A 71,893-nucleotide genomic window follows, 5' to 3' on the forward strand; every position below is an offset into this window, starting at 1 on the left:
TTTTCTTTAATAATTATATTACTATTTATATAGGAATTACAAATAATTTATCAATTGGATTATATTTTTTCCTTTTCTGTTTTTAAAAAATAGCTTAAACTTTATTAGAATAATTTAGCTTCAAAAGATTTAGTATTTTTTATTATAAAACTCATCCATAATTAATAAAATATAACAACTAATAAAATGAAGAAATGATCGATCAATTTTAAAGCTCTAATGTAAATATCGCACCCCCAAACTATAAATTCTAGATCCGCCACTGACGATGAACCATGCATGCATAAATCATAATAAAAGGACATTAATTGAAATCTGAGTAATGACTTTTTTCAGTTGAGATTGTCGCACAACATTTTTCCCAACACATGCAAGAAATCGTTTCAAATCATTACAAAATTTCCTCATCACAAAAAAAATAATACTTGTAATAGAAATAATAATACTACTACTACTACTACTACTAATAATAATAATAAAAATTATTATTATTATTGTTATTATTATTATTATTATTATTGAGACATAAAGGTACTGCACCATGATTTTCTATGCCTCGTGTTCCAGCTACAGTTTCAAAAGTCCATAAGTGTGCTGAAACTATTGGCTGAAAATTAGTTTTAATTGAAAGTAATGATAATTTGGTAGAAGAGGCAACGTTTAGTTAATTAGACAACTGTCCATGTGATATAAAGTTAACTAAATAGATGGCCCAATCACAAACTCCTTACATACTATAACCATATTTATATATAGTACGTAGAGCAAACAGTGTAGAAACTAATTAAATGCTCCCAATATTAAAATTAAAAGAGTTAGATTGATTTAGTATTAGTTTATATAGAATCATAGATGGCCTCTTTGTCATTCAGTTGTAGTAGTTTTTGCAAATCAAGAAATCCCTATTTCTCCTGCAGGCGCAAGGTACAACTTATTCCACAAGCCAGATTCCAGAATTTAGGAGATGAAGGTATCTTTCATGCTTTACAATGATGTACTTTGATCTACAACTTGACCTAATTTCTATTGTGGAACAATTTTTTGGTAGAAAATCTCAAACACGCAAATAATTAAGAGAGCTTTGTTTTATGATTATATATGAACCTACACATAAACAGGAAATTGGATGATTAATTTGGTTTTGTTTATAGTACCTAAAATAATCATGTATCCATATATAAAATGAATAATTATATGTCTAAATTGATGTTTATGACTCTCCTTTTCTCTCTAATATGTAAATTGCCAGGAAAGTCTCAAAACGCAGTGGATACAAACATGAGTGTTTTGATAAGGAGAATGGAAAATTTGAGGATGAAGGAAAGGCTCAACACATATCATTACAAGATGGAGAAAAATGGATGGAACTACACATCCAAATACGACGTCGTACACAAACACAAGATGCATAATTTTCTTGTCACCTCATTCCAACTTGCCCATATAGTTTGCACAACCATTGCCCTTGTTTTTCTCACTGGCTCTCTTTTGATATTCCTAGTTTCCTTCATCTTCTCCCAATCCATTAATTAAAATAATACAGGTATGTATGTGTTTTTGTTATAGACTCTTTCTCCTAATATGTTAGTCACTTGTAAGAGTTTCATGTTTAGTTTGTAACCATCGCACTAACGAGAACGTTTTCCTTTAAAGGTATCGATCGGTTGTTATTAAATCAGTGCAAGTTGCCGGACATCAGTAGAATTCTCGCCCAATATTTTGGGATGCACTCTCATATTTGGTCAGCTAACAACTTCTTAATCCCTCGAATATAACAAATCAAAACGCAAAAAAAAGAGACAATAATAGTCGACTTTAAAAAAATATTTGGGAGAGGAGAATGATGGGATAATATTTATATATATATGGACCGGTTCCAGTGAGATTTTTTTAAATGTGAAATATTAGAACTGAAAATGATATATATCAGTTCTAATATACATTAATATCAGTTAGAATCACAAAATATATCGGTTATCAATATTGAGTAAAAAACTGATATTCATGAATCATCAAACTAATATTGAATAAAAAACTGATATGTTTTGATGTCAACTGATACCAATATAGGGATGTAATCAATTGCTAACTAATTACCAATCCCAAATTGAGACCAATTTTCAACCATTAGATTAGAAGATCTTGTGGTTAATATAATGTCAAGTGTAATATATTTTAAATTTAAATAATTATTAATTAAATTAAAAGGGTATTAATGTGAAATCCTATATGTAGTAATTATAACTAACTACTTTCTCTTTCCTCAAAATCATCTCAAATCTTTAAATTTACGTAACTCTCTCAATTTAAATTATTTTTTCGCAAAAAATATATCAAATTAAAGATAATTTAATAAGGATTCCAACGAGATGTCAATTGCATATGTTCCGACGACGTTCGGATGATGAAATTTGATATTTTTTATTTTAGTTTTCGTAAATGTTGATACCCAGATTTTTATCAACAAATACATCAAAAAATATCAATAAAACCATGTAAAAATCTCAATAAATATGTGTTGATATTTTCTTGTACTAATGTTGATATTCTTATATCATATTGTTGATATTTGTAATACACAATGTTGATATAAAAAAACACCCACGAAAATTATCATATGATAACATAATGACGATATTACCCTTTTGTTGATATTTTGTCTACTATTTATTGAGATTTGTGAGCTTTAATCTCATCCACTCATTTTAAAATCCAAGGGTGGAGATTTAGTCTTGATTTTGGATTAGGGTGCTATAAGCATTAGAATAAAACCCTACCAATATATTTGCAAACTGATATAGTTTACTTTCTGACTTTATGGAAAATTTTGCCATAATTCATATATATATATATATATATATAGAGGTGTATTCATATGCTTTTCCTATTTTATATGTTTTTTCCTTTTTAATCTCAACCATTCATTCTTAACATCTAATGGCCGAAATTAAGGCCTGATTATACATTTTTTATTAATTAAAAATATGGAAAAGGGCTTTTAAGGGAATGACAACATTGGTGGTTATGGAAAGTCCATAATTTTCTCCTCACCAAATATTGCATCGGTTTTTTTTTTCTTCTCCCAGATTTTTTTTTTCTCTTTCATCGTTCTTTCTTCTCTTTCATCTTTCAACGTTAGTTCTTCGGTAAAAATCCGGTGGTAAAATCGTGCATTATAAATTAATTTTTTTACATTATTTGTTTAGTTATATGCATTTTAGTGTGCACAATGTATAACATTAATTTGTTCTATGGTTTTTTATATATTATTCCCTGTATATTGTACATTATTAGGCAATAATTTATAATTATTAAGTTATCTGAAGCAATTACCAGTTTTGTGAAGCAAACATTTTGTACCTACATATCCAAAACTTTCTAAAAACACCTAGTTCAGGAGTATCCAAAATATTTAGTACCAAGAAATCCAAAACATTCTAAGATATCCAAAGCATTCGAACCCACAAATTCAATGTCCATCGTGCATTCCCTGTATAGGTGGTCAACCTTTTTTCCCTCGTGCCTTCCTCTTTTCCCCATCTTCATTAGATGTACTAGCCTCTACTGTCTGTTGTTCCCTAAGTCTCTCCCTAAATTTGCGGGCAATTGTTAGAGGCAGAACATCATCCACAGCCTCATCTATAGCCAATCTTGGATGTTTGGTCGCTGCAAAAATGAATAAGTAAACAATTTACATTAATTCATAATAATAACTGACTAATATACATAGCGGACTTTATAATAATGTTAATGACCAGTACAATAATGCAGAAAATGCTCTACAAAATCTCAAAAATACGTTTACAACTTCTACAAACATTAAATTAGCTATGGAATACAGTTGTAATGCCAAAAAACATCAAAAGAATGCACCAAGACTATGAAATAATGCATGAAACTTTTTTCTAGAAGCAATAAAGAACAATAATGATGAAATCCAAACAAATAATTCAAATTATGTATTGAATAATGCTTAAAGATTTGCAACCAACATCAATAATGTTGGTATCCAACCGAATAATGCAGATAAATATCTAATTAATGCAGAAAAAAGGAAAACGGCTTATAGCAACATTCACTGAGAGATGGAATACAGTTCCAAAATGTTGTATAATGCAGAATTTACTGATAAAAAATGCACAATTCCATCCGAAATGCCCAGTAATACTGGATCCATAGCTCACTAATTGGTGAGATCAACAAAATAATGCACAACATGGTTTGAGTAATGTTAAAACAATGGATCCAAATTTATGAACGAATAAAACAGATATGCAATAGACTTGTAATGCACAAATAAAGGCTAACAATGTTCAAATACTGATAATTAATGCATCAAATGGTATAAAACAAACATCCTAGTCCTTAAACCTCACTACTCAGTAGTGGACATCTCCATCCACATGATCAATACTACTACACACATATATCAGTAATGGTGCAGACCAACATAATAATGCAGCCTTTGAAATGACTAATGTATCACAAATGTACACCAATTTAAGCAATAATATAACAGAGTTGCACTGGACATGTAACGCACAAATAAAGACTAACAATGTACAACTACTGCTCAATAATGCATCATACTGGTATTTAAGTAACCCACTAGTTTGTAAAACTCACAAGTTATCACTGGACACCTCCAAACACATGACCCCTTCTACTGAACGCATAAATCAATAATGTTCACTTCCAATCAAATTATGCATAAAAGTCACTGAATAATGTAACAGAACCGGTAATCACTGAGGCAAGCATAAGACAGAGAGACAATGGACTTGTAATGCATAAAATAAAGTCAAAAAATGTATAGAAAACGTTCAATAATGAACAAAAATAAGGACAACAAATAATCAATTTCATACACATGGCGCAACGGTCTCACCTTCGGACTGCGTCGGCTGGCTTTTGAAGGGACGGCCTCTCTTCGACATCGCAAATCTAACACACACAACGTCAATAGAAACCACACCAAATTAGTCTGCAGACCCAACAAAATTAACACCTTAGTTTCGGAGTCGTGGATTAAAAACAAGATCACCAATTTCATGTCGATTTCATCCCCAAAACTTACTGTCAGAACACATACCACTAACAAATCAACAATAAACTTCCAATTTTGCATAACCCAACATCTAATACTCACAATTTCACATTTTATCTAAGAAATCGCGCTAAAAATTGGAACTTTTTAAGCGTACCGTGGATGGAACACCGATATGAACAGTGGACCGAGGGCGCGCACGAACTGCAGCGGGATCTTCAACACTCGGAATCGTCGCCGGTCGAACCTTTTCACGGTGTCAATCGAAGTCGCGGAAGTCCTAGAGTTTTCAAAGGCGGCGGCTAGGGTTTGACGGATGTTGAAGAGGAGAGGAAGTTTTTTGATCGTGGTGTGATGGATGGAATGACAGAGGAGCGAGAAGGTGAAAGGTCTATCAAATTGCCGCTTAATTATCGGACCTTCCGTTTCCAGACAGTATATGTTTACTATTATACCCTGGTAATGCACGAAATTAGACCAATAATGCAGGACGGGATTAAATTTGATTTTTTAATCTAGATCCTCCACTACTTTCATCCAATGGATGATATTTAAAAGGAAATAGTATCTAAAGGGGTGAAAGTAGTTTAATACTCTCCTATATATATATATATATATAGAGTATATATATATATATTTTTATATAGGGAGGTAATCAAGTAGTTTAATACTCTCCTATATATATATATATATATATAGAGTATATATATATATATTTTTATATAGGGAGGTAATCAATTGCTAACTAATTATCAATCCCAAATTGAGACCAATTTTCAACCATTAGATTAGAAGATCTTGTGGTTAATATAATGCCAAGTGTAATATATTTTAAATTTAAATAATTATTAATTAAATTAAAAGGATATTAATGTCAAATCCTATATGTAGTAATTATAACTAACTACTTTCTCTCTCCTCAAAATCATCTCAAATCTTTAAATTTACGTAACTCTCTCAATTTAAATTATTTTTTCGTAAAAAATATATCAAATTAAAGATAATTTAATAAGGATTCCAACGAGATCTCAATTGCAAATGTTCCGACGACGTTCGGGTGATGAAATTTGATAAATTATATTTCAATTTTCGTACATGTTGATAAGCAGCTTTTATCAACAAATGCAACAAAAAATCTCAATATATTGTAGGCAAAATCTCAATATTATGCATGTCCAATCTCAATAAAAATGTGTTGATATTTTCTTATCCTTGTGTTGATATTCTAATATCATATTGTTGATATTTGTAATACACAATGTTGATATAAAAAAAACACTCACGAAAATTATCATATGATAACATAATGACGATATTACCCTTTTGTTGATATTTTGTCTACTATTTATTGAGATTTGTGAGCTTTAATCTCATCCACTCATTTTAAAATCCAAGGATGGGGATTTAGTCTTGATTTTGCATTAGGGTGCTATAAGCATTAGAATAGGACCCTATATATATATATATATATATATATAGGGATGTATTCAAATTCTTTTCATATCTTTTGTCCTTTTTCCTTCTTAATCCTAGCCCCACGATTTTGTCATCTGACGGTTAGATTAATGCCACGTGTCATTTAATAATGCACATTTTCATTCTAATAATGCACAGCGGTTAATAATGCAACATTATAAACTAATAATGCACATTTTCATTCTAATAATGCACAACGGTTAGTAATGCAACATTATAGACTAATAATGCATTGATCACAACCATCCAATTCAAGGATCCAAGGGCTGAGATTAAGAAGGAAATAGGACACTTAGGCTGCAAAGGAGCCTAACGCACCCCTATATATATATATATATTATATACTCCATTTTTCTGAAACAATATCACATGCGATGTCTCTAGAGTCTAGGGGCGACACATGTTAACCCCTACCATTTTTTTTGTGAGTTTTTGGATTTATAAATTTTGGAAACTAAGTTTAGCTCCTATTAAATTAATGAAACTGAAGATTAAATGTCGGAAATGTTGCAATATTGGCATCCACTGTTTTGAAAAGGAAGAAGATACACAGTAGAGCTTTATTTTTGCGTTTGCTCGGGTGTCTCTTATAATTGAAGGACCGCAAAGCTTTATTATTTGTTAATTTGAAAAAGATTTTAATTTATTTAGCATCAAAATTACACATTACTAGGAATATCACGAATATAGTGTGTGTGGTTAGTAAATTTTGAATATAAACTAAATTCACATGTAGATTTTCTTTGCACGAAGTGTTTCATGTAGTGTAACGTGAGTGGATACATCCAAATTACAAATTAGCACTGTACAACATTTTCTAACTATTATAAAGCCCTTTTAAGATTGTTTGATATATGTCATTTATATAAATGGAAGTTGAAACAAACCTAATAAAGTGCATCCGATATTGGAATTATTTCTAATACATGTACAGTTTATATATAATTATATTATCTCAAGGGATAGACTTTATCAATAATTATGATTAAAAAAAAACTTTAAAGCTAACAATGGCTAATATGGCAAGTTAGATATATTTTAAAGTAAACCAATTGTGGGATGACACTCTTCCTAGGTATTTACACTTGCCTCTCTTTTTATTAAGCACTTGGAAATCCATTGCTCTATTCATGCTTTTGTAGATTACATTGAAAGATTGAGTTAAAATAATACTCTCTCTATTCGGGGACGGAGCCTGAATTTTAACAGTGGGGTCTACACTACCATTAAAATTTATTGCATGTGATTAACAGTGGGGTATAATTAAAATTTTCATATACCATAAATAATTTATGAATACATTTATTTATATTTTAAATATATATATATATAGGATTTTGATCAAAACAAGTATGGCCTTAAATAAAGAAATACAGACCATTTCTTGTCCATAGGATTAGCCGATCTCATCTTAAGATTAGATTATCTAATGGCTGGATTAATTTGTCAGATATTATTAATTTAATCACTAATATTCATAAAAGGTTACTTTTGTCAATCCATGATGTCGTTGGTTATGAAAATTCCTATAATGTTGCATATTTGAAGCTGCTCGGGATGTGATAGTACAAGTGTAGTGTGTAGGTAGTGTTGCGATATTCAAATAAGGCAGGTTCCCCAGATCCAGCAAGTCCACTAGATCACTTGGTCTAGAAACTCGTAGGTTGTGCGGAATCCCGGTCGTCGGACACACAAGTACTTCCCCGCTTCAAAAACCCTCAACCACTTTACTAAACCTAGTATAGGGAAGTAGGGATCGATCCCACAGAGAAGGATGCGTAAGACTCGTAATCAAGGATTTGGGAGTATTTTTGGTGTTGGCTGCTGCCACGCATTTTCTTGGTTTGAGGAAAATTAAAATTAACTTGACTTGGGAATATTAGAAAGAAACTTAACCTAACAGCTAGACCTAGGAGATAATTCTACGGTGGGACCACATCTAAGAAAAAGCAGAGTACGACTGGAAAGTGGCAGAATAACTAACTCTCGTACTAACTGACAGTGACATCGTCTTCTACAACCAAATTCGCATAAAACTTCTTGAGAAAACACATAAGCAAATAAAAAACAGGGCTACTAACTTGAAATCAAATCTAAGCATAAATAACGAAGAACTTAACAGATCTGCATACCTAGACGAAGTGGAATAGAAAACAAAGGAAATTAAACAAGTCTATCAACTACTGCTTCTTTCACACGCCAAAACCAGCTTCAGACGCTAAATCCACTCCGGATCCAAGAGTCCGACACGGACTCCAAACAGAAGAAATTCTCCATCACGTCAGATTTACAAATTTAGGCTCCGAACACTCAATCAACCACAGATCTGTCACCAAATTCTACATCAAACACCTCAATAACGAAATAAGCAGAGATCGACATAGCAATTTAAGAATTACGCTAACAGCAGAGAAATCTAAGCAAGATAACTTGAAATAAAACAACTAAACTCCGATCCATGAGCGATAAGCAGTTAAACATTATCAACATCAAAGTCGACTCCCAAAAGTGAAGTTCGACGGTGGAAACTTGCAAAAAAAAACAGCTGAAATTAAAAACAATTGTATCTTCGCCCTCACTGGGACGGTGTTACCAAACTCGAGATCTTTAGAAAGTACCCCCCCTATCACGATTATCCCCAGAATTTTTCCCAAGTGTGTGTGTAAATGGATGAGCTAAGAAGAGTAAAAACTGTGTGTTCTGCGTTGCATGCTCTTCTCTATATATAGGCGTTTTAGGTGGGTCCAGCGAGGTATTGATAATGACTTTGTTGCCCTCAGCTGTAGACTCCTCTGTCACGCCACTTTTCTTTGTAAATTCTGCTCATTTTCACTCCTTTCTCTCGCTAGACCATCTCCTTCCTTACTTCCTTGATCTAGCGCTTTTCTTCACACACCTGGCTTAGGAAACGTGTTAGACCCAGCAAATTATAACATTTTTTGTGCATACCGATGCATGAAATTAGCCTTATCAAACTGCTCACACTTAAACCATACTTGTCCTCAAGTATAAAGACAAGAAAAGAAAAAAGATTAAGGCAAATTTCAAGCGAGGTTATCTCTGGACCGACTCCTAAACCTAGACACAAGAAAAACTAAGAAATATAAGAAAACCACACAAACACGCAAAACACATATATACATGAGCTAGTTTCAATTTTTAGGCATCTGTCCCCACAAGATTAAGGTCATTCCAATAGTTTGCACTCCTCCAAATAGGCCCTTTCCCTTCCTTTACCTAGCCAATCTGTCAGCTTGTCAAGATAGCTCTCTACTTACCCAATTGTTAGGTTCACTCGATCACTCATTCCTCACCAGGGATGTTAGGATCGATTCTCTCTTAAGTTACTGCTACACCACTGAAGCGTTGGGTTATGAGAGTTTTCTCCTTCCTGGGTCAGGCTATCATTATTCCTGTTTTAGACCATTCCCCCCTCTGGACTTCGTCCAGCTTATTCCTCCTTTTTTTTTTTTTTTTTTTTTATCTGGACTTTGTCCAGCTTGTTCCTCCATTTTTTCTCCTGGACTTCGTCCAGCTTATACCGCCTTACCCTGGACTTCGTCCAGCTTATGCCTTCATAACCCAATTCCCCCTTTTTTTCTTTCTCCTTCATAGCTCTTCTTCCCTAAGCATTCAGTGGTGGCCCTTAAACATTTGTTAGCTCAAAGTTATCTGAGGTTTATAACTCACTATATAGTAGGGCTTCACAACTAAGTAAGTAGAGGCATTCTCCGTCATTCTCGCTTCATTCAAATTAACTAGGCTCATTTAAGGAAAAAGCTTCTAAGTTGAAATGCCTCCTATCTTCAATTACTTTCACTAAGGGAATCATGTCGTATTAAATCCACTGGCTCATGTGACAATACTTAAAACTAACAGACTCTTAACATGTAATACGGGTAATGAATTGACTCCTCTCCCCCTCCCACTTCACTCAAGCTTGTCCCTAAGCCATCGTCGTGAAGGGGGGAACAGAGAGATCAATGCAAAACTAAAATCATAAAACTTCTCACACTTAGACCAAGCAATGGGCTAAGTGGGAGAAAGACACAGAACAACATAGAAAAACAAATAAAACAACAGAAAACACGAACTTCTCACACTTAGACCACGCAGTGGGCTAAGTGGGAGAAGATATAACAAGTGATAAACACATATATAACAGGTAGACAATAAAAAAAAGAAAAGAACGAAAAATAAAAGTTACTTGGTCAAGAGATGTTTGATCATTTCTGGGGCTGGCTCCCTCGGGAGCCAGACTGGGGTGGGACTCCGGGGCGGGTCACTTTCACCTTCTTCCTAGCTGGCTGCTCCAGCTCTTCTTCCTTCTGCTCTGGGATTTCCGGTACTGACTTTCTCACGATCAATTTTGATTTTGGTGGGGCTGGAACTTGCACGGGAATGGTCGCGGAGATCATCTGAAGCGACTGCTATGGTTGCTTGACGGAGGGACTGCTATGGGTGGGCTGCCTGACTTCACTGCTGGACCCAGGAGTTGTCCTCAACTGGGTCAAGGGGGGCGTCTGCTGCATCCACTTCAACATTTTCATTGAAAGCTCCACCGCTTCCGTCATCCTATCATTCTGTTTGGCACATTTCACTGCCAAATCAGCAATATTTCCCCTCAGGGTCTGCACTGCCTCCCGATTTCCCATCAATTCGTTCCTTATCCCACCGAGTTCTTTCATCATATCTTTCCGCATTATCTGCATCTCCTTTTTCATGTCCTGGACTTCCTTCCGCAGCTCCTCGATTTCTTCACTTGGCATGGCCTCTTCTGCTTCCTCCGGCTCCGCCTTCACCTTGTCTCCTAAAGAATAAAAGAGAGTTTTGGTGCCTTGAGTCTGCAGCAACCCCTTGTTGAAGAAATAATCAACACTGAACACCTCTGGGGGGTCGCACATGACTACAAGTGGAGCAGCCTTGGCAATTCTCATTTCTATATTCCTCTGGAGGTAAGCGCCGATGAGGTGGCAGGTGTACATATGACGTCCTGGGTTGCTTGTCATCTGGTGGCACGCCTGCGCCATCCAATATCCGAGGTGCACCTTAACACCCTCTGCCATGCACCAAGTGAAGTAGAGATCGGTAGTAGTGAGGGCTGAATTCGCACTGCCCATCAAATTGTAACTGATAAATGTTTGAGCAAAACGGAGGATCCGATCTTCGATGTGGGAAGCCTTGGAGTAGCTGGATTTAAACGCCCCTGATTTAGAGTGCGTGACCAGTTCCCATGCTGTCTGGACTTTGAACCCAGGTGTGTTCTTTGGCATCCCCACCATCCTGTCGTTCCAGGCCCCCTCTTCATCTTCTTCCTTAGTGAACAACCCCATCCGTAGGGACCACTCCCTAATGCTCAACTCGTGTTCCTGATTGAAGAGTCTGAATGTGATGGAATCCGCGTCCAGGTCTGAGGTATTCTTCAAACGAAAAGTGGAGAAAAACTCCCTTGCCAAATCCACTGGTACCCTCTCTTGGCTGTGCTGCAACAGCCACTCAAACCCTAATGCCTGAATATAGGCGCGGAATTCTTTGTCACATGCAATCATCTTGAGCTCCCTCTTGCTATACTGTTTTCCCGACTTGGCCATCTTTCCTGCGCTGCATCGTTCCTTGTACACCACGATTCTTTTCTGGTCGTCAAACTGTCTCATCTCCTCCAGCAAGCTCTTAGTCAGCCAAATCACGGGGCGTCCGGGAATTGGCTCTTCCTCAACCTCCTCAGAGTTATAGCTTGGCTCAGGGATGGGCTCCTCGTGCTCGTCGACAAGGGTTTCCTCGGTCTCAGGGGAAAGGGTCTCCTCGACCTCCTGGACGGAGGGAGCTTTCCTTGACCGGGTGGATGCAGTCGCCGGCGCTTTTCCTTTTCTTGCTTTCTCCTTGGCCAAGCGCGCCTCTGTCTCTGTCACTTCAGGCATGAAGTCATCAACTTCGTCAAGGAGGCTTCTCCTGGTGCGCCTCCTTTCGGCCCTTTCATCAATCTTGGGCTCACTTGTTTCCTGGTCATCAACCAGGTCCACGATCAATTTTAGCCCTTCCTCGGGCTCCGGTTCCGCCGTCGAATGTAGATCTGACTCCGCCAACAGCTTTTCTGGGGTTTCTCCCTCTTCAACCATCATCGGGGTTGCCCCCTCGATATAGATGGGGTTCTCCCCCCTGACATCTCCTGGAGTAGGGGTTTCCCCCTCAGTAGTTGTTTCAAACATAGGGGTTTCCCCCTCAACAGCCTTCTCAAACACAGGGGTCTCCCCCTCAGCAATTTCAACAGAAACTGGGGTTTCCCCCTCACGAACTTCAAACACAACAGGGGTTTCCCCCTCACATATCTCAACAGCAATAGGGGTTTCCCCCTCTAGAATTTCATCAGCAGTAGGGGTTTCCCCCTCATACATTTCCCTACCCTCAAGATTAGGGTTCTCCGGTACATTACCTTGTGTCTCTTTCAAGATCTCGTCATGCGTCTGTTCACCGTCCTCAGACTCCGCCACTTGCGAAATGCCCCTTGCATGAGGTAGTTCCGCGACTTGCGATCTTGTTTCAGAGAGATTTGCCGGTGTTGCGACCGAATCCGCCGGAATTGGCAGTGATGGTACAGTCGGCGCAGACGGCATCTGACTGGCGGTGAATAGGGCGTACACCTCCTTCGCTTTCTCTATGCTTCCCACCTTCTGTGTTAATTCGGCCAACAAAGTGGGGTCATACTCAGTTCCCTTGGTCGAATCCATCGGTATAGATCTGAAAGAAAACGAAAAGAACTGGGCGATTTTGTTGTTAGGGTTTCGTCTGTCTTTTAGAGAGAGAGTGAATGAAGAGAGAAGGAAGAGCAAACACAATTTTATGTCTAATGAGGAATGATGGAGAGAGAAGAACGACGGTTGCCCTTTCTGGTGAAAAGATGGTGCGGTTGCAGGCGTGATGTAAGCAACCGTACGTCTCCCATAATTATCGGCCAGAATTTGAAATTCAAAATATCCTTCCCCTCCTTGACTCCTTCCTTCAGGCTCTCTCCTGACGAATCCCCTCGACCATGCCCTACAAAATAAAATTTGAAGATTCCAGACCCCTGGGTCAAGGTTAGGGCATAAAATACGGGTTCCCCTAGGAGTCTGGTGCTTCGAAATTATATACACATAAAGCGCATTATTTTTTTATTTTTTTTTATTTTTATTTTTTTTTTAGAGAAAAAATAAACTATTTACATGTTGTATTTCCGAGATTCCCTGGTTTAGTTGTTAATTTTCAAAATTATCAGCTTACCCCTTGACCCAGGAATTCATCGGAAATTACCCTCGTCCTTTTAGGCAATAATAGGGAGTGTGTGCAGTGGAATCTCGTCCACAACACACAACTCAGAATTATCCCTATAGACTTTCACTCTATGACCGTTTACAAGGAAAGGAACAGAGTTTGGAGCATTTCCCTGGATCTCTACTGCTCCATTTGCTCGGATGCCAACGATGGTGTATGGGCCAATCCATTTAGACTTCAGTTTCCCTGGCATGAGCTTAAACCGAGACTGAAAAAGGAGCACTTTCTGTCCCACATGAAGTTCCTTGACCCGGAGGTTTTTATCGTGCCATAACTTCGTTCTTTCTTTGTACCACATGGCAGATTCAAACGACTCCAGCCGAAGTTCCTCCAACTCTTGCAATTGCAACTTCCTCTCTTCTTCGCATGCTATCGGCTTCATGTTCATTTCCTTCACTGCCCAGTATGCCTTGTATTCAATTCCTACAGGCAAGTGACACATCTTACCAAACACAAGTCTGTAGGGTGACATTCCAATAGGTGTTTTAAAAGCAGTTCTGTAGGCCCACAATGCGTCCCCGAGTCTTTTGCTCCAGTCTTTCCTTGACGGATTAACTGTTTTCTCCAATATCGCCTTGATCTCGCGATTAGAAATCTCTGCCTGGCCATTAGACTGAGGATGGTAAGGAGTTGACACTCGATGGTGTACATCATATTTCTTCATCAAAGCCTCGATGGTGCGATTACAGAAATGTGTTCCTTGGTCTGAGATGATGGCTCTAGGAACTCCGTATCTGTTGAAAATGTTATCCTTGAGAAATTTCGCCACCTCCTTTGATTCGCAAGTTGTGGTGGCCTTGGCTTCTATCCACTTAGATATATAATCCACTGCAACCAATATGTAGGTATTCCCACAGGATGACGGAAACGGTCCCATAAAGTCCATTCCCCACACATCAAAAATTTCGCACACGATCACTGGGATCAGAGGCATCTCATCTCTCCTTGAAATTCCCCCTGTCTGTTGGCATCTCTCACAACACTGGCAGAATTCGAAAGCATCCTTATTCAATGTTGGCCAATAAAATCCGCTGTCTAGAACTTTCCTCACTGTTTTCCTTGGCCCAAAGTGGCCTCCACATGCTAACGCGTGGCAATGATTTAACACATCTCTTTGTTCCCATTCGGGAATGCAGCGCCTAATCACTTGATCTGAGCACATTTTCCACAGGTAAGGATCATCCCAAAAATAAAATTTGGATTCGCTTCTAATCTTCATCCTCTGGGCCCGGGAAACTTCTTCTGAAACCGGCATCTCTCCTGTGACCAAGTAGTTGGCTAGATCAGCAAACCATGGTTCTGCATTCAGCGTGCGCTTCCCTTTATCCGATTCCCCTAGACCGGTCAGAGCCAAAACTGCTTCCCAGTCAGGTGGTCTAGGAAATTTCTCCAAAAGGTACAAATGTTCCTCGGGAAAGGCATCGAGTATAGCCTCTTCTGTTTCTCCTTGGAAGATTCTGCTCAAATGATCTGCTACCCTATTCTCCGTTCCTCTTTTATCTCGTACTTCCCAATCAAATTCTTGTAAAAGTAACACCCAACGGATTAACCTTGGCTTCGACTCCTTCTTAGCCAGTAAGTACTTTATTGCTGCGTGATCCGTGAAGACTATAACCCTTGACCCAAGAAGGTAGGGTCGGAATTTTTCAAAGGCATACACGATGGCTAACATTTCCTTCTCCGTGGTGTCATAATTCTTCTGAGCTTGATTTAGTGTTTTGGAAACATAGAAGATCACATAGCTTTTTCAATCAATTTTTTGTCCTAAGACAGCTCCCACAGCGAAATCGCTCGCATCACACATTATCTCGAAAGGATGGTTCCAGTCTGGTACCCTGATTATTGGTGCTGATACTAACCTGTCCTTAAGCAGCTGGAACGCCCTCTCACATCCTTCGTCAAAGACGAATTCAACATCATTTTGTAACAACCGAGTGAGTGGTTGCGCGATTTTTGCAAAATCCCTTATGAACCTCCTATAGAACCCTGCATGGCCTAGGAAACCTCTCACCTCTTTTTGATTCGTAGGGTATGGTAATTTTGATATCACATCCACCTTTGCCTTGTCTACCTGGATACCCCTCTCAGAAACCACGTGACCTAGGACAATGCCTTCAGTCACCATGAAGTGGCACTTCTCGAAGTTCAACACTAAATGTTTTTCCTGACATCTCTGCAACACTAGATCCAGGCTGGCTAAACAAGCATCAAATGAGTTCCCATAGACGGTGAAATCGTCCATGAATATCTCAATACATACTTCCAACAGATCCGAAAAAATGCTCATCATACATCGTTGAAAAGTCCCCGGTGCATTACACAATCCAAACGGCATTCTTCGGTATGCATATGTACCAAAAGGGCACGTAAAAGTGGTCTTCTCTTGATCCTCCAGATTAACGTAGATTTGGAAATATCCGCTGTATCCGTCAAGGAAACAAAAATACTGTTTGCCTGCCAATCTTTCCAGCATCTGATCAATGAAAGGCAAAGGAAAATGATCCTTCTTTGTGGCTTCATTCAACTTCCTGTAGTCGATGCACATCCTCCACCCTGTCACTAATCTGGTGGGTACCAATTCATTCTTCTCATTTTTGATGACTTGTATCCCAGACTTCTTTGGCACCATATGGACAGGACTGACTCACTCACTGTCAGGAATTGAGTAAATGATTCCTAGAGCAAGCAACTTCAATACCTCCTTCAAGACTTCCTCTCGCATGTTTGGGTTCAGCTTCCGTTGTGCATCTCGATGAGCCTTTGCACTTTCTTCCAGACGGATGTGGTGCATGCAAAGATCTGGACTTATTCCCACCAAATCTGAGAGAGTCCATCCTATTGCCTTCTTGTTCCTTTTAATGACCTCTAACAACTCCTTCTCCTGTTCCTTGGTCAAGTTGCTGTTGACTATTACTGGAAATGTCTCGTCCTTCTCCAAGTAAGCGTACTTAAGGCCTGGTGGGAGTGTTTTCAGCTCTTTTTTCGTTCCATTCGTCTCCTGGGGCAAGGGATTTTTTTCTGAATTTTCTGGTGAAGTCTCTTTCCCTAACCCAGGAGATTTTTCCAAACTGGCCACATAAGCCGATCCCTTGGACCTAGCTGATTCCGGGTTCCTGCAGAATTCCATTATGGCCTCCATGAGCTCTTCATCTGTCAATTCCTCTGTGTTCACTGCTGCACACCATCCCACAACTTCTTTGTCAATCGAATGGCTCAACTCCGAGTTATCAATCTGTTCCTGTATCAATTCTGTCTCAAGATATTCTTGGACTAAAGGGTTAATAACATCAATAGCATAAATATTCTCAACATCCAAAGGTCTTTTCATCCCCTCATCTATGCTAAAGGTATATTTTTCCCCATTATAGTCCAAGCAAATTGTTCCATCAAACACATCGATAATGGTCTTAGCCGTATGCAAAAATGGCCTCCCCAAAAGTACCCCACTGGACTCAGCAGACTCATTATCATTCATCTTGATCACGTAAAAATCAGCAGGATATAGAAACTCATGCACCTTGACTATAATATTTTCCAACACTCCTTCAGGGCAAATGCAAGTTCTATCTGCTAGCTGGATTACTACTTTGGTATCAACCATTCTTACCCTAATTAACCTTTTATAGATTGAAAGAGGCAAAACATTTATTGACGCCCCTAGATCACACATGGCATGCTCAACCTTGATATCCCCTAAAGAAATGGGTAATGTAAACATACCTGGGTCCGTGCATTTTGAGGGCATCCTTCTTTTTTGTATCACAGCAGACACAGTTTCTCCAATCACAATCTTCCCATCTAGTTTGGTTTTCCCTTCAATAAACTCCTTGATGAACTTACTGAAGGTGGGCATTTTCAAGACTTGCAAGAATGGCAAGTTGATTTCCAACTTGCTGAAAATCTCCATGAGATCCTCTGTGTCATCCTTTATCTTCTTCGTCTCCCCTCGATATGGAAATGGTTTTGTTCGCTTTACTGCATTTGTGGAAGTACCAGCCTGGGTTTCATCAATTGCTTTGTTTCCTTCCCTGCTTACTTCCTCAGGTTCGGGGTCTAGGAAGAACGGGTCCCTTGGTCGAGGTAGAGATCCCCCTAAATCTTCTTTCTGGGGGTCTCTCTGAACAATGATCTCCCTTGGTTCAACGCCTCCTTCTTGCTGTTTCTGACTCTGTTTCCCTTCTTTGGCTTGCATAGGTGCTTCCTCATCAGCTCCCAACGTTGGCTCTTCGTAACCCCGCCCAGATCTCAAAGTGATTTGACTAATATTTGCCCGATCTGGCGGTTTGACGGTAGCAGGAAGTTTACCTTCATTCCCTCGCATCTCGTTCAAAGATACTGCGATCTGGGAAAGTTGTTTTGCCATCATGTCCATGGCGGCTTTTTGCTCTGACTGAGCATCTTGTAACTTGTGCACCATGTCATTGTTGGAATGTAGGTTACCTTGCATGAACTGCTGTGAATTTACCAAATCATGGACCATGTCATCCAAACTCCGTTGTGGTCTGAAGTTGAATTGGCCAAAATTTTGTCCTTGACCTTGGTTCTGTCGAAAATTTCCTTGATGATTGTTGTATTGGTTACTCGACCCTTGATTGTTGTACTGGCCACCAGACCCTTGATTCCGTGATGGTTCTGTTGGGAATTCTGAAAATTGCCTTGGTTATTCCTTTGGTGAGGTGGCGCATAGGAGTTTCCTGGGTTGTTTTGATTTTTGTTTCCCCAATTAGCTTGATCCTGATTCCTGTATCCCAGCTGCAATTGTCCTTCTTGTCCCTTCCCTGGCCAATTGGACTGCCTCTCCGGAGGGTGTGCAAAATTCGTGAGCTGCAAGGGAGGTGGCTGGCTTTGATCATGGTCAGTCCATCTGAAGTTTGGGTGAGTCCTCCATGGAGCGTCCCTCTGTCTCCCTTGATTCCAACTTCCATCGGGATTCCAACTTCCCATCGAACTTGCTTGAGCGTGGCACTCTCCTTCGTAGGGTTGACTGTAGTATGGTTGCAGTTGCCTTTCCTTTTGACCAAGGGATTTCTCATTTTCCACTGGAGCATGCAGATTGCATTTCTCGATCGCACTTAGCAAGGCCTTTTCCAGTTTATCGATCCTATCTTCCACCTTCTTGTCTTCTTGATCCATCACTGCATTAGCTGATCCTCTCCTCAATATGCTTCGCGGGTTATCATAGGCCTTCTTTGCCTCAATCAATCTCCCCAGCGTTTCCCTGGCTTCACCTGCTTTGTTCTTAGTAAAATTTCCTCCGCTCGAGGAGTTCATCAAGTCCTTTGATTCAGGGTTTGCACCTTCATAGAACAAATAGTAAGTCTCCGCTTCTATCATCCTGTGGTTTGGACAATCATCCAGCAGCCCCTTGAAGCGGGACCAATAAGAACTTAGGGACTCATCGTATTCTTGTTTGCACTCCTGAATCTCCTTCTTCAAGGCATTCGTCTTATTAGATGGAAAAAAGTAATCCAAAAATTCCAGTTTAAAATCCTTCCACGTGTTGATCGAGTCCGGTGGAAGCCTCAGCAGCCAAGTGTTCGCCTCCCCTTTGAGAGCAAACGGAATTGCTCGAAGACGGTAGTCCTCTTCTGTTGCCTCGTTGGGTCGCTTCTGAATGCTGCATAGTTTACTGAACTCGTTCAGAAATTCATAAGGGCATTCATTCCTACGCCCAGAGAAAGTAGGTAGAACTCCAAGCACACTTGTCTTGATGTCGATCGACCTCCGTCGTGGATTCGAGACTATAGCATGAGCGGGTTCACCGTCAAGATGTGCGGTGAGCGACCCTCTTTCCGGATCGGGGTCTAGTAGATGAGCCATATCTGGGTCCTTCTCCTCCTCGGTCTCGGAATGCTCTGGTTCGGTTGATGTCCCTGGATTCTCCTCTGTCGATGAATTCCACTCCTTTTCACTTTCTGACTCGAACGGGAATGGATCTTCCGTTCTCAATCCTGATCTAGTAGTGATGGTAGATGTAGATTGCTTGATTCGCCACTCGTACTTGCCACTCCCTGATCCAGATGAATTTGCCCAACTTCCAGATTGGAAGCCCGCTGTCATAAACTGTCAGGGAGAAAGAAAATAACAAAAATTAGAATATTTACACCAAATCCTTAATACAGCAAACGCCATCCATCCCCGGCAACGGCGCCACTTGAAGCTACTCGGGATGTGATAGTACAAGTGTAGTGTGTGTGCAGTGTTGCGATATTCAAATAAGGCAGGTTCTCCAGATCCAGCAAGTCCACTAGATCACTTGGTCTAGGAACTCGTAGGTTGTGCGGAATCCCGGTCGTCGGACACACAAGTACTTTCCCGCTTCAAAAACCCTCAACCACTTTACTAAACCTAGTATAGGGAAGTAGGGATCGATCCCACAGAGAAGGATGCGTAAGACTCGTAATCAAGGATTTGGGAGTATTTTTGGTGTTGGCTGCTGCCACGCATTTTCTTGGGTTGAGGAAAATTAAAATTAACTTGACTTGGGAATATTAGAAAGAAACTTAACCTAACAGCTAGACCTAGGAGATAATTCTACGGTGGGACCACATCTAAGAAAAAGCAGAGTACGACTGGAAAGTGGCAGAATAACTAACTCTCGTACTAACTGACAGTGACATCGTCTTCTACAACCAAATTCGCATAAAACTTCTTGAGAAAACACATAAGCAAATAAAAAACAGGGCTACTAACTTGAAATCAAATCTAAGCATAAATAACGAAGAACTTAACAGATCTGCATACCTAGACGAAGTGGAATAGAAAACAAAGGAAATTAAACAAGTCTATCAACTACTGCTTCTTTCACACACCAAAACCAGCTTCAGACGCTAAATCCACTCCGGATCCAAGCGTCCGACACGGACTCCAAACAGAAGAAATTCTCCATCACGTCACATTTACAAATTTAGGCTCCGAACACTCAATCAACCACAGATCTGTCACCAAATTCTACATCAAACACCTCAATAACGAAATAAGCAGAGATCGACATAGCAATTTAAGAATTACGCTAACAGCAGAGAAATCTAAGCAAGATAACTTGAAATAAAACAGCTAAACTCCGATCCATGAGCGATAAGCAGTTAAACATTATCAACATCAAAGTCGACTCCCAAAAGTGAAGTTCGACGGTGGAAACTTGCAAAAAAAACAGCTGAAATTAAAAACAATTGTATCTTCGCCCTCACTGGGACGGTGTTACCAAACTCGAGATCTTTAGAAAGTACCCCCCCTATCACGATTATCCCCAGAATTTTTCCCAAGTGTGTGTGTAAATGGATGAGCTAAGAAGAGTAAAAACTGTGTGTTCTGCGTTGCATGCTCTTCTCTATATATAGGCGTTTTAGGTGGGTCCAGCGAGGTATTGATAATGACTTTGTTGCCCTCAGCTGTAGACTCCTCTGTCACGCCACTTTTCTTTGTAAATTCTGTTCATTTTCACTCCTTTCTCTCGCTAGACCATCTCCTTCCTTACTTCCTTGATCTAGCGCTTTTCTTCACACACCTGGCTTAGGAAACGTGTTAGACCCAACAAATTATAACATTTTTTTGCGCATACCGATGCATGAAATTAGCCTTATCAATATTCCTCTCTCCACTAACTAATCATCAGCGTGAGTTATGTGAGTTAACAATCCATAATATCTCTCCTTCACATCTTCCATGAAGATTCATACGATCTTCAATTTATCTTCGTCTTCACAGCCTTTGAGTTTGCATTCCACAATTTCGATAACTACCTATTTTCGTTTAACATTTCGTCGTTGCACCAATCAGTTACATTTGTAACTCTTGTTGCCAGATCCAATATTTTTCGAAATGGAATCCGAAACGCCATCTACTTCGCATGTAGATAATCAATTATCCTCCAATGACATTCTTGAGAATACAGGTTTTGATTTTAATTTTGTGACTGTAACTTTAGTAATGTTACAACCATGAATTATCTATCTTTTTGTTTTATTAATGTTACAACCATGACTTATTTATCTTTTTATCTTTTTATTATGACATTATTCCGTATGACCTCAATCCGCTCTTAGTATGACATAACGTTATTATCTATTATTTTTATTATTGAGTCTTTATCAGTATTAGTACTAATGTAAGTATTACCTTGTTATAGGGCAACTATGACATGTTTTTGTCAATGCAAGAAATGTCAGGAGTGGGGTCACGATTCAAGGAATTGCGACAAATTCAAAGAGAAAGAAAAACGGCGGTCTAGAAGAGATTCTGAAGTTTGATAGCTTGTATTCTTTATTTTTTTTAAAAGTAACTTCAGTTCAATGCCGGGTTTTTTGAAATTACCCAGTTCGTGTTTTGTATGAGACATTCTGGTATTCAATAGTTTTGTGTCATGACTCGAATAGTGGATTATTATTACCCAATTGACCCCTTAGTTTCCATGACTCAAATATTCGTTTATTATGACCCAAAAGGGGCTGACAATGTTTTGGGTTGTTGTTTGTTTATTCTGTGTTTGTAATACTTTTGTGTTTATTTTGATATGATAAAGACATTACAAGAATTGTGTATTTCGCTTCAATTTGTTTGAAATGAACATTTCGATCAAAATGGTATAATACATTCTGGTACTCATTAATGTTATGACATGACATAACATTATGTGTTCAAAATTATATTCCAAAGTGCCAAATCTTCTCACTAAATTATGTGTTCAAAATTATATTCCAAAGTGTCAAACAAATAAATTCATATTTACGACATTTTTCAGCAATGTTTACGCTTGCTGCCGGTTCCATCGCTTTGGTATTTGCCTCCAAATTCGCTGCAAAAAAACGAGGTTAATTGTGCGGCCTACTCGTCAATAAACAACAATGGTGTAGTTGAGATATTAAGTTATGATTTGTGTTTACTCATCTTTTTCAAAAGCTGCAGAATTCATAACATCTTTTTCATTTCCTATCCATTTTTCAAAAGCTGCAGAGGTTTTTTTTTGTGGTGATGTATATGAAGAATCAATAATTTAGTGTTTAACATTTATACAAACAAAGCATAATAGTATAGCCTTTTTCCATCAAATATATCTCATGTCTGTCCTATTATAATAGTAAATCACATCTGTCTTCATTCATTCTTCAGAAAACAGAGGTGCATAATATACATACATATATGTTTAACCTGGATACCAAATCCAAGTGATTAGTGACGAAACTTTTAAAAATCAGATTATGAAAAAACCCATGAACAAAAATCAGAGTGTACAAAATGAATTCAAAAACTTCATTCCATCAAATAATAACCCAAAAAAATGTATTCGACATACCTTTCTAGTCCTTAGGTTTTGGGCGGTGCCTTCGTCTTCACAGTATTTCGTTGATAGACTAGGTTACAGCCGAACAAAGGATTTGAATTTTGGGTCAGATTAGAGTTGAGTTTCGGTCAGACTGTAAAAAAAACTTACAAACCTTTTCCGTCATGAGGCGCGGTCCGAGAAGATCTTGTGTCCACCATGGTTGGAGAAGACGCTCCACAATCGTGCTTGACAAGTTGCGTTTTGAAGTCGATTTTGATGCCCAGACGAGACCCTCTTCGCCGATAATGTGCTTAGAGTTTTGTAGGGTTTTGGTGAATTTGGTTCTCAGACGATTTGAGTTCTATTTAGTGGAAATTGTAGGGTTTCTGGAATTTGTGATGAATTTTTGGTGAGAGAGAAGGAAATGAATGGTGCGGGAACCAAAAAATCAACTTAATAGCATTTGGAGTAATTATCCCAATAAATCAGCTCTTAAAAAACGGAAGGATGGTTCATTATATTTGCAATTCCTATTTCACCCTTTCATGACACAGAACGCTCCTATTATGACCCAAAGAAATGGTTGACCAATCCATATCGTAGCCATTCATCTCCAGATCTAACGGACCATATATGGTCTGTATTTCTATACTTAAGGGCTTCTTTTGGTAGATGAAAACCCTATATATATATATATATATATATATATATATATAGGGATGTATTCAGATTAATGTGTAAAAACCTGTTAAAAAGGAAAACTAATCTCATCCATTGATTAGTGCAATCTGATGGTTAATATGTAAGCCACTTGTAATTAAAATAATTAATAAAAAAATCGAAAAGGTTAGTATTGGAAGTCAATATTTCATCAGTTTTTTCATTACCTAAAATCACGCCACTTTATCAAGCCACATTGAATAGTCAATCTTTAATTTACTTAGACTAATCTATAAAGATTACAATATCTTAGTTTGATTTCTCGTAAAAAAATTTACCATAAATTTCGCTCACTTGTTAATTTATTATTATAAAAATATAATATTTTTACTCTTTGATTTTGATGTACGAAAATGACTTTGTAATGTATATGCGTCTGAGTAATGTACGAAAAAACTAGTTTAATGTTTGGGTCTATTTGAATTCATGCCCCTTGGGTTTAGCAATTCATCGGGCTAGGTTGTAGTACCGACTATCAAACGAAAACATCACCAAGGCCAGAGAGATGAATCCTTTTCCCAAGGGTTTAGCAATCCATTTGGCTAGGGCATATTACCAATACTTTCCTATAATTTGTGTTTTAATTGGTGGGGTTTGGTTTCATACAAATGTTATTGTATGAAAATGGTATTTGATTGTCACATCCATTAATGTACAGAGCCAGAGAGATGAATCATTTCCCCAAGGGTTTAGTAATCCATTTGGTTATGGCATATTACCATCATTTTCCTAGAATTATGTTTTTACTCTTTATTTTTGGTTTCATATAATCCTTGATGTACGAAGATAGTTTTGTAATGTAAATGTGCTCTCTGAGTAATGTACGAAGACGGTTTTGTAATGTATATGCATTCTCTGAGTAATGTACGAAAGAAGTAGGTTAATGTTTGAGTCTATTTGAATCCATTCCCTTCGGGTTTATCAATCCATCGAGCTAGGTTGTAGTACCGACTGTCAAACGAAAACTTCACCAAGGCCAGATAGATGAATCCTTTCCCCAAGGGTTTATCAATCCATTAGGCTAGGGCATATTACCAACACTTTCATATAATTTGTATTTTTATTGTTGGGTTTTTGTTTCATATGAATGTTAATGTATGAAAATGATATTTAAATGTATGAATCTCACACATTAATGTACATGGAATATGACAGAATAATGTAATACAACATTATGTACAGTAAAGAAAGTTTGAAGTCATGTACAAGTATGCATATATAATGTAACATATTTATGGTTTTAATGTACAATACATCAGTAGCAAATAATGTAACAATTAACATGTATAATGTAACCTAATAAGTTTAAGAATACAACAATGACTACTACACCAAACAATAAATAATTGAACCCTACGAGAACAACTCTAACTCTTTGCCCTTAGTGAACGTTGTGCTAGTGGGTTGGTACTACACCCTAGCCCCATGGACTACTAAACCCTTGGGGATTGGATATAACTTCTGCCCTTCATCAAACAAATTATAATCTACATTACTTAGTAGGTGACATATACATTAAATTACAATTTTTCGTACATTATAATCTACAACAAAATAATAATGTAGCACATCTTTAAACATCTTTAAAGCCAGTCATTGCGCTAAAGCAATGGGCATGTCACCGTCAAAGTCATCCTCGAAATTGATTCTTGCACTCGTTGAACCTATTATAAACACATACAATAAAATATCAGTTAATGTACATCTACAGCTAAACAATGTAATAGAACATGATGTACAGATCTAGGTACATGATGTAACAGAACATTATACATAAAATCAGCATCGATTGATGTACTTATCTATCTCAATGTTGTAACAGTAAATTATGTGTAAGTCATGTACCACTATGCATGTATAATGTAGCATTGTTTCCTATTGAAATAATGTACAAATACAACCACGAAATGAAGCTTTATAATCAAAATACTGCATAGAATAATGTACAGTGAGAGCAGAAATAAATTAACAGTTTGGTTTACAATAATGTACATTTATCAAAGAATAATGTATTAACTAATGATGCATTCGTAAACCACCATGATGTAGCACAAAAAGATACTCCATATAATAGAAGCTATTCATGTACTAAACTGCCTACATGATGTAACATGTTGAATATGATACTGTATCAATGCAATATACGAAAACAAGAGGGGAAAAAACAGAGCATAGAATGAAGGAATTTTCAATGACGAATCCCAACTATAAAATCAAATCCACGCCAAATTAAAAATACTCGTATCCCAAAAAAATGCAAAAAGGAACGAAATCAAAATGGGAATTGTACTACAACATCAATTAAGAAAAGCTTCAAATTGCAGAAAAAACATTAATTAACAGAAGCCCAATCGTGAGTAGTGAAATCTCGATTTAAGGAACAAGTGGAGTAGATTGAAAATCAAAAAATTGATAGAGTGATTAGAGTGAAAATTACCTACTTTCGCCGTCTACAGAAAAGACTGGACGATTGTGCCGCCTACTGTGTATTTCACTTCATCTTGACGGCGACAAATGGAGGAGAAAACTGTTTTTCTTCGTCAATTTAGGGCGGCTAGGGTTTTGGTGGAGAGTAGAATTGAGGGAGACGTGAGAGATGAAATGAGAGAGAGAGAGAATGGTGTCAATCCATATTAAGAATCAGAATCATAATGTCTCGCTGAAATCATGGAGTTGCAGTTGTTTAAAAACTGAATTATATAATTGTTTGTATCCAATTTTGCCCTTTAATGTACGAAAACCCTATTATAATGTACCGACTGATATTTAATCAAAGCCATCAGATTTATAGATCCAAGGGATTACATTAGTCCTATGTTTTATACTAAGGGGTGATAAGGAGTATAATGCAACCCTATATATATATATATATATATATATATATATATATATATATTATAGGGTGCGTTAAAACGACAACACTCTTAAAATGACACTGTGACACCACGCTAGACTGCAATATTATATATGCTAGACTGCAATAGTATAAACGCTACATAGCAATCTACAGCAATCTATAGATTGCAGTCTAGTGTATTGGATATTGCAGGCCGCGTCACCTTGCAGTCTAACGTATTGGATATTGCAGTCCGCGTAAATTCACCCTTGCGAATTTTTTATGATTGCCACATGGCAACTGATTATTCGTCCACGTGTACAAATGATTGGTTAGGAATGGTGATATGGTGTTATTTTAAGAGGGGTTGTCATTTTAACATATCCCTATATAATATAATTGAAAAGAATAAAATTAGGAAATGAGGCAAAGAGAATTAGGCATAAATTATGGTGTAAGAATTAGTCATTATATAAACTTAAAATTATAGCGTAGTCAAATGAAAAGAAATCAGTGAAATAGACTTCAAAATTTTCAACTATGGTATAAATTCAAAAGAAATAATAATAAGTGAAATTGACTTGATATAAGCTTAACTTCAAATAATATAAAAATAAGTGATTAGTACATAGTAAATAAAGTTATAAATTCAAAAAAATAAGAATTAAGTGTAAATTGTACGCAGATTCAAAAAAACCAATGAAATTACTTAATATATGGTGTAAGAAATAGTGAATAAATTTAAATTAAGTGTAAATTCAAAAGAAATAAAAATAAGAGAAATAGACATAATAAATGGTAACATAAATTCAAATAATATAATAATAATTGATACAGAATAAAATAAAGGTACAAATTAAAAAAAAAAAAAAAAAAAAAAAAAAAAAAAAGGAGAGAATAAGTAAAACAGACTTAATGTAGGTGTATGATTTAAGATTAAAAAAAAAAATAGTATGTCAGGTTATAACCTATAAGCTTTCGCTCCTTTTCCATTAATTTGTTGTTCCAAACTCATCATAGAAATTTTTACCACAAAATGCAAGCCTATTCGTAACTCAGTAACTGGTAAGATCATTGACCTATGTTGATTGTCGACCCAGTTACAAATTTTAATGGGACTAAAAAACTAAGACCTAAATTGGTAGGAAATTCCTACCACATCGGAAACAAGGAGAAGTGTAAAGGTTGTTCATAAATGAAGAAGCATAGTTTGAAAGTTGCCGGGCTCAGTTGCGAGAGTCTATAACCTATGCAGGGGCATTAAGGCGGGATAGATAGAAGATTGATGCTACAAATGTGGTGGGTCTGCTCTGGCCCGAACCCGATTCGGTATCCTCATTGCTCGATTAGATTGGGTAGGCCTAAAATGTTGGTAGGCGTGGCGTAGTGTTGCATGGCCCCCGGAATGGGCTATGTGTTTAGTACACAATACATGATCTGTAACTTGCTGGCTTGATAGAGCAGCATGCCTCACTTGAGGATCCAAAGTCAGAGTGTCCCCTTCATTATATAGCCCAACTTCAATCGACCCTCTACCTTTTAAAATTCAATAGTTAATTACTTTTTTATCACTAGGATGCAAATAATTCTATGTTGGATAAATCAAGAATAACGTCTCAATAAGTATTTATTTCTAAATTTATACATATAACTTTGAGATTGCAGTAAATATCGATCATAGCTTTAGCTTATAAGATGAATAAGGATGAAAATAAAAAGTTAAATGTCACAAGGTGAAGACTCTCATCTAATAAATCAAGAAAGACATCTGTATTTATTTCTAAATCTATAAAAATAATATTGAGATTGCAGAATTAGATATACATTACTCTAACTACTAGGGGTTGGATCATGAAGCCTTGTGGCATCAACACCATAGCCCGACCTATGCCAATTTATAGTCCCTCGCGTTAGCATTTTATAGTCCTATCCATTCACTTGCACAATGAGGCAGACTATGCCCCCACTCTATCTTTTTAACAACTATTTTGTACTCTCTTCATCCCAACTAAGTTGAGTCGTATTTCTTTTTGAAGCGTTCCATCAAAGTTGAGTTGACATTTTTAACAAAAAAAACAAAACATCCAATCACTCTTACTCCCTCCATCCCACCGAAGATGACTCACTTTCCTTTTTCGTCCGTCCTAATCAAGATGACCACTTTCTTATTTAGGAAATATTTAAAATACTCAATTATCTTTTTCCTTTCTTACTTTATTCATCTCTCTACTTTAAACACCCAACAACTTTTTCTCACTCTTACTTTTTGCATCTCCTACTTTTAAACATCAACAACCTTTTATCGCTCTTACTTTATTCATCTCCTCTATTTTTAAACACGCAACAACTTTCTCTCTCCATTATTAAATATTTTAAGATTAGCATGCATAAAATCTTGTGCCGTCCCAAAAAAGGGTCAACTTCCTTGGGACGGAGGGAGTACTTTATTTCATCATCTACTTTATTCTCTCTTTATTCTCCTACTTTTTTCTCTTTCCTATTTTATTATACTTTCATTTAATCTATTCAACACAATTTCTTAATCTCTGTGCCCAAAAGTTTTGTACCAACTTAGTTGGGACAGATGGAGTATCTTTTTTTATATTTTTGAATATAATAAAATAGCAAAATATAATACATCTTTCCCAAGGTAGTTGGGGCATTTCTTATTAGGCACGTGATTTAAGAAATTATTATGCTAAATGTTAAAATGTGAAAGTAAAGTAAGAGAGAGAATAAGGTAAGAGAGATGAAGAGAGAGTAAAGTTGTTAGAAGATTAAGTTTTTGCCAAAAAAGAAAATGATTCAACTACCTTGGGACAACCCAAAAAGGAATACAACTCAACTACCTTGGGACGAAAGGAGTACATTAATTGAGGTTTGAGAAACCACCGGGATTCATCTTCGAATTACTAATGAGAGAGAAAATGAGATGATGGAAGAGATTGGAGTGAAGGTTGTGAGAATGAATGCAAAAAAAAATATAGGCGTATATATAGGTAATAAAAAATCTGAATTCATCATCCGACCAATCGTCTGGACGCCTGCAATGGGGCAGACGATAGATCAGACGATGATCGTCCGCGGACTAAGTGTCGGGCGTGGCGATGGCCCGAGTTACCGTCTGCCCACCTACAGTGGCAAAGTGGGAGGACGATGCATGAGGCGGGCGATCGTCCGGCCCATTGCGAATGCTCTTATACTCTTTTTGTTTCGGTCATATCTTATAAGATGAATAAGGATGAAAATTAAAAGTTGAATGTCAGAAGTTGAAGACTCTCATCTAATAAAGTAAGAAAGTGTAGTACAAAGGATAGAAATATCCTTGAATTAGGATTCTATATTTTGTTCTATCTTTTTATGTGTATGGGACCCCGGTCATTTTTAGCGTAATGTTTGTGTTTAATGTAATTTTATTCTCGTTGTTTTACAAGAACAAGACTTGGGCTAATTTTTTGTGTGATTTACATATTTACATTATCGTTCGTTAATTTGAAAGTCATTACTATAAACTCATAATGACCATATTGCGAAAGGTCATCTTGGCCTTGGGGGTGTTGTCAGCCAAGATCTTAATTAAACAAGAGAAAATTTTTCAAGGTAATGATATTTGAGATTGAACTTTATGGTGTTGTGAGTACTTAGTAAGGAAAAAAATATCTACTCCTGTATAATTATAGATAAGAATTTTAAAATTAATAGTTGAAGTTTCTAACAAAAAATAATTGTTATAGATTGAATCTTTAGTTTAAAATTTGAAATATTGTTTATCTAAGAGGCGGAGACTTTTAAGAAATTTCGCATAAGTATTTGTGAAAAGTGTTCCTGATCTCTATAAGATAATATAATAAAGTTTTAAATATTTAAGTGTTTTTTATCATTAGAAGGTAATGATAATCCCCCGTCTAAGTTTAAGAGACATATTTCATTTTTGTATGCGTTTTGAAAAAATGATACTTCCTCCGAAGCGAATAAGATGACATCTTTTTTAATTGACACGAGATTTTAGATGGTGTTAGTTAATGTGTTTAATTGGAGAGAAAAAATGTGAGTATAAATACTAAATGGAGAGAAAAAGAGAGTTGAATATTTAATTGAGAAAGAAAAAGTGGTTAGGTGTATTAATTGAAGAGAGAAACTTTCCAAAAATAAAAATGTGTCAACTTAATTGAGACAAACTAGAAACAAAATAAATAGTTAAAGTAAGAGATAATAATGTAGAGAAGACTCTTTCTATATTATTCTCACTTTTACTTTATTTTATCTCCACTTCAACAATTTATTAGTATCATTTTTCTAAAATACATGCGAAAATGAAACGTTAGCGTACGGAATTCTTAAAGCCTTGAAAAAATTAATATAATCATTTTAGCATGAGATCTTCTATATAGCAAAAACATAGGAGAAATATTCCATAAATTCCTATGATAGGAAGAAGCAGTCGTCATTTTATTCATGAAAGAACTTGAGCTGTTTTCATATACTAAGAAATGTATTCCTATATGATGTTTTTCATGATAGGAAGAAGCTGTTGTCATTTTAGTATGATGAAACATCATACTAAACATCAAACAAAAAATTTGGTAGAATCAACATATTCACTGGCGGATACGCACATTCCATTGGAGTATTATATATTCCATGAGGGGGTGCATTAGGGTGACATCACTTTTAAAGTGACAATGTGACATTAACATATTGCAATGTGAACGTATTGCAGTATAGACTGTTTAATTTTGTAGTGTAGACATTTTGCATTGTAGCATTCATAATATTGCAATATAGCTTGTTTAGTTTTGCAGTGTAGACATTTTGCACTGTAGCGTTCACAATATTGCAGTATAGCGTAATACTACCTCTGTCCTACAATAGGAGTCCACATTTGACTCGGCACGAGTTTTAAGAAATGTAAAAAAAAAGTGAGTTGAAGTTAGTGAAGTAAGAGTCCTACTTTTATATACTACTCCCTTTGTCTCATTAGAAATGAAACGTTTTCCTTTTTGGTCTGTCCCATTAAAAATGAAACGTTTCTAAAAATGGAAACAATACTCTCTCTACTTTTTCTTCTCTCTTACTTTACTCTCTCTTCATTAACTCACAAAACAACACTACATAAAATCTCGTACCGAAAAGCAAATGTTGCATATTTAATGGGACGGAGGGAGTATTAGTTTTAAAATAAAATGTGAGTTGAATGAATTAGGGGAATGTAAGGCCTGCTTACTATTTATAGTAAAAGTGAAAGTGGACTCTTATTGTGGGACGAACTAAAATGACAAAGGTGAACTCTTTTTGTGGGACAGAGATAGTAATATGTATTGCAATGTAACGTTTATAATTTTGCAGTGTAGTGTTTATACTATTGTCATTTTAAGAAGAGTTGTCATATTAATATAGTTTATAATACAAAATTGAAGGTTATTGTATTTATATTATAAAAATAATCCAGAAGTGTCAATTATGAGTCAAACAAACAGAACAGTAGAAATTTTATCGGATTTCAGGCCAGCCCATCGATTTTTTGATTAGCCTTATTCCGGTTGCGGGCTAATTGAATTATAATTTTATCAAACTAGAAGTTTCAATCCTAACTATTAAATTTAATGTGTTATTCGGGGTAGCCCACGGGTTGAAAACGTTGAATATAAATCCGAGATGGTAAGACATGAATGACAGTCTATCAAGTGAGTCATGGACAATCGACAAAGCAGACAAATTAATTCCCGAGTTAAAATCACAATATTACCAAATACTTCCAAATTCAGAAACACACAGTAAAAAATGCAAAATTAAGTGATCTGCCAAATTAATTCCGTTGGCAGATCTCGATTGGTTTTCGCGGTTGTCATTTAAATTTTCCCGCCAAACAAGAAACTGATGGCGCTTGTGAATAAATAAAAGATTTCTATAAATAGCCTATTCTTGTTTGTGATTGCAGCTTTGCTTTCTTTTACAATCAACTTCTAGGGTTCCGTATCAGTGTTTCTTCCCCAAATTCGCAAGGATTGAAGCTCAACTTGCCGTCGATAAACCATGAGCGCCGTCAACTTGAAAGACGTCACCGTATTGAGCAATCCCGCTCCATTCGTCGATCCTTTCCAATTCGAGATTTCATACGAATGCTCCACTCCCCTCGAAGACGGTACACCAATTTTTCCAATTTCACCACTTTTATCTCTTTATTTTTTTGCTGGTGAAAGTTTTTCCTCTGAAAATACTTCATTCACAAAATTAGGTCGTCGATGAATTCTTAAATATGTTGCGACATTGCATTTGGAATCTGAATAAAGTGAAGAAAAGCCAAACATTTTAGTTGAATCTAAAAGCATTTACATATCCTTTGATGATTCTGTAAAATCTAATCAATGCTATTTACATCAATAATCCCTGTTTATGACTGAGAATTGCTCCAATTGTTTCATTAGATGATTAATGTCATTGATAAAGACTAGAAGATTTGCTATGGATCAATTTGTTTGTTTTATAATTAAGTCAAATTTCTTCTCAGATCTAGAGTGGAAGCTCATCTATGTTGGATCAGCTGAGGATGAAACATACGACCAAGTCCTGGAAAGCGTGCTTGTCGGGCCTGTTAACGTTGGTAATTACCGTTTCGTGTTCCAAGCTGACCCACCGGACCCATCCAAAATTCAAGAGGAAGATATTATTGGAGTCACTGTGCTGCTCTTGACTTGCTCCTATCAGGGCCAAGAATTTATCCGAGTAGGATACTATGTGAACAATGACTATGAGGCCGAGCAGCTAAAAGCAGAGCCGCCTCAAAAGGTTCTACTCGATAAGGTCCAACGAAACATCTTGGCTGATAAACCTAGAGTTACGAAATTCCCACTCAATTTCTGTCCAGAAAAGAATGAAGATGAAGAACAGCAGCCGGAGTTTGTTGCAGAAGCTAGCAAGAAGGGAGATGAGCTTCTTCCCAACCAGTCTTCCGTCGAGTGTTCCTAAAGCATGACGCTGTTTGCAAGGAACGCGTATATGTATGAGCATTCGTGTTTTTCCATAGGAGCGCCTTGTTTATTAGCCTGTTGCAAGAACATGCTTTACTTTTTACAAGTGAATTGATTTAATTTGTTTCAACTTTCAACAACTTATCCATAGTGATAGATCTTGCAGTTTTTAGTACTCTTTCTTCCTCCATAAATTTTATAGTACTAGAAATTTTACAATTTGCAGCTGTAATTAACCAGAATAAAACGTTATAAAAATAGTACTCAATACTTTTAAAAAGTGGCTCCAAAGGGGGCAAATTATTTAGAATACAAACCAACTTCTTGAACAACAACTGTAATTCTAAACTCATAATAACACGAAAACAAACTATGATTCCACAAGAAAAGTAGAGGTATAGATAACTCTGGGATATCTTGCTAAGGTGAAGTTATGTGAGCTGAAAAATCATCGGCCAAGAAGCTTAACAGTCCACGCATCACCTAAATAAAGACCCATGAGGGGCCCAGCCAAGAGCATTTGAGTAAGAGGATCTGTCGATGGTGTGAGTACAGCTGCTCCAATCACTGAACCCACAACCACGTATCTCCATATCGAAGACATTTGTTCGGACGAAACCAACCCAACTGTCCAAGAAGCAGCTGTATAACCGGAAACTGAATATGGGAAATCAGGTTTTCAGCTTTTTATGAATCAAACTGTGAAATATGCTCGATTCAAGGACTTAGACGAGGACATAATAGAATGGGGTAGATGTCAGAATGTGGCAAGCACATAGATGATAAAGAAACACCGTCAAGCTTATAATCTCTTCTTTGTCTCTACTGCCAAGGAAAAGGGATGCACAAAAAAAGGTATTACCAGGAAAGACAATCCAGTACTAAACATGAGCACGTGGACAAATTCGAAGTATTGGTCAATGGACCTTCCTCGTAACTAACAAAGAACGTCAGGGCTGGGGTGAGTACGTAGTAAGAGAAAGTGATGCCTATATAAAGCGGTGCGCTCACTGGCTTTCAAGAAACATAATAAGTTCTTTAGAAAATGCAAAACAACCAACCATAGCACCTCCAACAGCCAAAACTGACACGAAGAGTCTCGTTCTCGACTCCTCTGGATGGTCATATATACTCATTTCTTTATCATCTGGTAGAAGATCTTTACTAGGCTAAAGAAAATTGTAAATTAAATTTCCTCCATCATCAAACTCACTGTTCACCATGTCTATGCCAATAAAAGGTATAGACTTATAAATATTGGTACTAGAAAATTGTCTAATTAATAATAACCCCTAATAACATTGATGGAAAAAAGCAACAGAATAAGTTTGTTAACCAAACATTCTATTCTTTACATCAGAACGTAAATCCTTTAAAGACATTCTGCAGACACAAGAACTCAATGCAAAAAAGTAAATGCCATAAACTCTAGATGATGCTTAAAATAGAGTGTGATTGCAACACCAAATTATTATTTTGGAATATCAATGTGCATTGATGCGTCATTTCTAACAATTTGATTCTATTGAAGTTCTTGATTTAATGAGCCATATTTTATGTAAAATTGTTGAACTTTTAGTCACAAATCAAAGCCTCGTAAGTCGTAACTAAGTTGGTAAAAGTTAGGGATTCATTAAATTTACAGATTTAGGCGATCCAAATAGGTTATATACATGTCGATGTATATTTTAATTAATATTGTATTACGAACGCACCACCATCGACGACGGAGGACACGGCTGAGGAGACGGTAGAGTGGACGGCTGCTAAGGGTGGAGAACACGTCAGTCGAGGAGGACTCGACGAGTGAGATGGAGAGAGAGGAACCAGAAGTGTCGATGAAAGAACCAAGGAAAGTACCATCGACGGATCGCGTAAGGCCGAGAGACCAGCTCAAGCCGCCTAACCAGCTGCAGAGTTAGCGTCGCCCAGGGGTGACGGATTTAGTATTTTAGTACTCCCTTCGTCCCCGATTAGGAGTCACACTTTGACCGGGCACGGGTTTTAAGAAATGTAAAGAAAAGATGGTTGAAAAAGTTAGTGGAATATGAGACCCATTTTTTATATTGGTTTTATAATAAAATGTGAGTGAATTGAGTTAGTGGAATGTGAGACCTACTTACTATTTATGATAAAAATGAAGTGTGACTCTTAATTGAGGACAGACCAAAATGGAAAAGTGTGACTCTTAATCGGGGACGGAGGGAGTATTTTGTTTTATTATTTTTGAATAGAATATTGTTTTTTATTTTAATTTAAACTTATGTTGAGTGGAACGGTTATAAGCTCCCTCGGGTTTTCTTTGTTGGTTTCTTCCCGATGCTTCCGTAGATTATAAAAAGGACTATTCATTACTCCCTCCGTCCCAGATAATTCGTCTCAGTTTTCCATTTCGGTCCGTCCCACATAATTTGTCCAATTTCACTTTTACCATTTTTCGTAGTGTCCTACTCACATTTTATTATAAAACTAATATATAAAGGTAGGACCCACATTCCACTAACTTTTTCAACCCACTTTTCATTACAATTCTTAAAACCCGTGCCCAGTCAAAGTGACCCGAATTATTTGGGACGGAGGGAGTATTTTTATCTTTCAATCAATGAAGAATTATTTGCCCAAATTACTTGCCCCTAACCACTGCCGACGGAGGAGACCTCCGCGCCAGTTTTATCTTTTCAACCGCCGACCCTAACATTGAGGGCACCGGATTTGTGGTATTTTGCGTATGTTTTGCAGATTGATCTTCGTTAAGAGACGGAGACTCTTAACATATTGTCATTTCTAAATATTTTACCAAAACCAACAACTACGAAACACTTAATTACATCTCAACTTGTACAAAATGAAACTACTCACCTATATTTATAGGAATTCCTTAGTTATTATGTAATTAGTGGTGCCTTCGGGGTTGGGGTTTCTACCTATAACAAGATTACTTGACATCACAAAGTATCACTATCAAGCCTACATTCGCTCAAATTAATTGACATCACCAATTATCACAGTTAATAAAAAGAACATATTCTCCCTAAATAAGTTGACAACAACAAGTATCATCCTTCACAACAAAGTTTTTGAAAGTGGCAAGTACGCACAAATTAATCAAAATGCATAAAATGACCAAAACAGGACCTATGGTTGGCCGCTGCTGCCATCTTCTTCAACATCTCGGGGGTCATTGTCCTGCTCTGTTCCCCCTCCCCCCCCCCCCCCGGTTATTGTTTGTGGGTCGGCCTCTTGGTTTGCTGCGGTGCTTGTTCCAGCTCCCTCCAGGAATTTATTCATGAAGCTTTCCATCAAGTTTGCCAACCTCGTCACTTGGTTTCTTGTCTCTTTGTTTTCCTCCACCATTACAGCTACAGCCCTCTCCAGCTCGGACTGTTTGTTCTCCTGTGTCGGATCTCCCTGGCCTGAATTCACCCTCCGATCGAGCTAGAAATGGGGTAGAATTGGGGAACTCCTTCTCTTATATAGAGATGATATTCGTGCGGGTGAATAGGCTTATGTCAAATAAGCCTGGAGGATCAGCCATGAACATCGGGGAGAGATGATCCGTTTCAATCATTGCAATATTGTGGCGCACAAATTCTCCCGGAATGTTACACAGGGATAGGTTCCTGTCTGGGTGAGTGGCGATGAGATGGCATTGATATGCCGTCCAAAATCCTAGGTGTATATTTCAGTAATAGATGTTCCGACAGCAGAGTTTGTCTGACCTAGGAGGTTGTGATTCAGGTAAAGTTGAACGAGGCAGAGAATGGGGTCATTGAAATGGCTGGATCGAGATAGCATAGAAGCAAACTGGCCAGCATCAGGGTGACCTTGAACCTGAATGTGGTGAAGAATTCCTTTGCTAATTGGACAGGAATGTTAGGGTTCCCATTCCCCAGTAACCACTCAAACCCAATAGCATGCATATTTGATAAAAAAGGGTTCACGAACTGCTAGTTCATCGAGGGAAGGGAAGTGAAGAACTTTACCGCACTTTACTTGTTTGCTTCTGTCGTCCTTGTCCATTTTTGGTTGTTGAAATACTTCATCCTTTCCAGCAGGTCATAGTCTAGCTCCACCTGCCATGAATACTCGACCCTCTCGACTGGTGGTGACTAGCCTCCAGCTCTCCTCCTCCACCAGAGACATGTCCTCCTCCGAGGTCAGATCTTCTTCGGAGATATAGTCCTCGTCACTAGTCTCCTCCTTTTGCTGCTGGTCGGGCCCCTCAGGCTCTCTGCTCACAATTCCTATTCGCTTTAAAATAAAGTACTATACACAATTCATTTACACGATATGATAATACACTGAAACTAAATTTGCTAAAGATATTATTAACTATCAACTCTTCGTTTTACTGTCTTTTTTGTTTATTGACAATGACATTATGACAGGTAAGGTAGTGGTAGACATGACATGACTTTAGAAGAAAAGAGTGAGTAAAGGAGGTTTGAGTATTTATTTAGCATGTAAAGACCACTATAAATTACGGTGCATTGATTTAGTGTACAAACCAAGTTTTGAACATCTATAAATACCACAATTAAAAAATCGTGTGAACAAATTTACTATACTGTAATACTTTTCTCTCAAAAAGTAATATACTCCATAGTTATTATGTTCTTTAGCATGTTATATTGCTTCAATTTTTATCAAAGTTGTTTTTCGTTTGGATATTGTATTCATGATCCAGATTATTAACATTATATTGACATTGCAATATATTTTACAACATCTTCTTGACTTTTTGCAGTGATCTAGGTGAGAAGCAATGAAGTGAAGCAGATGCCAATAGATCATCCTAAGAAAATGGTATGACTAATTAATCTTCTATCAATAAAATCTAAATATAAGAATCATATAATTCTTGGAGGTCCATGCAGGTCTGATTTTCAAGTTGGCAAAAAGAGAATGAGAGGAGTAAAAGAATGGAAGAGTAGAAGAATAGAGAAAGGAGAGAAGAACAGTAAGCAATACCTTGACATACAAAAAGTGTTATCTTTTTTTACTTTCTGAAATATTTTTGTGGATAAAAAAATTTGAAATTTAATTTTTTGCACAAAATAATTTCGAGTGAATCCGCACTCATAAAAATGGCAATAAAGCAAAGGATGAGGAAGTCGATAAAAGAGAATGAAAAATTCAAAGAAAAAATGAATTCAATTATGTCATCATACCTTCTCCGTAAAATACTTACAAACTTATTAGATTTGACGGATAATAAGGAAGCAGAAATAAGTTTTACATGAAGATAATAGCCTAATATTACGAAGAAGGAAAATTGGATAACCTTGAATCAATTAAAGTTGCATGAGTTGGTGAGGGGTTGGAATGGTTGGTGATCACGTGTGAATGTGCGTGAGTCTACATTATTTAGTGGGTAGAACTAGGCCTGCTTATTCGGCCGGTTCTGGTTCTAACCGGACCGGTTGATCGGTTAATCGGTTTTAAATTTTCATAAATTCAAGAACTGGAATCGGAACCGGAACCGATCGGTTCCGGTTTGGAACCGGCCGGTTAAGAACCGGTCGATTCCGGTTCCGAATCGGAACCGGTCGATTCCGGTTTCGAACCGGAACCGATCTATAATTTTAATCCGAATTTATTTATAATTTTAAATAGTTCAATACTAAAAAAATAATAATCCAACATCTAGAATTATAACAAATAATACCTAAAAATTAAAATAAATACACAAAATACAAACCAACAATACAATAATATTCATATATGGATAAGAACGATGTCAAGTGTAGTAGGTCGGGTCGGACTAGTTTATGTTAGCAATTTTTTACTAATACAAAAATAGGAGTTCTAAACTTTAGCAATTTTTTTATAAAAAAATGAGTTTTAAAATTGAATTTCATTTTTCCTTTTTTGGCTAAACATAGTATATTCATTCGAATTTCCAATACAAATTGATATTGTTGTGACTATTTGGTTTATACCGGAACACTTAATAAATTATTCACAAATATGTTAAAATCGTATGTTAAATGAATTGTTACATAAATTTGTAATAAATATATCATATGAAATGATATTGTATTTGTATAAGTTCTTTTGAAAACTAAAAACAAACTTATGATGTTCTACTCATTGTAGTTAGTTCATAAAAAATGGATTAGGAAAATAATTGCAGATTCAAAGTATCACAGATTAAACATTTAAATCTAAAAATCACTCAATGTTTCAAACTATTTTACTTTAATTCAAAATTAATTCAATAAATTAGATTTTTTAGTATATTAAATTATAATAAAATTGAATTATAATCCGGTTCCCGGTTAAGAACCGGTCGGTTCCGGTTCCGAACCGGAACCGGTGTTATTTAAAAAGTTGGAACCGGTACCGGAACCAGAACCGGATTTTTCGGTTCCGGTTCCTCAATTAACCGATCGGTTCTGGTTCCGATTCCGGTTAACCGAGAACCGGAGAACCGTTTAAGCACCCTAAGGTAGAACAAAGAAGAGGCACTGCTATGAAGAATTAGTAGAACCCTGTATGAGTTATTATAATGTTGGGCCTAACATTGGGTGTAACATGTTTAATAAGTAAAAGAATGATTAGATTATACATTTATCTTTTACATAAGGCCCGCAGTGTTAGAGTTTGATACTAGAAATCACCTTTCGAGTGATTGAATACTGTTAAAACTCTCATTTTATTTTCCAAATGAATAAACAGATTATTTTTGTCATAATGTTATGTTTTACATTTAATGGATGTTTATTGCATATTTAAATGTATAAGTAACTTAACAAAGTCTAAGATCTTTGTTATAGTAGACCGGTTGTGGGCGTCGTTCACTTTAAGGTAACACGGTCAGTTCTAAACAAAGAAAAAGAATATTTTCACAACCTAGATAGGCTTAGACTACCTATCGTGAAAGGTTGCAATGTCAGTCCGATTATTTCTAAGCCTTACTGAAATAAGATGACGTTGGTGTGGTATAGCACTGAATGGATCTAACAGCGAGACAGTCTTTATGCTATCTACTGAAAGACGAGGTCTCGTAAATTATTTCTCAATCAATGTACGTTAGCATTGAGCATACGGTATTAACTATGCACTACTTTGACTTACCAAATGGTGCGGGTTTTTCGCAACCCAATAAGCCTGGTATATTGGGTAGTGGTGATTAATATCTAGCGGTGCTAGGATTGCTATTATGTTGAATCGTGCGCGAGGTGAGTCTCGTTTGATAACATCCTCAAGAGAAGCTTGAAATAAAATTTTATTATTCGGAACCTAGCTAGTTGGAGTTTAACTACTCTATGAATAATAAATAAGATTTTCTTGTTGGGTCCTCTCTTGGAATAAATAAGATATTAATTAATTAAGTCCATAGCAGACAATAATTAATTAATGGATGTTTTTATCTTAAGCGCGGGAAATAAATATAAAGTATTGGAAACCCGAAGTACTTGTAATTTCGGATTTGGATGGGGAGTGCAGTATTACTTCTGTAGTGGCTGCTCGTAATATTCCAATTTTAAGCTTATATTAAATTGGGTTTAATTTAATTAGTAAAAAGCTAATTGGAGGAGCCCATATCCAAAGCCTTCCATAGATCCATGTCTGGGCCCAATATGTGACTAATTATAAATAGGAGAATAAAGGAGACAGAAAATACACTAATATTTTTCTCAAAATTTTCGGCCCCTACTCCTAGTAGTAGTCGAAATTTTCTCTCCTCCGAGGGAAAGGATTTCTGTCTTCTCTATTTAAGTCCTAGTGCGCTGGTGAGATCAGTTCACCCTGATATCAGTTCACAGTCCGGGAACCAGTCAGAAGATCCATGGTTTTGTACTGAAGATCTTCACGAGGAGAAGACGCTAGCTATCTTCGATTCTTTGGAGAATCATCAAGGTATGATGGCTAAACCTTAGAACAACATGTTTTAGGTTTCTATTAATTTAAAGCATGTTATTATTTGAGTTATCAGCATGATACGTGAGATAATTACGCGAATAGAATTTGTCTAAATAATCCGCTAAATAGATCTAATAAAGGTGCATCGTTATATATCTTTCATGTATAAAAAAAGTATATTTATAGTTTAGTGTTTGAATTTAAATGTAAAATTTAAAATTTTGATATTTTTATAAATATGAGAGTAAAGTTATTAAGAATTACATTCTCAAGATTTATTCAGTGTGATAGTGCAATATTTTCAAAAAATGGATTACGTATATAAGATGTGTAAACCAATTTATAAAAAAATATGTGCAAAGTGTGTATCGGAAGATTTTAAAATAGTAAATCTATAAACCAAGGCTTAATGCAACCATACAATCTATTGAAGAGCGGTAAAAAGATAACAACCTATTCAAAAGGTACAACGTATGTAGGCGGTAGGCATGTAGATCGGCAAGATCTACAATGTATGGCCTCCATTAAATTCATTGAACACAAGAGAGATGAGAAGTATCTACAATAAGATTGTGACAAAATAATTCTTTATGTAGAATAACAAAAGTATAATATTTAAAAATATTACTACTACATAGTACTATTATATTACACGTTAAGTAGTATGGGAGGTAATACTAGTTCTCTTAATGTTATGTATAAGCAAATTTTAAAAACAAATTAAACCTTCATATGACTCGTGCATAGTAATGGAGGTAATACTAGTTCTCTTAAAAGTTAAAGATATAATCCTTTTATATAACATACTCCCTCTTTACTAAGTTACTTAAGTCGTATTCTATTTTGGGATGTCCTAAGTTACTTGAGTCATTTCTCTTTTTTGGCTAAAATCAAAACATCTACTTTATTTTTATTTATTTAACTTACAAAACACAATTTTCTTAAATTTCGTGCCAAAAATACGCATCAAGTAATATGGGACGGAGGGCGTATGACATTTGTCATTCAATCATACGTGATTCCTATCAATATGTGCGGTATTTCGTACTCCCTCTGTCCACAAAAAATAGTCCTTGTGGATGACACGAGATTTAATGAAAACTTGGTCTAGTAAAAGAGAAGAAAGAAAAAGTAGATAAAATAAAAGAGAAGAGAGAAAAAGTTCGTAAAGTAAGAAAAAAAAATTCCATTTTGAAATAGGACTATTTTTAACGGACAAAGAGAGTAATATTTTGGGTTGCAATAATTGATGACTAGTGTATGCCAGTATGTTATTGCATTGAATCATGTGCTTGTGTGGTATATTAATATTCCAAAAAAATGTTTAAAAAAAGAATTTATTATTCAATAAAACTGATCAATTAAAATTTTTATTCTATAAATAATAAATGAAGTTCTAAACTAAACAACTCTTTGAAAAATATATTATATTTAATTTATGGTTATATAGCATATAAAAAGATTAATTTAATGAATATTGACAACTTAAACATAAGAATTTCAGAAAAAAACTGGCCTATATGATAATCAAATTACATTTCTCAAGCATTAACAAATAACATTAATGTCAAAATAATCATTTAATAACTAACCATTTAAATAAATTCAATAATCTAAATAGTGCGGTATCAAAAATTAATCCAAAAACATCAATAATAAGTTCAACACATCAAAAGAACAAATAAAGAAACTCCCACTGCAATAATAACTAACGTGGTATAGCTTAAGATTTTGGGATACTTTTAAATCTGCCACTAAAGTGACTCGACTCATATTCCTCTTCTTCTATAGTTTGATGCAGAGTTTTGGTATGGACAACGGTTCCGTTGAAAGCAACAGTCTTTTGATCCTATAGTGTTTGAGGATCTGAAGACGGAGAGAGTTTCAAATTTTTCTATATTGTGTGGGATGAATTTATGCGTAATAGTTACCCCTATAATTATCATCGATTTCAATTTTTAATTAATCATTATTGATTACTTTCATAATTATACATAAATTTTAGGGTATTAAGGTAAAAAAAAACATGAAGTTTGGATAAATTTTGGTTGATTCGGTGCAACTTTACAAATTGTCAATTACTATATCATAATTTCGAAATTTTTCTCGGTTGTCTCATAGTCCATGATTTGGAAGAAATTATGTATTCTTTTGGCAAACGAATGGTTTCTTATGACAAAACATTCAGCTATTTAAATGACGTTATTTAATACATTTAGTCAATCATGTCTTTAATTTTTACATAAATACGTATTACATCAATAAATTAGAAACGTAACATGATGAAATTATTGTTATGGGGCAATTGTAAAAAATGTCAAAGTTATGATATAATTGGTCAGTTTTTAAAGTTGCGGGAAAATTTGACCAAATTTTATAGTAATTTTTTTGCCATTTGTTCTAAAATTTAATATTATAAAGTTGTTACAAAATAATATTCCCTCCATCCCATAATAAGAGTTACATTTTGCCATTTTGGTCCGCCACACTTCATTTTTACTATGGTAAGTAGGTCACACATTCCACTAACTCTCTTCGCTCATATTTTATTACTCCCTATAAAACTAATATACATATTCCACTAACTTTTTCAACATGCTATTCTTTACATTTCTTAAAATATGTGCCCACAATAAAAATGACTCTTATTGTGGGATGAAGGGAGTAATTTAGATCAATAAATTTGAATTATTTTTAGTTCTAACCCAAATTTGGTTCCATGAAAAAATTGGGAATGTTTTAATTTTGTAATTTGTCATTCAAATTTGTAAGGAAAAATTTAACTAAACTTCATGATTTTTTTTACTTTTATTATAAATAATAAATAGGTATTAGTTTATTTCGTTTACACACTTTTTTTATCAGAACGAACTATGTACGGAAAAGTAATAGAAGTATGTAACATATGGAATGGGCCAACAAATTTATGGGCCCAAAAACAACAGTTGAAGTACGCTTATATATTACGCGACACCAATTATTTGTGCATAAATAGCTGATCATCGCTGCATTCTTCCCCAATTCTCTTCCGACAAGCGTCTTCTCTCTCAGCTCTTCTTCTCCACACGCACATACACACAGGCGTGCGCAGTTAAATTGTTGGTGCGAATCGTTTCCAGCTCCAGAGTTTTCAATCGAATTTACAGATCTATACTGTTTCCAGAAGACCGAAGGCCTCATCTAGATATAAAATCGATTACGGGGGTTTCGCTCGTTTTCAATTTCAGCTACAGCATATTTGTATTGTAGAAACAGAAAAATAGAGGGAGAAGTTTATCTATTACTCCAATTCTGCTTGTATTTTTCTTACCCCTTGTAGCAAATCTGGAATTCAATAAAAAAAATTGAGGAATACTGCTTTTATTTTTATTTACTTTTTCCAGTTGATTGATCGTTCGATGACCTAATTGCTGTTTATGTGTTTTTATTAGAGTTGATTGTTAACTGTTATTGAAAATAAGAAAAGAAACAAAAGAAACAAATATAAAAGGAACAGGTTAACGGGTAGCCCAGGATCAAGTGCTATGGCTACTGCAACTCGTGTTGGATTATCGGAGCCCATCTCGACTGGTGGCCCTTCAGAGTCTGATGTTTCTAAGACTCGTGACTTAGAAAAGGTTGGTTATTTACACTGCTCAGAGTATTTTGTAGAGAGAATTTGTAGTTTCAAACCTTACATTAGTAATCAAATTCCTAAAAACTGTAATAGATGGTTTTAGTTAGCAATTAGAGAAGGTAGGAAGGACACTATGAACGTTTGCTATTTGGTTGAAAATGAAAAATTGCATTTCTGACCTTTTTCCTACAATGATATGAATTGTGTTAAAGAGATAAAACTCTCTATAGTTGAGCCTAGTTTGTTGGTGCAAGTGCAACTATATAACTCTACAACTGTAGTATTATACTACTTACCAGCCCAACTCTGCACAAGCGCTTCTTGTGCTGAGGCCAATGTTCTTTTGAGGGTAGAAAGAAAGAAGCTATAGCTGGTTTTGTTCATGGCTGCTTTTTTTTTTTTTTTTTTTTTCTGTAGTCTAGATTCTAGAACTTGTAATCATTCTTTGAACATTCATGTACTTGTTTTTTCCTTTTCTGTTTTACCTTTTTCTTTTATTGGTTTAGCCTAATGGCTCTCTCTTGTGTATGAATTGCCAGTTTCTTGTAGATGCGGGATTGTATGAAAGTCGCGACGAAGCTATCAAAAGAGAGGAAGTTCTTGGCAGATTAGACCAGGTCACCTTTTATAAACTTCAAATGGTTTACTTGTTTGACCTCCGGTTATCAAGTACGAATTTTGATGTTGGATTAATTCACAGATTGTGAAGACATGGGTGAAGAATGTTAGCCTAGTTAGAGGTTATAATGGATCAGTAATCCAAGAGGCGAATGCAAAGATTTTCACATTTGGTTCTTACCGGCTTGGCGTATGAATTCCATCCCTTTACGTGCTTTTTTAATTCTCTTTCAAATTCAACAATTGCCTTAGCGTTATGCACTATTCTAAATGGAAAACAGTTTGACCTGATTAATCTGAGATGACTTTTTTCGGGTAAAAGAATCCAAATTTAAAGTGCCTGTTAAATCCTTGGGCAAGATGAAAACTTTATAATTAAATGAAAGTTAGTAAGCGTAATCTTCACCCAGATGTTGTTCTACTTACCAAGAATCTTAAGAACATGATCATCTTGAACTGTAAAAGTTCTATGTAGAAGCATTAACAAACTTTATATTTAATCTTTTTGTGGCTAAATGATGATTTCAATGGATTTTTTATAATTTGGTAAGCTTTTAAACATAACTGTGGAGAAGCCAATAACATTACACTCTCTGAAGGATATATGATTGTATGAATTTTTATCTGATTTTATCGTTGAGATTGTTGTTACAATTTTTAAGAGATTACCAGACAGGCCTTTGAGGATTAAATTTGGCATCTTTCTTCTACTTATAGGTACATGGCCCTGGTGCTGATATTGATACGTTGTGTGTCGGACCAAAATATGCCACTCGAAATGTAAGATTCTTGGTTGACATCTTGTTAATGTATGCTTTCTGAAAGGAACATGATACCTTTGTTATATGCAGGAAGACTTCTTTGGTGAACTTCACAGAATGCTATCAGAGATGCCTGAAGTACAAGAGCTGCATTCTGTACCAGATGCCCATGTACCGGTGATGAGGTTCAAGTTCAATGGTGTCTCTATAGATCTACTTTATGCAAATGTGTCCCTGTGGATTATCCCTGAAGTATGAATCTTCTCTTCTCATGAAAGATGTATCAATGGGTTTACTGCTTATTATTTTATGTTTCTTTGCTTAACATTTTATTGTTAGCGCCCATTGAAGTCCTATATGACTACGTAGTTAGAAATGGATTCTGGAATGTGCTATTGGCAGTTGATATTTCCATGGTAGCAGCTAATAGTTTGGGTCCTGTATGGGGATCCTTGAACCCAAACCGTTGTTAATTGGCCAATGTTGATTTGAGGCCTTCTAGCATGTCATATGGTTCCTTTTATTGGTATATTTGCTGACCTGATGCACAAAAACAAACTAAAACAACTCTGGTTTAATCAGTATGCACTAAGTTTTTGCTTTCTCATAGACAGTTTCTATTTTATTTTAATTCTCTCCCCATAGCATCTGTTCTTGCAATCAAGTTTTTCTATGTCTTGTGTTTGTTCTGGTGATATGATGTCTCTGAACAGTCTTAATACCTAAAATATTTGATATTGATATCTTTTGTGAAAGGCTATTGAAGTGCCTTTCTGAATTAATCTGATCCTTTTCTATCTCATGCTAATGCTTTCAGGATTTGGATATTTCTCAAGAATCTATTCTCCAAAATGTGGATGACCAGACTGTTCGAAGTCTCAATGGTTGTAGAGTAACAGATCAAATCTTGCGTCTGGTCCCAAATATTCAGGTGGTTATTTGTACAGTTTTGGATTATTTGTTGAAATGATTTCCTTGAGAATAATTTATAAATTGTCGTGTCATCCTTAGAATTTCCGTACTACACTACGATGTATGAGGCTGTGGGCGAAGCAGCGTGGAGTTTATTCAAATGTGAGGAAATTAATTATGCTTGCTTTTTTCCCCTTCTTATCTCTTGTGTTTATATAGTGTATGCAAGCATTTGGGTTACTGTGTACTCTTTCTCTTAAACTGCTTTTCTGCTAGCCAGGTTACTGGTTTCCTTGGTGGTATCAATTGGGCATTGCTTGTTGCCCGTATCTGCCAGCTATACCCAAATGCTCTGCCGAGCATGTTGGTATCCCGCTTTTTTAGGGTATACAATTTGTGGCGGTGGCCAAATCCTGTAATGTTGTGTCCAATTCAAGAAGGATCTTTAGGACTTTCATTCTGGGATCCTAGAAGAAATTACAAGGACAGATCACATGTGATGCCCATAATAACTCCTGCATATCCCTGCATGAACTCCAGCTACAATGTCTCAACAAGTACATTGCAAGTCATGATGGAAGAATTTCATAGGGGAAATGAGATATGTGAGGTACTATAATTCATTTTTTCCCTAGTTATGTTTCGATGTTTGCTATTCAAGCTTAGCTTGGTTTCCTATTGCTTTTCATCATTCCTCTCATCTTTGTGCCTCTGCTTTGTGATTTCAGGATGCATTCTTCTGTTTAATATGTCACTAAGTTTTTTCAAACTGTGTATGGCAGGAAATAGAATCAAACAAGCTTAGCTGGGAGACTCTCTTTGATTCTTTCTTGTTCTTTGAAGCGTACACAAATTATCTGCAGATAGACATATCAGCAGAGACTGATGAAGACTTGATGAGTTGGAAAGGTTGGGTTGAGTCCAGGAAACGTTTGCTTACATTGAAGGTGCTGTTGTAATTTGTATACCTTTTTTGTTCTCATAGTTGTTTGATGTTAAATCAGTACTTTTGAGTAACCAGTGCTTTCCATCTGTTGACTAATTTTGCTGAGAATCATTCACAGATTGAAAGGGACACTAATGGGGTCCTTCAGTGCCATCCACACCCTGGTGAAATTTCTGATAAATCAAAGCCATTTCACCATAGTTATTTCATGGGGTTGCGGAGGAAGCAAGGTGCTAATCCTCAAGAAGCTCAGCCATTTGATATAAGGATGACAGTCGAGGAGTTTAAGTGCGATGTATATGCATACTCATTCTGGAAGCCGGCAATGTTAATCCATGTGTGCCATGTTAAACGGAAGGACCTACCTATCTTTGTCTTCCCCAGTGGAGTCCGGCCTTCTCCCCTTAAAAAAAGATCCGAGAGTCGGACAATTCTGAAATTACTTGCATCTTGCCCTGTCCAAACTGATGCTGCTGTCAGCAGGAAGAGGAGGAAACTAGATGAACCCCCCAAGAGAGGAACTAGCTTAACAGAGTCTTCAAGCAACGGTGCATGTACCAGTGATGCAACTTCATTTGATCAAATGATTTTAAAGAAACCAATCGAAACCGATTTTAGTACCCCAAAAAGTGAACAGGGAGTTGCTGGGAACATCTCTCCACTTGCCCAGGGAATTCCTGGACTTGATCAAAGCGAGCGCACTGCTGAACCTTCAGCTTCTGCTGGTGCTTTCCCTACTCCAATGGCAATGGAGAAACATGTTGTTATTGAGCAGTCTTCTGCACAGATTCCTCCCATTCACCAGAATTCTTCTGAAGCATTTGATGGGCTCGAAGGTTTGTTGAAGAGTGAAACCGAGAACAATGCGGAGGCAGAACGAGTTACACAACCAGAGTTGTTCCCAGACAAGCAATGTGTAAAAGTAGCAATGGCAGGGAATGGCACCACCTCCATTATTCAATTTCAAGCCAAGGCCGACTTAGAGGAGCTAGAGGTCTTGCTGACTGACCTTTTTTATACTCTTATGCATTTCATGTTTCTTCCTTTTTTATGTTCGGACTGACATTTTCGTGTTGTATGTAGCCGCTGGAACTGGATGTATCAACTGCAATTGCGTCTGCAGCAGCAAAAGTGCCAGCTCAGAAGCCGCTTATCAGGTATCCATCTATGGAAATTTAATAATTCTATCTCAAATCACGAGGATCTATTGTGCAGCTTGTACTATGTCACTGTTTGTGTTGCAGGTTCTGTTTCACCTCGTTGCCTAAGGCAACTGGTAACAGTGCATGAGTCTGTGCAATCATGAAACGACCTCTTGAGGGCGAGGAAGGGAATGGTACGACGGAGGTCTTGTAAAATATTGAAAACTCGTCCTTTTTTTTCGAGCTCACGAATAGCGGAATGTTGTAAATTATACAGTTTCAGCAGTGTTGCGGATTATGTCACCTTTATAAATAAAGAGATGTACAATTTGAAAATCGACTACTCTTTAATTGATTGCTCTTTTAATTCCTTGTACTCATCTCTCGACAGAATTCAGGTTCAGTTTCAAAATTTATGTTTTTCTCTTTTTGAGTAGATTTATAGCAAGTTAAAGTGAAGAATAAGCTTGACAAATAGTTCCTGAACATATATGGAAAATGATGAATTAACTTAACTTTGAGAATTTTGGAAACCAAACGAAGAGAAACAACAAAAGCTTGATCAAGCATTATATGTAAACGAAACATCAATCTATTGAATGCTAAACATATACATGAAACAATCTTACACAATGATCAGCTAGCTCCACGCTGCACGCTTGTGGAATCTTCACCCTTTGTCGGGTTCCGCCACCTCAGCCGGGGAACTGCAGAAACATGACATACGGACAGGTCAAAACGAAGTGCAAGAGCAGCATTTGGTTTTGCAACACCGCCATCTTGGTTTCTGGTGTTGGAGAGAGTCCATAGTTCCACGAGACCGTTCTCCATTCCCACTGCTCTTCTGGCTGTCGAAACCCAGCCAAGATAGTGCGGTAATGCTGCTCTGGAACGTTGGCAGAGTCATGAGCACCTTAACTGACGAACCATTTACCAGTTGCAATATCTTCACTGTCTTATCTCTCGAACCAGTGGCAAATTCAGGGCCAAACGGGACAAGAAGCTCGTGACTTACTTCGTCTTCACCTGTTGTGAAATGTAACTGAAAGACATTAGGATCCAACTAGACAAATTTTAGATGGAATGGAAAGAAAATGGAGAAAAGAAAGCTGTTGTCGTGAGACAACTTCAACTGTGTGACGGTTAGACTGTGAGAATGCAAGCTCCAAGAGCCTACTTGCCATAACCATATCCCCCCAGAACAGAAGCCAACTGTGCCTGTGAGGTTTGAAACTTGATAATGCCAATAAATAACAGAATGGTAGAGCTAACTGTCAAAACGGTATATAACTATTCAAGAAATAAGATCCCATGCCTCCACTATGAATATACTGAGAGATCTTCCATACCTCAAGTGAACAAGATCCTATGCAGTTATGAGATTTCTAAAAAGGGTAGTAGTGTCAACATCTTAATCTTGTCTGGAACTGGAGAAATAAGCACAATGGGACAACAAGCTAAGAGAAAATTAGAATTTACGAAAAAACTCAACACTTATATCATGAATATGAAACAAATAAATACCTTGCATGAAAATGACAATAAGCACAATGTTCCTCAATGGGTGGTTCTGTCAACACAGTTGGAACTGCTTCGGGAACAGTTTCCATGGTATCAACCACTTCATCACGAGTTAGACTTCTCATGCACAATATTAAAAGCAAGAGCATTTTAAGACTTTTGAAGTGGAGAAGCCAAAGTCTCACCATAAAGATATATCCTAAGGCAGAAATATTTGCACCAAGAATTTGCACATTTGATGGAAGATCGTCAGCAAAGCTAGACTAAAAGTGGTGTGATTCTATGTCTTCAGAAAGGAGAGAGGAGCTTCAAATACTCTAGCTACTTTCTCGTTTTCCTCTGATCATTATCACACAATTCATGAACTTGAGGTCGTGAATCTTAAAATTTGCAAATATGTGGAATTGAGATAGCTTTTGGCTTTTACTGGTAATATAAGTACTGAAATAGAAGAGATTATCAGTCTTAGAAAGTTAGAATGGAATTTAAGTTCAAGTTAATTTTATTTGGAAGCAGGCTCATCATCCACTTCTGCTGTTATCTGGTGTTGGAACGAATGCCATTGGATATGATCTTTCTCCTGGGGTTAGTTTACTCCTCTTTTGCTCATCGACGTGACATATCATTGTGGTTATAGGTATTGCCGACTGTTGGTAAGATATGGATGTATGCAGATTTTGGAAAATATGTCCTTGAAGGTTTAACGTTTGAATTATGACACAATGACATGTACGGTTTCAGTTGAATGGAGAAAGGTTGCATCAGTAACCTTCTTTCAAATTTTGTATATGAATGGAGCAATCTTCAAGGGGGGATGCTTATAAGATTGAAATATAGACAATTCTGATTCCTCATTGAAACTATAAGATCTTAATGTAATAATTTTTACATATAAGTAGGCAGGAATCAAGATTCATTACCGTCTCCTCTAGTTATTATCTAACATACTTTACCGTAGCCATTTATTGTTAAGAAGGGGATATGATATATGTATTTTGGAAATGAGAGAAGAAGAGTAAGACAAATGAAAACTAATGCCTATACTTAACATATGCAGTCTTCATTTGCCCGTTATATGTGTGACCAAGGATTTGAAGTTCGAGGGGCAGGAAGGGTCGGATTTTGAGGATGTTGAGAAGTCAGCTCATGCATTATCTGAACAAATGGAAGCTGCTGACAGTGCAGAGTAAGACTTCTCATGCAATATCTGAACAAATGGAAACTGCTGCAGAGAATACTAATGGTGCTCTCCCTGCCAGCCAGAAATCAACCTCAGTGCAGAGTTGCTCAGAAAAATCTGAAAATTCTGTGGTCAATGAAGAACTAAATGGGCTCGCAACAGCATGGGATGAATGTAGACTGGTGACGGAATTGACACAAACTTTTACACGCTTGTCACAAACACTTTCTGGCTTTCTTAGTGAGAGTCAATCAAAGATCATGTCAGCAAAATTCTTTGACCGAATATCAGATGATCTCTTGGAGGGTTCCTTTATATATGACCGTTTTAGTGAAGTAAGGAAAAACATTATGAGTTTACTGGAAAGGAGGCAATCCTCTGGTGTTGCTAGCCAGATTAGGGATCTAAGTCAAAAATTAGTTGATATCATTGATGAAGCTCAGCGTTCTGTTTCGCCTCAACTTTTTGATCTTTCAGAGCGTCTAACAAAAACTTTACAAGATCTCGAGAAGCAGTTGGACTTAATTGTCAAATATGACTGGGACTTTGATCATCACCTGGAAGAGGATGTTCCTGCTGCGCTGAGGTGCCATATTTTATATTGTTTATTTAGTTCCTATATCTTGCTTATTTTTAAAAAATGTTTCTATGTTCTCTCTTGTTACGTATTTCCGCAGATGGAATACATAAGGGCACAAAGCAAACGAAAGGATGGCCGGATACTTGCTATTGGCCATTCCATGGGCGGAATTTTACTATATGCCATGCTAGCACGATACAGTAAGTTAGATTGATGCATTGAATAAAGATGATGTATGGTGTATATTCCGATATTTAATAACAGACGCAAGCTCAATTCCTAGCAATATAATCCGGTTTGTCAATCAATTTCAATTGTAAAAGTATCATGGCTCTATCCATCTTCAGGTGTACATGATACATGCCCCTTTTAGCCTGTCGTTCAGTCGCTTTCATACTAATATAACTTCGGGTTTCATTTTATTCATGAATTACTTGGGTGATAATCCCCTCATTGGACTGGCTATAGTCATGGGTAGTTTTTGTGATGCTATATTTGTTAGTCTTTTAACTTTTTGTTGATTTTTGAAATGTTTGACAGTTTGACGTTTCATCACCTATATGTAATCTATAACAATATTATGACATTTTTGTTGTTGATGATGAGATGAACAAATTTATTAGTTACTGATTTTCAAAGGCTCAGAAGGAAGAGATCCCGGATTAGCTGCCGTTGTTACATTGGCCTCGTCACTTGACTACACATCTTCTAAATCATCTCTCAAACTGCTTATTCCTCTGTAAGTAGCATTTTTGTTGATTGGACGTGAGTCTCTACCCCATCCTCTATTTGTATATGTGACACTGTGCTGCAGGCTGATCCTGCTCAGGTTCTCAATGTGCCTGTTGTTCCTCTAGGAGCATTGCTATCTGCGGCTTATCCTCTTACTTCTAGTCCGCCTTATGCGTTATCATGGATGAATGACCTGATATCAGCCCGGGACATGATGCACCCTGAGCTGTTAAAGAAGCTCATTCTCACAACTTTTGTGAGTCACCGTAACTCTTTCGAAGTTCTTGTTTTCATTATAAGTAATTAAAATGGCCTTCTGAACTAGTCTTTGTGCCCATAGTTAGATGCTTCTAGTGTAGCTAGCTAGGCTCATATTGAATTAATATGTTAGATGCTTCTAGTTTAGCTAGACTTTTATTGAATATCTTGTTATTCCTTACACTACAAGAGAGCTTACTTGTAAAACAAAAAGCCCAAACGCATCACCTATGCCTTGGTAGTTGGTATCACAGCTAATTTTCTATTGAACATGTGGAAGCTCTCTGTGTAATCACTTCAATAAAAATTGTAATACCAAGCAGTAATTTCAACATTCTCAATAGAATTTCATCGCTGCTGGCATGTCCACAGAAGCTGTATATGGTTAGTTTCTTATCTTGTCAGACATAGCATACTTGCCATATGCATTAACTTATACCTGTCAATATAATGCAGAGACCGTAAAGACCATTCCTGAGCACATAGTCACCTATAAAGTATTTGGAGAACCTAATGGTCCACATTATGCTCATTATGATCTAGTGGGAGGACGACTGGTTTGTACACTAATCTGTCTTCTTCACTTAATCGTTAGGTGTCTTATCTCATAAGTCCATGACTCGGGTTTAATTGCTTAAACTTTTACCTAATACCTGCAGGCCGTTGAACAAATATACCCCTGTATAATCCAATTTCTAAGCCGTTACGACGTAGTGGCTTGTGGTATGCTGTTTCTTCCTAGAGGATTCTGAACGTTTGAGACCCGACATGAAACAAATTACCTGCAGCTTTTGTTGTGGTTTACTTTCTAGTGTGCAGCCATGCTTTCAACTCTGTCCTTCAAAATCACTACTTGATTTCTGTTTCCCCTTTTAGCCGGCCAGTGTAAACTAGAATGGCCTGTAAATGATGTAGTACTACATCTCTTATATTTATGATGGATGTTTTTATCTAATGAAATTTAACATGTGCCGTTGAGATTATTTGCTGCAAAATATTGAATTATGATATAGGGAGCAAAATCTGCTTAATTATGCATTACAATAGGCAATCTCTGCCAGAAGCACACAAGTAAAAAGTCATGGAAAAAAGGTGAGAAATCTTTCGGGCACACAAAGGTCGAAAAACAGCCTTTGCTCAATTAGACTTGTCACGCAGGGCAGCAGATTTGCAGACAGGGCATGCATTCTTGTGTAGAAGCCACTGCTTTATGCATTCAACATGATGATGATGACCACATTCAAGCATTCCTATTTCATCATCCACCTTGCATTTCTCCTGCACAATTCGAACATCAATACAGGAGGGAGAGAAGGATGAGAGAGAAAGCAAGAGTTAGTGCGTTCACCTGGCAAATGCTGCATTCCCAGTCTTTGTTGATATGTTTGAATTTCTTCAGACAGTTGGATATCTCTGCTTCCTGCAACCCAGTGCCTACGTACCCGATCTTGTCGCCTAAATTAAGCAGCTCCTCATACGACATATCATCCACGTCGAGCCTCCACTCCTGATACCGGTCACGTTGCCGGAGTATTCTTCCGGGCAGCAGAGCTTGTCGGGCCATCAGCATCTGCAGTGCTCATTACAGTGTCAATGGATAAACTATGTCAATCAGAATCATAATACTATACCTCAATGATTTCTTCAGCAGAACGGTGAGAAGTTCTTGACCCGATCCCGACTGATAAAACCCCCGGAAATTCAGCAGCTGCATCATCATCGTTTCTTCGTGCTTCTCGCAAATGCTAAAACAACAATCACACATACTTTTTAGCTTGATGATCACAATAACAAAATCACTATCCACCATACCTTTCTCTGTGGTGCATGGTTCCTAGCTCGAGGTGCAACGTCCGAAGCAATGCCGATTCCGGGAGGCGTACAACACACATCAGGAACATCAACGACAACATTATCCAGGTTCCGTCGATTATGCAAAGGTTTCCTCTTCTTCTGATTTCTTGCACCCTTAGCTTCCCACTCAGCCGCCGACCTTATGATCGCCGGTGCTGTCATCGGCGCCCCTTTACAACCCAGCCCTTTAAGCTTCACAAACATGAACCTCTTCTTCTTGGAAGGGGTTCTTGATTCAGCTCCATTGGCTACTTGCTGTTGCCTTTCTTGTTTTCTGCCTCTCTTGTGCTCTCTATTCACTTGAGGCATCATTCACATTAATTAGCCTCTTCAGTGTTTTCAATTCTGAGGCTCCACTAGAGTGTAAATGAGGAGAGATGAAATGTTTTATGAAAATTTTGAATTAAAAGTGGTTTTTGAAAGGAAGCAAACACTGTTGATTCTTGGAGGTGTTAGGGAGAAAAAGTGTTTTCTTTTAAATACAGTTGTCTATCTCCTGTAATGTTTTTGTTGTTATGTTCAATATTCAAGCTTTTGTAATGACATCCCAACACACTTTTGTCCTTCACTTTTTAAACATATTATCTGTTCTGTCCTTCTCTGTCCTACACATTGTCCCACACACATTATTTATTCTTTCAAGATTATATGATTTTCAGAGCATGAGGAAATTATTTTCAGAAAAAATGAAAAAGGGGGCCCCAAGAATAACAAGCTAGCTTACATGTTGTCAATTCTTGGTATTTGTGATGAGAATCAATTAGAGAAGAACATTGCACACCATGTGCTAGAGAATGTGTTAAGATGGCTGTTGTATTCAAACGATATAGGAAAAACTAATTATTGCATATTAAAATTTTAATGAATGACTTCTTACCTTTTTTTTATTTTTCATATTTGCGATTAATCTTTCCATGCGACATACTCATTCAGATATTCCATTTGTGGCTACCCCACATCTTCTTTCCTAAAAGTTGATCTAAGAAAACAGCTCCAAAACAATTTTAATTTGTTTTACACTTATATACATCTTTTTTTAGGGAGATTTCAGTGTACTAGCAGATAATAGAAAGGGTCTCTCTCATCGTTTTTGGGTGTATGTGGTTGAAGAGTGACAATGCAATGACATACAGATATTAATAAATTTGAATATAATTAAAATTGAAAAAATATTATGGGTGGTTGATGGGGTGATGATGGATTATTGGGCCGGACACTGTTATTGGGCTTTAACACAACAAAAGGTTGTGAATGGCCCACATATTGTTGCTACTAGGCCCATTAAGCGCCAAATTAAAACCATTTAACAAAAGGTTGTGGAAGGCCCACATAACGTCGCTACTAGGCCCATAAGAGCCATATTAAGACCATTTAATTATCATTTCATTATTGTTTATATTCAGATTTACTAGTACAGTATGGTTTGTTGATTTGTCTTCACCATACTACATCCCTTTAGTTAGTTATAACATTATTTACTTATAGCAAATATGGTAAAAAGTAAAAACATACACAAACTTTTAGTGTAGAGTCAATTTCCCGTAAAATTCAATTTCGTATAAATTGTACTCTATCTTACATGGCCAAACAAAAAGTCCATGTGGAACTAGTGGCAGAGCCAAAATTTTAACAGTGATGGGCTCAAACTATCAGTGAATTTTTTTGAGTGCTAACGGCATCTTTAAGGTTCGGTGCTTACGACACAGAAAAAACTCAGACATGAGCAATATAAAAAGCCATAGCTGAAAAAAATAAATGATAAAAAAATTAACTAGTGAATAGATTTGTTAAAGCATAACTCGATTTTACAAAAATATTATATGATATATTTACATATTTATCAGATCAATAGACTATTTTTTATAATAAAGAACATCACATTAAAATTGATTTTATTCGATACTTCAACTATAAAATCATTCTTTATGATTACAAATTAAAATGATTTTTATAAAATTACTAGTTTAAAAAAATTAATAAAAGTTAAGAATGTGAGAGTCCATAAAACATATATGAATATGAGAAAATCAACAAAACTTACAAATTAGAGAAAATAAAGCCACAAATGAACTACCAGCATAGCTTTTAAATCGATTTTACTAAAATATAAAGGTCTCAAATTCTGCACCTCATGAACAAAAGACTGGAACTCAGGCCACCTGAGCTAACGTTAGATACGTTTAATGCTGCATATATATAATATATATAGGAAAAATGAATGTGATCAAATAAAAACTCTAAATATTGTACAAACTCAAAACTATGATCTAGACCATTGAAAAATGTCAACAGATCACAAAAAAACATCAACAGGAAAATGTCAACAGGATTTCAACGGTAGTCAATGATTGATGTTGTGCTGATGTTGTGTTGATATTGTGTTGACATTAAAATCTTGAAATTTTACATTGTGTTGATATTGTATTGAAACGGTGTTGAAGCTGTGTTGAAGAGTTTTGAGTTTGTACAATATATAAGTTTGCATTTTATCACTACCCTATAGGAAAAACACAAATGGCCCTGCGTGGAACCATATAGGATTACTCTGACTGAAATAGTGAAATTCTTAATCGAGGGAGAGATAAGGCAAACGTCCTTATCAAAGTTCCGATGATTATATTCCAGCTTGAATGGACTAGGGAGCGTCGCAGATTCAATGTATGTTGATCACTCTTGAGTTTGAGTAATTTTTGAATAAGAGAGAAAGCAAAGATAAACTAAAATAGAGCTTGTTATTTCATGAAGAAGAAACGAAAACAAGTCAAGCTTCTATTTATACTAGGACCCTAGGGTGGTTTGACTCTCTTTTGCGATCCGGGAAAAAACCACATAGAAAACCCGAAAAGGAGCTTATAAGTATGCTCGACGCTCTATCCTATTACAACTTACATAGTTTAAAAGTAAAGAAGATAAAATACTAGAAACATGACAAATATCTTAGCTAACGTCGGACATAGTCCTGATAGCGTTGAGGAGGCCTTGCTGCTCTTCGTGGTCTCTGATTCTTCATCTGAAACGGTTGGACTTGGATGGGTACTTCAGTTATTGGCTTTGAGTGTCCTCATGGTTGATCATCAATGGCCGATAGAGTAATACCTGTATCAGGGAGATTAACTAATTAAACACTAAAAAAGTTATCGTATTTTATTCATCATATTCGTATATCGTGATCAGTATCTAGATTGACCTATATGATAAATGTATTATAAATTATTTTCCATGTGAAAAACAACGAAGTTATTGAAAAACTAAAACAATTATTTTTTTCAGAACTACTCCCTCCGTCCGCCATTAGGAGTCCCGGTCACTTTTGCCCACTTATTTTATAAAAATGATAGTAATAATTAGTTAAAGTGGAGAAAAGATAAATTAAGAGAGAGAATAATGTTGAGGAGACTCTTATCAACATTATTCTCTCTCTAACTTTAAAAAATTTTCTCTTTAACTATTTATTATCAATTTTACAAAACGAATGCACAAAAGTGATCAAGTCTCCTAATGGCGGATGGAGGGAGTAATAAATGAATAATAATTTGAATGTCTTTAGAGAAGCAAACAAATACAATCCAACTAAAAAAAATCCGTTTGAAACATAAAAAACCCTAAGTAGAAAGAAATTTCAAGGGTGAGCTGTGAGATGGAAAGAGAGTTGGCCACTCTCCCTTCTGACAGCCCAAACCTCCAACTTCATCCCTTCTTTGAAACCATTCGCCTTCTTGATATCATTCCACGGCCTCCCGATGGTGTAGCTGCAGCTGTTAGTCCCCCCGGCCTTGATCCGCTTCAGGCTAACCCCGTACCTCCGCCCTTGCGGATCCACCACCTCCACCTCAATCATCCCTTTTTTATCCTTCCCTTTATCTTTATCCTCCCTTAATAGTTCTGCCATCTCCTGCGCCGTCAGAATCCCCTCGTCAACCTGGCTGCACGGCATCGAGAGCCGGTTCTGGTGATGGCAGATATCCGACTTCTGCAGCTTCCTCCTTATGAACAAGCGGCGAGGGGAGGAGGAAGAAGAAGAAGAGGCAGAAGAAGAAGAATCAGATGATGACGATGATGCGTTGTGTGTGTTGATGAGGGATTGGTACTTGGCCTTGATCTCTGCGTCTGTGATGCGGAGCTTGCGAGTGATGCGGGGGATGTCGATTGGGATGTTGAGGCCGAGCTTCTCGTTTCCCTCTTTCTGGAGGAAATTGGCGATTCGTTGAGGGTCGGAGTCCCATGATCCGTACCCGGCTTTGCACAACCGTATCAGCCATGACTCGGCTGATTGCTCCAGTTTTTTATCTTTCTCGTCCGCCATCTTCACACTAATTTCCAAAACATGGTCGATCGGATCGCCATATATATAGCCACACTAATAATTCGAGTTGGAATCGGAAAAGGAAAATTCCTAGTTTAATACTAATAATACCTTATTTTCCTACTAGGAAAAGGCTTGATTAATATTTTATTACCAATTTCAGGGAGTATAACTTTAGTTGACCTCATTAATTTTTTAAACTGAAATATGAAATCATAATATTTTAATTTTTTTTAATATGACAAAATCAAATACAATGTGATAATAAAATGATGTTATTTTTTACAAAACGGCACTATATTTTCAGTTTTGTTCAAAGATATTGAAATATCATAAACGGCGGGATTTTGTTGTCACATCGTATTTAATTTTGTAATATTAGCTTTATTTTGACTAATTCAAATATTATAGTTCCAAAAGTTGATGGAATTGACTCAAAATTTAAATAATAATCATCCCTATTTTTTAGGTGCTGCAATAATCATAATTATAGTTAATATGCTATATTGCTAACTAGGGGAGTGATCAATTGCTAACTTTCTTAAGTTGCTAACTTCCAAACTCATCAATGCAGTGTATTAAAAATGTCAACACGATGACATTAAAATGTCAACACATAATTTTGTTGAACTTCAATATAATATGTTGATATTATGTGTTGACATTTTGATGTCACTGTGTTGACATTTTTAATACACTGTATTGATGAGTTAGCAGAGTTAGCAATTTAAATAGTTAGGAATATAACACACCCCTTGCTAACTAATTCTTAAATTGCGAACTACAATATGCATTGATCATTAAATCAAGGCACAGGATAAATTAGTCACACATATTACTAAAGTGTACAAAAAATATTAATTATGGGTATTAATGTCTATTAACAAAAAGCTAGTTATAATTAACTTTAAAAATATCTCAAAACTTTAAATTAGTATAACTATCTCAATATAAATTATTTTTTACACAATATACATCAAATTAAAGATAATACTATAAGGATTCTAACGAAATCTCACTTGCATAAGTTCTGGTGTCAAATTTTCTTTTTTTTCTTTTTAATTTTCGTATTTTTCAAGTAACAGTTTTATGTCAATATAACTATCATAATATGTAAATATAATACATATAAAATGTCAAAGCTAAATTATATTGATATATTCAGTGAATCTTATTGATATATTTAATACACTATATTGACATTTTGATCTAAAACCCTAATTTTGGCAGTTTTCTAATCTTTTTAAATTTAAATAATAAAAAAACAAAATTTCACATGACAATTTATCAACCACTAGATCTTATGGTTTTAAGCTATTTGTAGTTAGCAATAAAATGAAGAGTTAGCAATTGATCACTTCCCCATAATTGATGAATAGGTATTTGGTAACATAATTCTGGATCAAATTTATTAACAACTCAATAATCTAGCACTATTTCGTAGTTAATGTGTGTTTAAGATCGGTTTCGGAGACTACTACTGTAACACCCCACTTTTTCGAACCCTAATTTTAGAGCCGTAAAATTCTTATTGATGACGTGGGAGACGTGAATTAATTGATGAATGAATTTATTGCATGAGTTCTTATGACAAGTTGTGTCTAGGGTTGAGGTTTGGGTTGAAAAGTCAAACTCGATGAGTATATGACGTGGCTTGTGAATATTTGAATTTAAGGTGAAATTATGTGGTGAATTATTTGTTTAAGGATGAGTAAGATTTTTAAGATAATTCCATAAATACTATAACCACATTTTTATTCTTGAAATTTTCGACCCCTTCACTTTATTGGAGAAAATCCTATTTTTCCGGATTTAATTTAATTCTTGGGATATTTATCCAAATTAAATCCAAAACCCAATTATCCTCTATTTCTTAATGAGAAAAATCGACACCCTATTGATTCTAGGTGATTTTCGAAAATCACATATTTTTGGGAAGGAGGAATTATTTTATTTGTTTAATTGATCTCTTATTGATTTCCTTCCATACCTAAAATTTAAATATTCTAGCAAATCTTACCATACCTCAAGGAGATCTTGCCATATCTTATTCTAGTTAATATTAAAAATCCATTCCTTATTAAAAGGCTATATTACACGCCTATTTCCTTTCTCCAATGGGAGATTTTTATTTTTATTTTGCTCCGTGATATTTTATTCTACTCCGAAAAATATACCAAACAAAATCTTGGCTAAATAAAAGTCATATATTTCGAAAACCTCCATGCCTTGAACCCTAGCTCTTTTTTTTATTTCTTCTTCTCTACTCCACAATATTTGTTTTTAATTAATTGTGGAGAATCAAATCTTCCCAAATATTCTATTTTAACTACCTAAAGATTTTATTGAACTCTAAATAAGAAGCCAAAAACCCTAAACCCTAGCTCAAAAAAAAATCGCCCCCCACCCCATTGTACACGCCTCCCTCCCATCTCTCTCTCTCTCTCAATTTTCTTCTACTATTCTCCAATATTTCGTCATCTTTTGGAGAAGAATTGAAGTTTAATTCAATCTTGAAGAACCAAGGCTAATACTTTGATTTCTACCGTTCGTTTTCTCAAAAAGGTATTCTCATATTAATCTTCTTCATCTAACCGATTAATTGGTGCTCTTAAACCCTCATGCATATAGAACGAGTGAAAAGGGGAAAATAAATTGATGATTGGATGCATGTGTGTGTGCGTCGTGTGTGTGTGTGTAGGTGTGTGTTGGCAAAACACTCATCTGTGACATAAGTTGATCTTAGATCTAAGATTGTTGAGTGTGAAGACTTATATGATGATTATGGCTTGGTTTGAATGATAAACGTAATTTGGATCGGTGGGAAAAAGGGGAAGCGTTGAGACATGCATGATTTAGGAGTTGATGTTGAAACTGATTTGTGATACGTGCCTATGTGATTAAAAAGGTGAAACCTCGGTTGCGATGCCAGATAACGAAAGAGAGAAACGTGCTTGAAACCTAAGCAGTCGAGGTGGGCTTTATTCTTAAACTCTTTTATGTTGCAAATTTATGAAAGTGGAGAGATAAGGGTGGTTTAAACTGTTATGTCATGCCTGTGATTATTTGTAATGATGTTGTGCGCCTGATGCCCAGTTTGAGAGTTCGCTCCATTGGGCTATAGGACTATGAATATGTATAAACGAATTCGGGTCTGAGTAGGGCCGCAAACCCTACCAGGCTAGTGTACACGGTGGGATCGGGAGTCGTCCTTGCTAGTCGGCCGGTCTCGTGGGCGAAAAGTGTGGCCACACTTTCATCGCACCATGGAAATGTTGTGATTGTGCAAAATTGATGAGAAAAGTGGGGAGTTGAGTTTAACTGGCCAGTCTATGTAAATATTTTTGTGATACTCGATGATCTTTATTTTTATAATTGTAAAACTCGAGTTCACTATGTTTAGGGTGGCATAACTTATAAAATGTTTTGGCAATGAGTTCACTGAGTATTTCAAAATACTCAGCCTTGCATGTGTTTTCCTTATGTGCAGGTTGAACGGCGACGAGCGGTGGCGGGTGTTGAGCACATTAATAAAATAAGATGGATATTTTGAACTTCGAGTGTAGCTGTGTCTTCATACATAGCTTCACTTTCTCTTGGTCGTTTCCGCTGAATATTTGAAACACTTTAGTATTATTTGGCTATTTTGAACTTGTTCCCTTTGGTTTAGAAGATTGAGACATGTTGTGGTTTTTTGTTGAACTTATGTCGAACCCTTGACTTTCGATCATAGTTATGGTATCTATTCTTCAATGATCCATTTCTAGGTTAAATTGTTGACTTATTGCTTTGATAGTTTCTTTAATACTTTGGTCAAATCTCTTTAAATGAAAACCTAGCCTACGTTTTTATTGCTTTTAAGTCCGTTTTGGTAGCAGTCGCCGTATTTATTATACCCTAGAAATCCGGGCTGTCACAACTACCATTACAGTCATTAGCATGTTTATTGCGACTAATTAGCTGGCTCTTAAGGCCATTAGCAATAGCGCCATAAAATTCCGACCACCGCATACCCCTGAATTTCCAGCCTAATTACATGGGGGTTCTGCGGCCGGGCAATTTCAGCCCCAGCCGCAGCGAAGGCTGTGTGTTCTAGCAGGTTTTTGAGCCCTATTGTGGTGGAAAATAACAAACAAAATGTAAAGTTTGTGATATTGTAGATCAATTTTAAAGTTCGTGGAAAATACCAAAAATTTGGCAAAGTTCATTGTTTTAGGGACCAATATCCCTTAAATTAATGTGAGAGGAACTTTTTTCAAAAATAGAAATGTAACATCTTTAGTGGGACAAACTAAAAATGAAAGTGAGATTAAAGTAGGTTCATATTCCACTAAAGAACTTGGAGAGCATCTCTCCCAAACCCTAGTAGAGGGGACACAAACGAGTACCCTTCTCCTGCCAGTGTGAACAACAGGCGGTCATTCGCTATAATACACTGGGGAAGTTGAGTCTTTACTCATCCCAAGATTTTTCTTCATAAAGTCACACAATTGCTTAAAACTCACACCGATCGAATATGAGATATTTAATTGGGAGCGGAGGGTGTATTTACCAAGCGGTCTGGGGGTAAGCCAAACCCAATCAAACCAAAAAATTATTCTGAGGATCTACAAGAAGATAAAAAAAAAAAAAAAAAATAAAAAATAAAAAATAAAAAATAAAATAGTAGTAAAAACTATATCCAAAGAAATATGAAAATATCTTTTGGCTGATGAATTTCGCGTATAGAGATTCAAAATAGAATCGATTTGATCCAGGTCATAATCTTTTATGGGACGGATTTCCAAAGTAATTAATAGAAAATTATACTCCCTTCGTCCCGCTTAAGATAACATGTTTTCCTTTTTAATTTGTCTCAACTAAGATAACACATTTTATTTTTTTGGAAATTTTCTCTCTTCAATTAATACACTCTACCATTTTTTCTAACTCCTATTAAAATATCCATCTTTCTTTATCTCTCTACTTTAATACTTACACCCACATTTTTTCTTTTCAATTAAACACTTTTTACCAATAACTCATAAAATCCCATGCCGGCTAAGCAATGTGTCATCTTAGCCGGGACGGAGGGAGTATAAAAGAGTGAATTTACTTCAATAGAATCTGAACTTTTAAAGTTGCATACTTGCATAAAAGAATAGCATCAGAAGTTCATAAACTCCCCACTTTGAGCATTAGAGGAGTTTTAGTTTAGGCTATTACTAGGCGGTGGCTAGGGCATTCTTTTTTTGGATGCTCTAAGCTACAATTACAACAACGCTTTTCAAATTTTATTTTTTAAAATTTAAAAAGATAGCAAAATATAATGCTAAGACGGTAAAATTAACCAAACACTACTTTCTATATCTGTCAAAACTAGTATACATAACATGACATTATCTACCAAAATCCTCATGCGAATAGGCTCTCCAACCTACATCAGATTCATCAGCTCACCAAATATATCCTGCTCTGTTTTTTCACAACACCACCAACTGCAACCCCTCTCTACTTTTCTTTATCTTTTTCACTTTCATTAAATATTCATCACACACATTATTAACAGAGCAAAACAGACCAAGTTGAAATGGGCAACATAGTTTTTATCTGCGGCAGAAGAAGGAGAAATCAGGGTGATGGACTCGGAGCAAGTTTAGCCAGTTATCCGCAGCTTGCAACAGAGAATTTTCCAGCTGCCGCTGATGTCCTGTGAACGGAGTCCACAGCGACGCTTTGTATTTATACGAAGCCAGCCCAAATACTGGAAGTGAAATTTGAGGAGCGTCATCACCTTCACTAGGGTATGTCACAACAGGGGGATGCACGACTTCAATTCCTATGACGAGCAAAGAAGTGAGTCGGACTCAAAAAACCGAAATCATAAGAGAGAGCTGTGACTAGTTCAATTACCTGTCACGGGTGTATGAAGAGAATGGAAGGTCAAGAAGCAAGCGTCTAGATCTCTGAGAGTTGGACCCGTGGGTATTCTGTAAATCGGGTACCTACAGTATCGATACTCTCCATCAGATAAGCACGAAATGGGGAGAATCAAGAAATAATGATGCATTTTCTAGTGAAGATACCAGGCGACAGAAATCCAGCTTGATGGAAGCAGATCACAACTCCTCAGCGTTTTTAGCTCCGGGCAATGGAGAGCAAGATCAGATATCTGTAAATATGAATTGTTGAGTCCTCTCTCAGCAAAGATGAATTGTGCATCAAAACAAAACTGAAGACAGATATGGTAAATATATTAAGGATGAAATAGACAATGCACCTTGGTTGCCAAAGGCTCCCTAGAATAAGGGGGAGCATGTTCGAGATACTCAAACAACAAGCATCCCTGAGAAATTTCAGGTTCCCCTTCATCGCTAGAGAAACCTTCTTGAAATTCCCTTTGGTGCTCTCTCACTGCCATTTGATCTACTGTGAGAGGACTATTACTGCTTTTGAAGTAACTTGGTTGCTCTCTAAAATAGCTCAAGCCACACCTCTCCTGTTCACTATCACTGCTTCCATCACTACTTGAATCCCTAAAATATTCACCATCACTTTCTTCACCACGTCTCCTAAAACGAGATGAATAAAATCCGACATGGAAAAAGATTGTTATAGATAGAATAAAACAGTGCATTAAGAATAAATTTACCAAATACAATATGTGACAGTTCCTTTTCCATTCCAAAGAGCAACAAGTGAATGTTTAAAATTAGGCCTTAAAAATCGTACATACAGTTAAGTAAAATGACAAGGAAACTCTCTACACCTAAACGACAGACAGGAAGAGGGTGGTGACATTACAAATCAACTTAGGTATAAGATATCATTTGCTAGACTAACATTCATAAGTAGATAATATCTAGTAACCATTCTTCAGATATCTTAAGCAGATAAAAAAATGCATGGTAGTTTTAAGTTCCAAGTAAACACCTTACAGATATTTTCGTGTGTGCATTAACTCTTTCCATCATTTACACAGCTATCCTTTTAGAGTAAAACAGGTATATAGGTGCATCCATTTCTAAAGAAACAGGTTTGACAGAGAGGTTCACTTATCAAGTATTGGAGCATTTAGTTGTTGACATCCACTTAAACAAAATATCTACATTAAGGAATTACAAAAACCAAGACACTTATTGAGAATGAGCATGCATCAGACCATATTGTTACAAAAATTAGGCATGAGTCCAATGTAATATGATCTTTTAGAAACTGATTCAAATATATTAGTAACAACATGGTGAGGTGAGACCAAATTGCAATTTTAAATCATGAAGAAAGTGCAGAAACCTCACTGGAAAAGTCCCAAAGTTGAAATTTGCCCTTGATGAAACCAATTAAGATACATCCATACATGAAGTAAAAACCACAAATTCCAAGTTACCTTAAACAAAATACTACAACATAAGCCAAGACAGATACCATAATTGTGCTGTGCATTCCAGGTTGCCTTAAATAAGATACACATCATAAGCCAAAAGACAGATACCTTAATTTGGTTGTACTCTTTGAAATGTCAGCGTACAACTGAATGCCCGACAGATACGGAACATAATACTGAACAACACCATCACGATCGTTAAGTACCAAAGGCACCCCAGCTCCATATGCACTCCATTCTTTAAATGACTCCCACAAATCACTTAGTACAAAGAAGGGCTTGGATTCTACTACATTACAAGTTCTCCAACTCCTCGCTTTCATCTGTGACAATTGACAATATATTCAATCAGGGATGAAAAAGAAAAGAGAACTTCATGTAAAAGTTTTCATGAAAGCACAAAGACAAACACAAGCACCACAACTACTATGTGTGCAAACATTAACAACTACTATCATTCTAATAACAATATATCTCACGCATAGTCTGTATCCTAAATTTCTATACCAAATGTAGGTTATGAAAGAGAAGAAAATGTATTTGCAATAATTTCTCATATCAAGCATAGGTTGAGCATAAAAACATTAAAAGTTCAGATTTCAGACGTATACATTTTCTCTAGCTCATCAGGATCCAGATGAGGAGTGCAATATCCAATTTACAACTTAAATACTGCCAATCAGAACCCTCATATAACTAATTCAAAGTAAAATCAAATCCCCAAATTACAAGCAATATAACTAACGATTTAGAGTTATTAAAAATTGAATCAAATCGATAATCCAGAAGGGGCAAACCTTGGATACATATTGCGCTGGTAGAGATGGCGTGACTGATTCCAAAAATCTCTCCAGATTACACAGAGGAGAGGGCTCCGACGCCGGAATTTGTGCGTTGGACTTGTCCGGCAGCGGTTCACTCTGAGCCCTCCGAAAATAATCCTGAGCCAGTGGAGCCCTAGCCCCGTTGGAAAACCGATCCTCGCCGTTTCTACTACTCCTATTGAAGTGCAAGCCTGGCCCCAACATATTCCCGAACCGAAACTAAAATGAGACCAAAAACCCTGATTCACCGAAGCTCTAAACACGGAAAAACCTTTTTCCTTTTCCGCGATATATAATCTGTCAAATTGTATGAGAATTTTCGAGTTTTATCGTCAATACCGGGGCTTGATCAAATCAATGTGGATGAATTGTTGGAATGTGAAGTGAGATCAAAATTGGTATGCAGAATGTATGGGTAGAGAATGGCAGGGAAATGGATGGGTATAAGAAGAACAACAATGGAAATGGAAGAGAAGAAAAGCAAAATTATTTTCAAGCATTTCTGAGATAATTAATTAATTGGAAGGGAAAAGGTGGAGTTGATGGGGAAATTGTTTTTTATTAAAAACACGCGGTTATTGGTGTGAGCGAAATGACGAATTTGCCACCTGTAAGAGAAATCTATGTTTTCACTCTTAATTGTTACTACTTCCATTTGCAAAAACTCTTGATTAATGGTAGTATTGCTGCTACTTCCGTTCCTCAATATTGGAGACGTTTTTTGACACATAATTTTTAAAAAAAATGAATTAAATAAGAAAGAATAAAATAAAAAATAGAAAAAATTGAGATGGAGAGAGAATAAAGTATATAAAAAAATATGTTGATTTTTAAAAGAAAAAAAATAACTCTATTCATGGACATACAAAAATGATAAAATGATTCTTGTAGCAAAAGATGATGCGGTCACCCTGGCCGCCCCCACACCCCGGCCCGACAGTTTGTGAAGGGGTTCAATCAGGGTACACAGCGGCCCGTTAGAGAGGAGACCTTCAACCCACTGTCCTAACAGGAGCCCATCTCCCAAGGCCTCACACTTGTGCCTGAGAGATGGAAGCTCTCACACGCCAGTAATGGGAGAATATAATATGATTCTACTATTATGGAAAGGAGAGTATAATATTACGATTGTGCTTTATTAAAATGTCATATCACCTTGAATAACAAAACGCAAGACAATTCTCATCGTATATTATTGTACTAAGCTTAATTGTCAATGTCAATTCAAAATATCTGGACCACTACAAAAATGTTACTCCCTCCATCCCAGATAATTCGGGTCATTTTGACCGGGCACGGGTTTTAAGAATTGTAATGAAAAGTAGGTTGAAAAAGTTAGTGGAATGTGGGTCATATTTTTATATATTAGTTTTATAATAAAATGTGAGTATGAATGAGTTAGTAGAATATGGAGTCCACTACCAAAAATGGTAAAAGTGAAATGGGACAAATTATGTGGGACGGACCAAAATGGAAAACTGAGACGAATTATTCGGGATGGAGGGAGTAATTGATAATACAATTGAATGTGTTATACTCCATTCGTCTTACTTTAAGAGTGTTATTTCAGATCCACATGAGTAGAAATACAAAAGAAAGTTGATGAAAAAAGATAGTGCAATGTGGGTCCTACTTTTATATATTAGTTTTATAATAAAATGTGAGAGGAATAACCTATTACTCCCTCCGTTTCTTCATAGTTGAGGTGGAACTTTTCGGTACGGAGTTTTAGAAATGAATGTTGGGTGTGTTAAATAAATAGATAAAAAAGTAAGAGAGAGAAAAAGATAGAGAGAATAAAGTATAAAGTGAATAAAGTAGATAGAGTAAAGTAAGAGAGAGGAAAAAGTTATCATATAAGGAAACGACTCAACTATGAAGAAACTTTCCGAAATGGTAAAATGACTCAAATATGAAGAAACAGAGGGAGTACTATTTGTGGAACTAGTATTAACCTCCGTGCTATGCACGGAACTTAAGAGTTTCAAATAATGGATACAAAATATAATGAATATATTAAAAATAAGAATTCAAAACACCGTGAAGATTTAAAATAACAGGATGTAAATATCTTGTCTCACTCTAAAGGAAGAATTTACTATCCCTAATGAATGAAATCTTTCAAATTCAGCAAAACGATTTTATACAATTTTAATTTATGATCTAAGTGGAGTAAAAACAATAAAACTAATGACAAAGAAAAGATGTGTGACTAATGATCAAAGAGTATGAGTTAATAGAAATAAGATATACATATAATATATTGTCTCACTATAAATGAAGAATTTACTATCCCTAATGAATGAAATATTTCAAATTCAGCAAAACGATTTTATACAATTTTAATTTATGATCTAAGTGGAGTAAAAACAATAAAACTGATGACAAAGAAAAGATGTGTGATTAATGATCAAAGAGTATGAGTTAATAGGAATAAGATATACATATAATGAAAATACGTGTGAGTAAAGATCAAGGAATAGAAATTAGATAATTGGAATAAGAAATGTACAATAACAATATATTAGATAAATAAATAAATAATTTATTTATTATTGCGTATTGTAATAATATCCGGTATTGACATTAACTCAGTAACCATGATAAATCTTAAACAATTAATTATGTTATGATTCGTGTGAGCGAGTAAAGTTATAATAAACTTCATTTACCCCTAAATTTCTATGCCAATTCGATAACGAAATATTTTATTTCTATTTTGTGTTCTTTTTTCTTTCCGTTGATCATGTTTTTTTTTTTTAAACATTGCTATAATTAGCAAAGTGTGATCATGGCTAGAGGTGAGCCGTGAACTCGAGGTTCTTCATCTGAATGTCTAGCTGCTGCTCCTCTGCTCGATTCCGAGATTGTGGCTTACTTTAAAGGCTTACGTTTCTGGCAGTTGGATCTTCACCTCTATAGCTTAAGCTTATATAGCAATGGTGCTTTTTTTTTTATGGATAATGCTACTTCTCTTCTAAGCCAAATTGTATGGGGAGACCACTTTTTTTTTGGAAACACCACTTTAACTCTGCACAAATGTCGTCCGCCCCCGCTCCGGCGATGATTGAGGGTCTGCCTCGATGCACTCTTTCTCCTTCCCCTTTCTTCTTCTCACTCTTATTTCTCTATGTTTCATTTTGCAGATTCAATGTTGCTTTATAATTGTTCCAAATCTTGATTGGGAAGCTATCATTGGACCAATTTTCTATCCAATGGTTGTCATTTCTCAAAATGACCAAAAGGGTAAATAAAATAACTTCACATTTTCCCTCCAAAAAGGGTAATATTGACTTTCCATCCACCTCTCCCTTTTAGTAGTATAGATATTTCGACCGGAAATCCTAAAATGGGACATCTAAAAGTGGTCAATCGAGACTCCTAAAGTGGAACGGAGGAAGTACTATACACTTGATTTATTCTATAAACTAAAAAATTATAAATTGACATAGATATTTTTTTATCACCATGTAGACATCCTACCTTCTAAAGAATGTGTACATTGTCACAAGTTCACAATAAAGTACTCCATATGTCCCGGTCTAAATGAGATATTTCATTTTTTCCCTTGCCTTAAAAAAATGATAATAACTAATTAAAATAAAGATAAAATTAAGTAAGGGAGAGAATAATACAGAAGAGGGAGCACGTATTTTATTTGTGCTTTGTTCTAGTACTCACACGGTCTATCCTCGTATTAGTAGCATGTTTCTTCTTTTATTATAGTAGTACTCACACGGTCTATCCTCGTATTTGTAGCATGTTTCTTCTACCCATAGATATTTTTTTGGAATGGA

At 36.3% G+C, this 71,893-nt stretch overlaps 5 protein-coding genes, 1 long non-coding RNA gene and 2 pseudogenes across 9 annotated transcripts; 4 read left to right on the forward strand and 4 right to left on the reverse strand.

Annotated features, from left to right (window-relative positions):
- Positions 1–32,588: 32,588 nt before the first annotated feature.
- On the forward strand, positions 32,589–33,789 carry LOC125224399 (putative histone chaperone ASF1A). Its single transcript, XM_048127796.2, has 2 exons — positions 32,589–32,791; positions 33,158–33,789. The coding sequence occupies exons 1-2, from the start codon at positions 32,683–32,685 to the stop codon at positions 33,613–33,615; spliced, it is 567 nt and encodes a 188-aa protein (XP_047983753.1). The 5' UTR covers positions 32,589–32,682; the 3' UTR covers positions 33,616–33,789.
- A 263-nt stretch (positions 33,790–34,052) lies between these two features.
- On the reverse strand, positions 34,053–34,840 carry LOC125217921 (sec-independent protein translocase protein TATC, chloroplastic pseudogene; annotated as a pseudogene).
- A 9,639-nt stretch (positions 34,841–44,479) lies between these two features.
- Positions 44,480–49,848, forward strand: LOC125222461 (nuclear poly(A) polymerase 1-like). Its single transcript, XM_048125094.2, has 12 exons — positions 44,480–45,103; positions 45,642–45,719; positions 45,803–45,910; positions 46,438–46,500; positions 46,572–46,733; positions 47,299–47,412; positions 47,493–47,555; positions 47,674–48,003; positions 48,176–48,340; positions 48,458–49,333; positions 49,423–49,496; positions 49,584–49,848. Exons 1-12 carry the CDS (start codon positions 45,011–45,013, stop codon positions 49,627–49,629), a joined length of 2,172 nt encoding a protein of 723 aa, XP_047981051.2. The 5' UTR covers positions 44,480–45,010; the 3' UTR covers positions 49,630–49,848.
- A 1,193-nt stretch (positions 49,849–51,041) lies between these two features.
- On the forward strand, positions 51,042–54,217 carry LOC125220277 (uncharacterized; annotated as a pseudogene).
- Positions 54,218–54,230: 13 nt separating this feature from the next.
- Positions 54,231–54,712, forward strand: LOC148934319 (uncharacterized). The gene is made up of 2 exons (XR_016130154.1): positions 54,231–54,309; positions 54,412–54,712. It is a non-coding gene; the product is annotated as an uncharacterized LOC148934319 (long non-coding RNA).
- A 20-nt stretch (positions 54,713–54,732) lies between these two features.
- On the reverse strand, positions 54,733–56,080 carry LOC125222462 (uncharacterized). Of its 2 annotated transcripts, none has more exons than XM_089057872.1 (4): positions 55,565–56,080; positions 55,384–55,497; positions 55,101–55,322; positions 54,733–55,018 (listed from the first exon to the last, which is right to left on the reverse strand). In XM_089057872.1, the coding sequence occupies exons 1-4, from the start codon at positions 55,916–55,918 to the stop codon at positions 54,890–54,892; spliced, it is 819 nt and encodes a 272-aa protein (XP_088913998.1). In that variant the 5' UTR covers positions 55,919–56,080; the 3' UTR covers positions 54,733–54,889. The 2 variants fall into 2 exon arrangements, with proteins under 2 accessions (XP_088913998.1, XP_047981052.1); XM_048125095.2 differs by having other exon boundaries at positions 54,733–55,030; positions 55,565–56,075.
- A 3,145-nt stretch (positions 56,081–59,225) lies between these two features.
- LOC148934320 (B3 domain-containing protein At3g25182-like) lies at positions 59,226–59,909 on the reverse strand. Its single transcript, XM_089062266.1, has 2 exons — positions 59,695–59,909; positions 59,226–59,589 (listed from the first exon to the last, which is right to left on the reverse strand). Exons 1-2 carry the CDS (start codon positions 59,907–59,909, stop codon positions 59,226–59,228), a joined length of 579 nt encoding a protein of 192 aa, XP_088918392.1.
- A 5,325-nt stretch (positions 59,910–65,234) lies between these two features.
- On the reverse strand, positions 65,235–68,603 carry LOC125185518 (uncharacterized). 3 transcript variants are annotated; one of them, XM_048082068.2, is made up of 6 exons: positions 68,070–68,603; positions 67,381–67,595; positions 66,169–66,424; positions 65,975–66,060; positions 65,802–65,893; positions 65,235–65,727 (listed from the first exon to the last, which is right to left on the reverse strand). In XM_048082068.2, exons 1-6 carry the CDS (start codon positions 68,298–68,300, stop codon positions 65,495–65,497), a joined length of 1,113 nt encoding a protein of 370 aa, XP_047938025.1. In that variant the 5' UTR covers positions 68,301–68,603; the 3' UTR covers positions 65,235–65,494. The 3 variants fall into 3 exon arrangements, with proteins under 3 accessions (XP_047938025.1, XP_047938024.1, XP_047938023.1); XM_048082067.2 differs by having other exon boundaries at positions 66,169–66,457; XM_048082066.2 differs by having other exon boundaries at positions 66,169–66,460.
- Between the last annotated feature and the right edge of the window lie 3,290 nt (positions 68,604–71,893).

Source organism: Salvia hispanica, chromosome 1 (genome assembly GCF_029641045.1).
Source record: "Salvia hispanica isolate PSC_SH4W2 chromosome 1, Shi_PSC_v1, whole genome shotgun sequence".
In the NCBI taxonomy this organism is placed as follows: Eukaryota; Viridiplantae; Streptophyta; class Magnoliopsida; order Lamiales; family Lamiaceae; genus Salvia; species Salvia hispanica.

Excerpts from the sequence above, each read along its gene's own strand:
- LOC148934320 (XM_089062266.1), bottom strand. The coding sequence starts at position 59,909 with ATGGCGGACGAGAAAGATAAAAAACTGGAGCAATCAGCCGAGTCATGG. Across the intron at positions 59,590-59,694 it reads GACGCAGAGATCAAGGCCAA|GAGGAAGCTGCAGAAGTCGG; the intron begins GTACCAATCCCT and ends CTTGTTCATAAG.
- LOC125222461 (XM_048125094.2), top strand. The coding sequence starts at position 45,011 with ATGGCTACTGCAACTCGTGTTGGATTATCGGAGCCCATCTCGACTGGT. Across the intron at positions 48,341-48,457 it reads AACGTTTGCTTACATTGAAG|ATTGAAAGGGACACTAATGG; the intron begins GTGCTGTTGTAA and ends AATCATTCACAG. Across the intron at positions 49,334-49,422 it reads CCGACTTAGAGGAGCTAGAG|CCGCTGGAACTGGATGTATC; the intron begins GTCTTGCTGACT and ends TGTTGTATGTAG.
- LOC125224399 (XM_048127796.2), top strand. The coding sequence starts at position 32,683 with ATGAGCGCCGTCAACTTGAAAGACGTCACCGTATTGAGCAATCCCGCT. Across the intron at positions 32,792-33,157 it reads CTCCACTCCCCTCGAAGACG|ATCTAGAGTGGAAGCTCATC; the intron begins GTACACCAATTT and ends ATTTCTTCTCAG.
- LOC125222462 (XM_048125095.2), bottom strand. The coding sequence starts at position 55,918 with ATGATGCCTCAAGTGAATAGAGAGCACAAGAGAGGCAGAAAACAAGAA. Across the intron at positions 55,498-55,564 it reads ACCATGCACCACAGAGAAAG|CATTTGCGAGAAGCACGAAG; the intron begins GTATGGTGGATA and ends TTGTTGTTTTAG. Across the intron at positions 55,031-55,100 it reads GGGAATGCAGCATTTGCCAG|GAGAAATGCAAGGTGGATGA; the intron begins GTGAACGCACTA and ends CGAATTGTGCAG.
- LOC125185518 (XM_048082066.2), bottom strand. The coding sequence starts at position 68,300 with ATGTTGGGGCCAGGCTTGCACTTCAATAGGAGTAGTAGAAACGGCGAG. Across the intron at positions 67,596-68,069 it reads CAGCGCAATATGTATCCAAG|ATGAAAGCGAGGAGTTGGAG; the intron begins GTTTGCCCCTTC and ends CAATTGTCACAG. Across the intron at positions 65,728-65,801 it reads TCTTCATACACCCGTGACAG|GAATTGAAGTCGTGCATCCC; the intron begins GTAATTGAACTA and ends TGCTCGTCATAG.